At 42.0% G+C, this 72,089-nt stretch overlaps 2 protein-coding genes across 3 annotated transcripts; one reads left to right on the top strand and one right to left on the bottom strand.

The window, feature by feature from the left end:
• Positions 1-18,759: 18,759 nt before the first annotated feature.
• On the top strand, positions 18,760-49,388 carry LOC146639842 (LIM domain only protein 7-like). 2 transcript variants are annotated; one of them, XM_085355813.1, is made up of 29 exons: positions 18,760-18,828; positions 22,612-22,682; positions 23,127-23,196; positions 25,846-25,952; positions 26,515-26,545; positions 28,721-28,834; positions 28,916-29,069; positions 29,769-29,916; positions 34,400-34,459; positions 35,200-35,368; positions 36,089-36,225; positions 37,230-37,410; positions 37,611-38,207; positions 38,878-39,192; positions 40,670-40,784; positions 41,440-41,601; positions 41,692-41,870; positions 41,982-42,045; positions 45,107-45,132; positions 45,260-45,367; positions 45,461-45,544; positions 45,809-46,002; positions 46,183-46,227; positions 46,509-46,561; positions 46,645-46,816; positions 46,927-47,109; positions 47,232-47,340; positions 48,961-49,063; positions 49,320-49,357. In XM_085355813.1, the coding sequence occupies exons 1-29, from the start codon at positions 18,760-18,762 to the stop codon at positions 49,355-49,357; spliced, it is 3,858 nt and encodes a 1,285-aa protein (XP_085211939.1). The 2 variants fall into 2 exon arrangements, with proteins under 2 accessions (XP_085211939.1, XP_085211947.1); XM_085355821.1 differs by lacking the exon at positions 47,232-47,340 and having other exon boundaries at positions 49,344-49,388.
• Positions 49,389-66,437: 17,049 nt separating this feature from the next.
• LOC146639841 (BTB/POZ domain-containing protein KCTD12-like) lies at positions 66,438-67,900 on the bottom strand. Its single transcript, XM_085355802.1, has one exon. It carries the CDS (start codon positions 67,836-67,838, stop codon positions 67,041-67,043), a length of 798 nt encoding a protein of 265 aa, XP_085211928.1. The 5' UTR covers positions 67,839-67,900; the 3' UTR covers positions 66,438-67,040.
• Positions 67,901-72,089: the final 4,189 nt, after the last annotated feature.

The following is a 72,089-nucleotide window of genomic DNA, read 5'->3' as shown; positions in this document are numbered from 1 at the left end:
GGCCGCGCTATGAATTCTGGGATATGTTGGACCACGAAGTACACACCCGACCCATCTTTCAAATCTGGGGAAATGAAGGGCACATTTTGATAGTCGACGTAATCGTGACTAGTCGACTAATTGTGGCAGCCCTACTAAATAATAAATGGACTAGTTTTTGTATGTGTTACGGCCGAGACCGTTTTGGACGAGTGACAGGACTCAAACGCAGGACGCCGAACAGCTCGTAAGTAGATTTTAAAAATAATGTTTAATGTTTCCAAAAATATTCATAAACAAAAAGGTGAGAGTGGACAAGTACGACGTTCCACCACTGAAACTAAGTAATGATCTGGTCCGGGTCAGAGAGGACAGCTATTCCGGGGATTGGACTGGAAAGCAAGTCACATTCGATCCAGGAAAAGGTCGGGGTCACTGTAACAGAGTGCAGATGTTCAGATACGGATAAGGAGACATATGAATATGTTGCTGGTTCAGAATCCTTCTTCGTACTGCGTACTTGCCAAAGGAGGTCGAAGATGACGTAGAGGGGTGAGTAGTCCGGGTGTGAAATCCAAAAAACTCCTGGCGTGGAGGCAGAGAGGCAGGTAGGTAATTCGGGTATAGCCTGTGGGACTGCCAGATGGTCCAGCATCCAAATAGGTGCTCTTCGACAGGGGTTGACAGTTGGGTGTAACTGAGAGAGAGGCGCACAAAAAACAAACATACAGTGAGGCAAGGTGATTCACAAAATAAATAGGGTATGATGGTGGTGGCCTGCACTGACTGATGTTAGCAGAGAATCTGGCGAAGAGAGATTGAGTACGCTGGCCTTAAGAGTCCCCGGCTAAATTACCCACAGGTGTAAGCGATCAGCAAAAACACTGAGGCCCCTCCCCGGGGTGGAGACGCCGGCTCGGAGGGAGACACACTGGCACACACCCGGACCATGACAGTACCCCACCCTCAAGGGACGCCACCTGGCGGCCGACCAGCACCCGCCCCACGACGTGACCTAAGAAAATCAGAAACCATCACAGAGTCAAGCATCAAAGAACGAGGAACCCAAGAACGCTCCTCCGGCCCATAACCCTCCCAGTCCACCAAAAACTGCAGCCCCCTACCCCGCCGCCGCACACCCAGAATGCGCCGGACAGAGAACGCAGGGTGCCCGTCAATGAGCCGGGCGGGAGGTGGGGGCACCGGAGGCGGGCACAGACGACTAGACACCACCGGCTTCACCTGAGAAACGTGAAAGACCGGGTGAATCCGCAAGGCAGCAGGCAAACGGAGCTTGACAGCCGTGGGGCTGAGGACCCTGTCCACAGAATAGGGGCCGATGTAACGAGGAGACAACTTGCGGGAGGATGCCCTGAGAGGGATGCCCTGAGAGGGATGTCCTTCGCGGCGAGCCACACCTTCTGTCCCGGTGAATAAACGGGCGCAGGAGACCGGCGACGGTCGGCACAGCAACGTTGGCGAGCCACAGCACGCAACAGCGCCTCCCGCGTACGAGACCAGACTCGACGGCAGCGCTGCAGATGATGCTGGACCGAGGGGACAGCAAGATCAGCCTCCTCCTCCGGAAACAGGGGCGGCTGATAACCCAAAGAGGCCTCGAACGGTGACAACCCAGTAGCAGACGAAACCAAGGAGTTGTGGGCATATTCCACCCACGGCAGATATGAGGCCCAAGTCGCAGGGTTATGACAGGTCACACAGCGGAGCGCGGCCTCAAGCTCCTGATTTAAACGTTCCGTCTGGCCGTTCGTCTGAGGATGGTAACCAACCCCAAACTTGAGACGAGAACTGCGGACCCCTGTCCGAAACTATCTCCACAGGAATGCCATGAAGCCGAAAAACATGGTCCAACAACAACGTAGACGTCTCAGCCGCAGTGGGCAACTTCTCCAATGCCACGAAATGGGCAGCCTTAGAAAACCGATCCACGACCGAGAGGATAGTGGTCTTCCCAGCCGAAACCGGAAGTCCCGTAACAAAATCCAGGGCGATGTGGGACCAAGGGCGATGAGGCGTAGACAACGGCTGCAACAGCCCAGCAGGACGGTGAGTACGCGACTTACACCTGGCACACACCGGGCACGCAGCCACATATTCACAAACATCTTTGTCCAGAGTGGCCCACCAAAAATGTCTCTTAACTAAAGAAGCCGTCCTGCCCCTGCCCGGGTGACACGCAAACCTCGAAGCATGCACCCATTCCAGTACCTTGGAGCGAGCAGCCGCGGGGACAAAACGCCGGTTGGTCGGTCCCGTGCCCGGATCCGGTTCCGTCCGGAGGCCCCGGTTGATGGCGTCCTCCACCTCCCAGGTAACAGCTCCCACCGTACAGCCGGCCGGAAGAATGGTGGAAAACTCCGCCGGATCCGTGTCAGAGCCAAACTGCCGAGAGAGGGCATCCGGTTTGGTGTTGCTGGAACCCGGGCGATAGGAAATGGAAAAGTTAAAACGTGCGAAAAACAGCGACCAACGAGCTTGACGTGCATTCAACCTCTTCGCACCGCGTAGGTACGTCAAGTTCTTATGATCCGTCCACACTAGGAACGGTAGCGCCGCGCCTTCCAGATGATGACGCCACTCCTCTAATGCCAACTTAACGGCAAGCAGTTCCCGGTCCCCTACATCATAGTTCCATTCCGCTGGTGAAAGCCGCCGAGAAAAAAAGGCGCACGGCCGTAGCTTAGAAGAGGGGCCGGTACGTTGTGAAAGCACAGCCCCCACCCCCACATCAGAAGCATCCACCTCCACAACAAAAGCCTTAGATGGGTCGGGTTGAGCGAGGATGGGCGCAGTAGAAAACAGATGTTTCAGTTTCGTGAACACGCCGTCTGCTTCGGCAGACCAGCCGAACGGAAGCTTCGTAGAGGTAAGGCGTGTAAGCGGGGCCGCCACCAAACTGTAGTTCCTGATGAACCGACGATAGAAATTGGCAAATCCCAAAAACCCCTGGAGTTGCTTGCGAGTAGAAGGCACAGGCCAGTCCGTGACCGCCTTCACCTTAGCCGGATCCGTCTTCACCTGCCCCCCTGCCAAAATGTATCCCAGGAAAGAGACCGATGTCAAATGAAACTCACATTTCTCAGCCTTGGCATACAGTCTGTTTTCCAAGAGGCGTTGAAGGACAGCTCGGACATGTGAACGATGCTCAGCCAGAGTCTTAGAAAAAATAAGAATGTCATCTAAATAGACGAACACAAAACGGTCAAGGAAATCCCGTAGGACATCATTAATCAGGGCCTGAAACACCGCTGGAGCGTTCGTTAAACCGAAAGGCATGACGAGATACTCAAAATGGCCCAGGGGGGTGTTAAATGCGGTCTTCCACTCGTCTCCCTGACGGATTCGCACCAAATAATAAGCATTGCGAAGATCCAACTTAGTAAACACCGTGGCACCCTGTAGTGAGTCAACAGCGGAGCTAATGAGTGGTAAGGGATACTTATTTTTAATAGTGACGTCATTCAAGCCCCTGAAATCAATACATGGCCGAAGGGACCCATCCTTTTTGTCTACAAAAAAAACCCCAGCTGCCACGGGGGATGAAGACGGACGGATTAACCCAGCCGCTAGTGAATCCCTAATATACTCCTCCATCGCAGCACGTTCTGGCTTAGAGATACTATATAATCGGCTCTTGGGCAGGGACGCCCCGGGGAGCAAATCAATCGCGCAGTCATAAGGACGATGGGGCGGAAGGGATTGCGCTTTGATCTTACTGAATACTTCCCGCAAATCATGATACTCAGGCGGCACCCCCGAGAGATCGGGGACATACTCGTCAGTCCCTGTAGCCACCCCCGGGCCGGGAAAACGTGCGGAAGTCAGACAATTGGAGTGGCAAAAGGGGCTCCAGCTGATAACCCTTTGCCCCTCCCAATCCAAGTGCGGATTGTGCAAGCACAGCCAGGGATAACCCAAAGTGAGCGGAGTATCAGGCGAATCGAGGACAAAAAAGGTGAGTTTCTCCCTATGATTTCCCGAAGTGCACAGTGACACTGGACCAGTGTGAAAAGAAATCTTAGTAAAAACCTGGTTATCAATCGCTCTAACTGGAATGGGCGGCTCAAGGCGCACGAGCGGAATGCCTAATCGTTCAGCGAGATCGAGACTGATTAAGTTCTGTTCAGAACCAGAATCTAATAAGGCTGTGCACGAATGAGTAATCTGTAGCATCTCCAAGGTGACAGGGAGTTGAAAACGGGGTTTCTGACCAGAATTCGAACCGCCCACCCGTATCCCCGATTCTACCGGCGGGCGACACCTTTTCCCTCCTTCGGGCATGCAGCAATCAAGTGTTCCACCGAGCCACAGTAAAAACAGGCATGAGCCCAACGCCGCCGCTCCCTCTCCTCCGGTGTCAATCGTGACCGGCCAATCTGCATCGGCTCCGGCTCGGGATTAGTGACGTAAGCCGAGGCGACGAACTCATGCGAGTCCACAGTCGGAGGTGGCGACGGTGACGTACCCGGAAACGAGCGCTGGGATTTGTAGTTCCTGTCCCTCTCCCTGTCACGCAACCTGTTGTCAATGCGAAGGGAGAGGGACGCCAGCTCCTCAAAAGATTTTGGCTCATCACGGGAGGCAAGCTGGTCTTTCATACCCTCGTTCAATGCCCGGAAAAATACCCCACGCAGAGCGTCGTCAGGCCAACCGGTTTCGGCGGCGGCAGTACGAAAATCAATCAAAAAATCGGCAACCCTCTGACGGCCCTGGCGAAGATCCAGCAGCCTCTGCGCAGAACTACCCTCAGAAATGGGATGCGCAAACGTTTTCTGGAATTCCCCCAAAAACACCTCATAAGAACAAGTAACCAAAGGATTCTTCGATAGATACGCCTCCGCCCACTTAAGCGCACGATTACGCAGTTTACCCACCAAATAAGATATCTTATTAGAATCTGCAACAAATGTGCGTGGAGAACGACCGAAAACTAGGTCGACCTGAAGCAAAAAACCGCTACAACTCCCTGGATCCCCTGAAAATGGTTCGGGCTCCGGGGACGTAGCATCACGAAAAGCTGATGTAGGTGGAGATGCAACGGCAACAGATTGTGGCAGAGGAGCTGACGTACCGGAGTCTTGGCCCGCGGAGCCCGAAGCGGAACCAGCAGCAGTTGAAATACCCGCTTGTAGAGTCTGGAGAGACTCCAGTATTTTACTTTGGCCATCTCTAAGAGTCTGCTGCTGGGCTAACAGGAACTGAATAGATTGTTCATGACTTCCTAATATCGCCCCCTGCCTCTGAATGGCTGACCGTTCCGCGTCCGCTGAGTCCATAACTGCTGGCCAGATTCTACTGTTACGGCCGAGACCGTTTTGGACGAGTGACAGGACTCAAACGCAGGACGCCGAACAGCTCGTAAGTAGATTTTAAAAATAATGTTTAATGTTTCCAAAAATATTCATAAACAAAAAGGTGAGAGTGGACAAGTACGACGTTCCACCACTGAAACTAAGTAATGATCTGGTCCGGGTCAGAGAGGACAGCTATTCCGGGGATTGGACTGGAAAGCAAGTCACATTCGATCCAGGAAAAGGTCGGGGTCACTGTAACAGAGTGCAGATGTTCAGATACGGATAAGGAGACATATGAATATGTTGCTGGTTCAGAATCCTTCTTCGTACTGCGTACTTGCCAAAGGAGGTCGAAGATGACGTAGAGGGGTGAGTAGTCTGGGTGTGAAATCCAAAAAACTCCTGGCGTGGAGGCAGAGAGGCAGGTAGGTAATTCGGGTATAGCCTGTGGGACTGCCAGATGGTCCAGCATCCAAATAGGTGCTCTTCGACAGGGGTTGACAGTTGGGTGTAACTGAGAGAGAGGCGCACAAAAAACAAACATACAGTGAGGCAAGGTGATTCACAAAATAAATAGGGTATGATGGTGGTGGCCTGCACTGACTGATGTTAGCAGAGAATCTGGCGAAGAGAGATTGAGTACGCTGGCCTTAAGAGTCCCCGGCTAAATTACCCACAGGTGTAAGCGATCAGCAAAAACACTGAGGCCCCTCCCCGGGGTGGAGACGCCGGCTCGGAGGGAGACACACTGGCACACACCCGGACCATGACAGTATGGTGCTTTTCTATTCTATCTAAGCACTCAAAGCAACTCTACATGTATTAGGTATATGTGCTGTCCAGTAGTTTTATGCTGTTTGCTGTTGCCCTTCAGAGGATAGGTGTAAATATCACCTTTGCATTTGGATTGTACCAACTGGGCTAGGTTTGGCTGTTTTGTTTTGGGGGTTGTTTTTTGTGGGTTTTTGTGGGTTTTTGTCAGGCAGCTCTGCTTTTTTCTGCGAGAGCTCTCTGTCTCACCACCTTCAATGCGCCAATAGATGTGTCACAATGAAATGAAGGCAGGTGCTGCATTTTTGCCTTTCTTCTCACTTAGCGATGCTGTCTGTGTGGCCAGAGGTATCATTCAGTTTGCACTTGGGAAAAAGAAAGGTATTTTTATTGGTTGGCTTTTTAAATGCATACATTAAACAGAACAAAATGTTATATATGTGACACATAACATTTTACATGTTAAATACACAGCTTGTAAAAATGCCTAAGAGCTGCAAATAATGCTGTAGTCCCACATAGGAGCAAGTGGCCAATTTCAATGTGTCTGTGTTACATTACTATATTTCACAAAGCACAAACCTCTGTGCAGAACAATACTAATTACCAACACTCATGGTCAGTCAGGTCTACAAAGCCTGTGATCATGCGGCTGGGACACCTACAATTAACTGGAAATTGGTGTGCAGAATATAATGGACAAAGAAGGAAAAATGTACTACAGTATAAACCACAAAGACTCTTTCGAGTGTTGGTTTAGTGGTACAGATGAACCAAAGTATTGAAATAGTATGTGTGTTGTGCAAACGATTCATCTTTTATTAAGTGCTGTGCTGTCCACTGTGTTTTAGTCTGTTAGACAGCTACGAATGTGCGTGACTTTTTATGAACAATATTTTGTGCACTGTATTACTGACTGAGCATCTCGCATGAATCATTAGCCTCTGAATCTAAAAGATGAACTCTTGTAGCTGAAACAGTAAAATAACTATTGACTTATATTTAACTAAACCCAGACCAAAGGTGCTGACGCATCTTCGTGCCTCCTCTGCTCTTCTTCCCAGGTCCTCTATTATCATATTGAATTTGCATCAATTCCTTGCTGTCCCAGAGCAGGAGCAGCACCTTTATCACCATTCCAAACATGTTCTCTCTCAAGCAAATCCTTGCATTAATCTCTGCCCACTAACTCAGAGATGTCACCACTCTCTGTCTTTGTATATGGACTTCAGTACAACCACATGAATATTTACTGTACATGCCAACTAGTAAGCATGAATGATACGACTTCTAAACAGTAATGATAAAACAAAAGCAGTAGTGCAGGTCCTCTTCATCGTGTATTTATTTTGTTTTCAGGCTGATAAATTGCTGCATTGGAATCGGCTTGTTTTGTTGGGTACGTTGTTTAATGTCGTTTTTGACCATTAATTATATCATAATATATTGTCGTGGCGTATAATAATTATTTGCACTGCTTAACTGCACATATATTTGCTCCAATGTTTTTAAAAAATGAAAGCTTGTCAAAAATGTCAAATGTTTATCTTGATAATGTGCACGAAAGTGCAGCCTAAATATTTCACATGAAACATGCTGAAAAAAAACCCACATCAACATTACTACTACGACTAAGCAGTATTTGGGCCTGAGTGGAGTAACTCAGATTTACAGGGTTACAACAGTGTGCATTATATTGCTGTGGTAACTCATGCTTCACACCTATTCTTCCACAGAGCAGGTTATCTTTGAGATAACACATACATACAAAACCACCACATACTGTGACCAATTCTCTGGAAAATACTGGCATTATTCCTGGAAGATCCATCAGACCTCACTGCACAGATAGCAAGAGGGTATCTGTGTTTTTAAAGATTCTCTGAACCCTTTCATGCCAGCTGCAAGCAAATTTAAAGCCTACTGTATGGCAGTATAATTCTGAGAACAGCAAATCCTGCACTTCACTGGACTTGACATGAAATCTATCAGCATATTTAACCATTTCAATTCTGATTTTTAAGTATTCTTACTCAGTCTCAGAGAGCAACTCCAGGGTTATAATTGGACAAAACGTGTGCCACAAACTAATGGAATAGATCTCAGCAACACGTTAATTTGTCTGTAATTATAGTCAGATGGTGTCATTTAACTTCCACAGTCCACATTATCCTTTTCCCACCTGTCCTTGGTGGCTTTAAACAGCTACACAAAAAGTACTTTGAAGAATAACCTCACTTATTAATACAGCACATTTTGTAATAAGACTACATACACTACTGTGTGTTTGATAAAAACTCATACACTTCTGCTTTGGCTGAAATTACTGTAGTGAAAAAAATTTCAAAATAATGTTCTTTCAGTTCAATTAAATTTTATTTATATAGCACTGAGTCACAACAGTTGTCTCAATGTGCTTTATATTGTGAGATAGAACAAAGTAAAACTGAGAAAACCCCAAGAATCAGTTATTCACTGTAAAATTATGAAAACATTGAAGATCTAAATAATCAAAAGAGAATCAGAGAATCTTGAGAAATCTCTGTGTTCAAGGGACAAAGCCAAAAGTCAATATTGGATATCTCAAGTTCTTCCGGTACTGAGGTAGCACTGCATTAAAAACAGGCACGATTGTCTCTTGGAAACCACTGCACAGACTCAGGGACACTTCCAGAAGCTCCGTCATCAAAGAAAGAAGCCAAATGTGAGCACGATCTAGAAATACCGCTGTCTTTTCTATTCGAAAGCTCATTTAAAATGGACTGAAGCAAAGTGGAACACTGTTCTGTAGACAGACAAACTGAAATTTGAAATTCCTTTTGGAAAACATGGACAGTGCATCCACTGTACTGAAGTGCTAAAGTTCAAAAGCCTACGTCTTACATATTTCAGAAAGACAATGCTAAACCACATACAGCATCTGTTACAATAGCATTGCTTCATAGTAGAAGAGTCTGGTGCTCCTCAATTCCTAAACTTTTCTTGTTCAAAGAAAAGGGGATGCTGCACACTGGTAAACACGGCTCTGTCACACTTTCTTTTTGAGATGTCTTGCTGCCATTAAATTTAAAAATACGTGTTCACTGACAAATCATTGCCTTCAGCTTTTAAAAACAGTTTGATTAAGGTGTGCATCAATTGTTTGTGTGTCTTTTAAAATAGGTTTCACAAGTACTGTTGATGCACGCCAAGGTAACTAGCATTTTACCATTTTCCTATGTTGATGGGTGAACTTGACATTTAATTAACTAAATTTCACTGTTACGAAGTTTCAATCCTGTGTTAAGTGTTACACTATGGGCTACTGCAGCAGGTGTCTTTTAGTACTAATAATAACTTCAAAATTAGAACCTTAGTTATACAAAATGAATTGATATTATGTTGTGTTGTTATTCAGTTAAGTTGAAGATAAACACTTATATCGCTGATGTTTTATGATCACAATCACTGATTAAATTAAAAGGTTATGACTGTTTTAAAAAAGGTGGAATATACTAGAACGTCTGCACCAATAATAGTGCTTTAGTAAATAACTCAATGTATTTATTTACTAATGTGTTAAAGTAGTATTTTTATTTTGAGAGTTTTTATTTTAAATAAATTATGACCACTGAGGATTAGTATTTCTTGATTTATTACAATAACAATCCCTGCTTTATACAGTTTGGGGTTTTTAGATTCCCGGAAATCCATGAATTGGTGCATACCATAATTTAATCACCATATGAACAAATGTGCTTCTAAATAAGTATTTACGCAGACTTTTTAAATGATACCATGACCCACGAATAGCTCCTAAATAACTCATTTGCACCTTGTTTAATATTTTATTTAGAAACAGTTATGCCATCATTTAGAAAGAAGAAAAATATTGTTAATAAACATGTTATATATGAAATTATAAATGAAGAATAAACTATTCTGTGCTTATAAATTAGATATTAACATGTACTAATACTGTGTGTGCCGTTATTTTTTATGTTTCTTGGCTGTGACGGTGAAAGTGTGCAGGGAGAGGGTGTAGTGTCTGAACTGGAATTCAGCCAGTGAGTTATTATTAACCAGCTTGTAATGGGACCACTTAGTGAGAATGCCGATGTTAGGGTAAGAAAACTAAGGAAAAAATAACCTGAACTTACTTTGTAGACAAGGCACTATAGGGCTCTTGTTGCTGATCAGAACTAATTGTATGTATCTTATCACAAATCCACATCGTAGTAACCACATTTGGGAAAAGATTTGGTTGAGTCAAGACCTTTTTCACAAAGGTCTCATTACGGGAAACAAAGATGCACTTAAGGATGACTCATTTCTAACAGTAGTTCCAATAAACAATGGCAAAAGCTAGGCCTCCCGTAAGTGAGCTGCAGTTAATACATCTGTGCTTTTCTTGCTCTAACATGTATTAATGTCTGCTGCAAATCATCTATTGCTTCCCAGTGATGACAGCTTCAAGCAAAAAATATTCTTTAAAAGCATACATGATGTGCCATTCACAATTCCTGTGTCCGCCGACTTATAATTGTAAGTAAAATGTATAACGTGCCATTTCTTAAAGCTGGATTATAAAGGCATTTATTTAAAAAAAAAAAAAAAAACTCTATGTTCTGTCGAGTCATATTTAATTTTTTATATCAATATTTTAAAAAAATATAAATTTGATCCTTGTTTGTTTTTTGTTTATTATCTTTACAACTTTTAATTTTGCTTATTAGTTATGTAAGATAGAGTGGTAATTAAATGTGGGTGTATCGTATCTTTATTACAGGCATGAGGGTATTGTACTTGAAAAATGCAGATAAAGATTCAGAGGAAAAACATGAGTCATAACATGACAAATCCATACAAGGCCATTATCAAATGATGGTTGAACTGCATAGCAAATTGATGAAATGTTATAATTACAGGTGGCTGATGAATTTCAATACAGCACACTGCTGGACACATTCATCAAATAAAGTATGCTTATTCCACATCAGACATGCACATATATTATCAGTTACCAACAATGCAAACAAACTCAGACTAATTAATAGCAGCCATCACTAAAGTCAGCTGAAACTTTTTCGTGTGACCATGATGAATATAAACAGTAACAACTACCAGGCTGGTCAGCAATCACCCCAAACAAAACAATTTCAATACACATATAGAGTGACAATCAATAAATCACCACAGCATATTTACAGCAACAATACAGTCAACATTGTAATAATCAATAAAAGCTTACTTTGTGCTGTTGCCCCTTCACTGCCACATCACAGGGATCCAGGGTAGTCCTGCAACTTTTCGATTGCATCTTACTTCCTCTTTTGCTTCTTCTTCTAATGCTTTTCTAAAGCTCATTCCTCTGTCTGACTGGAAAGGTGCACCACCCAACTGAAATTGATAACCAAGAGAAGTTAGTATATCCATTTTTTCCTCCTCTCCAAGTATATTTAGCTAGTTGGTGCTAAAGGCTATATTTTAGCTATTGGCAAATTGCTAAAGCATAGTTGTTTCTGACTGGCAGTGGCGAAGGGGTTAAATTGTAGTTTTTGGTCGTCTTGTGTCTTTTGTGTTATGTGTTCCCATCATCATGTTTAGTATTAGTCTTATTCCTCTGTTAATTTTTAAAGGTTACTTCCTGTTTTATTTTGAAAGTTCGTTTTCTCATATGTCTTTTGTCCCCCCCCCCAGTCGTTAGTTTGACTTGCTTTTCATTGTTTCCACCTGTGTGTCAACCCCAGTCACTCTAGAGCACACAGAACATACAGATACCTTAGTCCTTCCCTTTGACCTGTTTGGATTGTCTCCCTTCCCGTGTTGCCAGTACTTCCAACTTACTATGCTCTTCCTATTTGTATTACTTTTTTTTTTTTTATTCTTGTTCATTACTTGTTTTTGTGGTTTGCGTGTTGCTCCATTTCTGTCTATCTTCCTAACATGACATGACACAGGAGCTTAGACTGGTGATCCTATGCAATATTGGTATTTCCACTATTTGCACTAATTTTATTTCCACTAATTTTATTTGAAATTTTAATTAAACTGAGTTGAAAATCAGTTTAATTAACATTTTTGTAGAATAACTAGATACTCACCCACCCTTTAATAATTTTGACTCTTGAAGAGGGACCTACAGCAATTTCCCTTTAAAAAAATGTTTATGTTGATGACACTCGGCTGCAGAATGTAACATCTTGATGCACAAGCTACTTATTTTCCTTACATTAAAGGACACTATACTTCAAAACCACTTTAGAGGCAAGCAGTAAGACAAAATAAGATCAATCCTGCCTTTTCCCTCAAATGCCCATGATACAGCCACTCTTTGGTTCTTTTGAGCTGCAGCACAGCCGGAGACTCAGAAGTTACATTAAAATGCAATGATAATTGGAAAATCTCCCAGGTGACTGGCACTGCAGAGGAAGCACTCTCAGTGTTATCCCAGCCCACATCCTGTTGTGATAGTGTTTCAGACCTTGGCAGAGACAACATAGACCAGACAGTAGGGAAGAGAGGGCAGAGGAGGTGAAGAAGCCAGACTGTATTATGGCTAAACCTTGATGTTAAGGAATCATTAAAGCTTGTAATCGTGGATATATTTAAATATTTTATGATTTAATCCACTAAATAAGAGCAAGTGGAAGCCCTCAGTCACCAAAACTTCCAGATCACTGTTTTAAACCTGCTTTACTCATCTGGAAATCATTAATATGTTATTTGTAAAATGAGAAGGTAAGTAGTTGTTAACAGCCATTCTTGTGTCTATAAATTGTCACCTTTTTAAGTATTTCTTGTAATCTTTATGGTCATAGTACTAAACTACCAAAAGAAAAGGTTATAACATTTTAACTTTAATGCTTGCAGTCTTATACAATAGAATGTTTTATGTTTTTAAGCAGGAAAAGAAGGTAAAAGGTTGGTAAGGTGGCTAGGTGTGATAACACCTGAATATACTGAACCAGTCTTCTTCCATTTGCTGAAAAAGAAATGTATAGAAATTAATTTGTGGAGGCAATATCAAATGAAAAAAAAACGTTAAATTAATTAATGCATTTTTTAAAATTCCAGTATGCATAAATATCTGGATAAAATATGTAAACAATCACCACACTTGTAAGGGGAAACTTCTTCCTCTCTCTGCCTTTTTATGCAGTTCACAGAAGAGCACTCTTGGCAAACCCTCCAGCTAATGATCTCAGATTTAAGTGCAGGACCCTAATGATTCACTAATGCAGTCTATACTCCAAGTATAACATTACTACTGTAAAGCTCTCACTCTTTGTGTAAAAAAGCCAATATATAGTACATTAGTTATGAAGACAGACATATCAGGTTGATGCCACCAGTTTCCACCATGAGCAGTGTGTGAGAGTAACAGTTTGATTGTCGGAGACGGAGGAGGAGGTATGATGAATTTAGATGAAGTTCCTGATAAAAAGTGTCTGAGCAACAAAGAGAGGGAGCTACACATAGAGAGAAGCATTTTCCATTGGTGTGATATATTTTTTACCAATATTAAACTTTAAAAAAATATATAATTAAGATGACACACCTTAATAAATTCATTACATTTCATTAATGATCAGATAATTATGTTTAAAAAAACCCCACTATGTATAAACATATTGCGTAAAACAGTTATCCATTAGAAATTCAGCTGAGATGCTTTAAAAAAACAGCATGAGGTAATATAAATAATAAATAAAGTAATAAATAGAAAGAAGGAGAATATTTTATTGGTACAAAATTTCCTTGGTTTTCTCTTCAGTTCCTGTAAAATAAAAAAATAATGGAGGACATATTAGCTGTTGACTTCGCAGCTTCTGACAACCGTAATGATGGCGGGTATAATTGAAAATTGAGTATTCTGAGCAGCATCACATTACTCTTAACCTCACTCTGGACTGGACCCAGGGGAACACATAAATGGAAAATATGGGAAATAACTGCATCATGTGGAGGCAAATCAGACTGTCGTCATTGTCCATTTCACTCTCCCTTTCCCCGTCCCCTTCATCCACCCTAAACCACCCCCTCCAGTTGAGCCATGCAGATGCAGAGTTACAGCAACACCCAGTGGCAGCCCAGTGCAACAGATTAGTTCATCGGCTATGATAAGTTGATGCATTCATATGGACCCATAACATAAGTAAAATGTAATGCATTACTTTTGCAGTACTTTTTCTTTCTTTTTTATATTTAGCTGTTCATGCATCAATAAATTCAGGACACATTTGTAAAAAGGACTCAAAGACAGAGAGCAGAAGCATTAAAGGTATTGTACTTATAAAATCTGAAACCAAACAATTGAACGGTAAATCATTTTTTACTCCCCAAAAAACAATTATGCTAATTATGTGTACATTATTTATTTAGCTTAATGTCTTGACTCCTTATTACATCATAAGCTCCTGGATCGTTTTACAGTGATTTCAGTATAGTGATTACTCAAACTACTAATTGTAGTTTACTAGGCATTACATCTTTACATTCAGTTCAGTTTATTTAGGCCAAAACACATCAACGGTCTTCTCAAAGTGCTTTATACTGGAAGGTAAAGATCTACTACCTTTGAGAGAAAACCCCAACAAGTAGATGATTTCCTATGAGCAGGTACTTGGCAACAGTGGGAGGGAAAAACTCCCGTGTAACAGGAAGATAGCTCTCCCAGAGGCAGGCTCAGAGAGGGTCAGCCATCAAACACAACAAGTTAGGAGGTGAGGGGAAAGTAAAAGAAAAAAAGGCACAAAACACACACTATTGCAGAGAGAAGACACAATTTCATGACATTAAGTAGTGGTCTCTAAACACCTGGGGAGTGAAAAGGGTGAGTGGAAAAGAAATGCTCAGTGCATCATGGGAAATCCTCCAGGAGCCTGAGACTATAGCAGAACAACAGCAGCGAGGGTTCAGGGTCTGATGAAGAAGTAACTTTAAGCTTTATCTAAGATGGAAGGTTTTTCTTTCTGGTTCCAAAGGAGAGGGGGCTCAATTTGAGTCTTACCTGTGGTAAATTCAGTTGTTGGACATGATTTGGAAATGCACACATCTATCTATACAGGTCTAATAGTTTCTAGTACATGTTAGAGCACAAACCAAACCATGATGTCCAATAAATTGTCTGTAGGCATCCAAGACAGGATTGTGTTGAGGCACAGATCTGGGGAAGGACACACAGAAATGTTTGCAGCATTAAAGGTCCCAGTGAGCACAGCGACCTCCATAAAATGAAGAAGTTTGTAGCCACCAGCTCTGCTAAAGACAGAAGTGAACCTTTCAGAAGGACAACCATTTCTGCAGCACTTTACCAATCAGGCCGGTATGGTAGAGTGGCCAGGCAGAAGTCTGTAAAGCCCACCTGGAGTTTGCAAAAGAGACACATGAAGGACTTTCAGACCATGAGAAACAAAACTCTCTTGTCTGATGAAACAGTGATTGGTCTCTTTGGCCTGAATGCCAAGCATCATGTCTTGAGGAAACCAGGGACCACTCATCGCCTGGCCAATATCATCCCTACAGTGAAGCATGTTTGCAGCAGCATCATGCTGTGGGGATGTTTTTTGGCAGTAGAAACTGGAAGACTAGTCAGGATCGGGGTAAAGATGTGCGGCAATGTACAGAGACACTCTTGATGATAACCTGCTCCAGAGACCCTGGACTGGGCTAAGTACACCACAAAGATAACAAAGGAGTGCCTTTGAGACTACTGTGAATCTCCTTGAGCCACCCAGCCAGAGCTCAGACTTGAACCTTGTTGAACATCTCTGAAGAGATCTGAAAATGCTCATGCGCGATGCTTCCCATCCCGAGCTTGTACCATCATATCCAAAAAGGCTTGAGGCTGTAATTGTTGTAAAAAGTAAAGTACTGAACAAAGACTGTGAATATTTATGTACAGGTTACTTTTTTTTTTTCAATATATTTGCAAGAATCTCAAGCAGAAATTTTTCACTTTGTAATTACGGGGTATTGTGTGTAGAAATTCGAGGTGAAAAATTAATATATTCAATTTTGGAACAAATCAAGGGTGTAGCATGCCATAATGTGGACCACGTGAAGCACTGTGAGTACTTTCTGGATGCTCTGTAAACATTCACTGAACATTCATCCAGCATATATTAGAACTAAAGAGATTAGCCTTTTGGGCTTTATTCTAATCTATTTATCGACCAGGTGTTCTTGAACAATCACAATAAACACACATCTTATCATTTTATATACACAATGTAAATGGATCATCAGAGGACCAGTGATGTTATTTACATCCTTGTAGTTGATGAGTATTTCGTACTTGGGCTTATAATCCTATTCCTTATCTAATCAGTGGATCAGTATGTGCAACAAACCCTCATGCCTGTAATAAAGATGAAGAGTCATTCTGCTTTTTCAAGTGTGCAGCACTTGTGAAAGGGGTTGTGTAGTACCATTGTTGTTTTTCATCTTGGATAGAGTACTTTATTCATGAAGAACATAAATCAGTGGCCAGCATCTGACATAAAGCCTCATCAGGGCAGGAATTTAACAACCTAGAGTAATTCAAGCTTCCATCAAGAACCACACAAAAGGTAAAAAAAAAACCTTTGGTACATAAATACCACTCTGAATGTGCAGAAACAGAGGCAGCCTTTTCAGTCACCGCTGCTTCTAAGTTTCCTGTTGTTTTCAAAAATGAGTGGAAAATTGATGTCTGTGGCTGTATCCTTGAGTGAATTTCTAAAGATGGTCAGTGCACAGAATTTTTTAAGTGTGAAAATTCTTCTGTAAAATATCAGAACACTGAGAACAGCCTTACTTAATTCTCACAAAAGAGCGACAGAGGATTTATGTTTGAAGCCCAAAAACAAAGGTGGGGAAAAAAGATCATCCCTATTGTTCTGTGTGCATATCAGGTGGTTCAGGAAATTATCTTTTAATTTCCCAGTTTAGGTAATAAATGGAAGGTGTGTGAAGATTATTGATTCACATAATGTTCTTTCTTCTTAATAGGCATCTCATTAAGTTTTCTACAGTGTCCTACACCTCTGCACCTCATTTTACTTTACAATTATGTGATTCCATCACAGTTTCCTATACAGTCCACCTCCTTAGGCATTTGGCAGAAAATTAGATTGGAGTAAGCACGTACTGTAATACAAGATGAAGCCAGTCCACCCTGTTCTCATTATGCTTTCAGATGTGCAAATAAAAAGGAAAAAAAAGAAAGAAAAACAATTTTCTATTCATAGACATAGCTGGTGAAGAGACCTGCCCTTGATGATACTGTCATGTTTTGCGTACGGCAGAGGGCTGGTGCTACAGAGACTGACAGAAAATAACTTTGACAAATGGAATTAAAGAAGAGAAGGAGATTATTTTTTATCTGTACCTAATGCAAATATATAATTTTGCACATTTGCTATTTAAATATAGCCATCCTCTGAAGTTAATAGATTACATGGCTTGCATTCTGCATACCGTGTGATCGAACGTGATGTCTGGATCAACTAGAAGTGAGAAAGCAAGCTCAATAAGTGCCACTGAATGTACTGCAGATGACAGTTTGTATTTGGTATGTAGCCATGTAGATGGCACAGTAATGCAGTAGTTGCAAGAAGAGTCTGGTTTTTAAATATACTGTCTTCTCGGGGTCTTCCTGCATGAAGCTTGCATGTTCTCCCTCTGCCTGTGTGGATAACCTGTGGGTGCTCTGTTTCTTCTGCAGTCCAAAGACATGCACGCCCGGCTAATTTGTGATTCTAAATAGGTCGCTGATGTAAGTGTGAGCGGTTGTCTGCCTTTCCTTGTCATGAACTGTCCAACCTGTCCAGAGGCGTACTTCTCCTCACGCCCTATGAGAGACAGAATAAGCTCCAGCTCGAGCTGCCGGGTTGGTAAGGATATGGATGGGTGGATGTAGACATGGATGTAGTTACATCTGAGGGGTTAAATTATAGACTCTCAGTGGTGTCACTGACATGCAACTAAAATAAGGACCAATACAAAGTGAGAATTCAATGGGGTGCTTTTATACTTTAAACACAGTTCATTTCATTTTGATATCTTAGGCCAAGAGAGAGATATATTCTCCATCAGAACTGCATTACTATGATCACACTGGGAAATGAATTCCACCTAGAAAGCTTGATATGTAAAAAAAATAAGACATTATACTCTGCTGTATACGCTAAAAACGACCTTATTTAATGTATTTATCTATCTTTATCTACTTTTTGTTATTAATTAGGCTCTTCAGTATTTGAAATGTTAAAACCTCATCTCTTGGTGGTGCAGTGCAGCCGCTGGCCAGCAGGGGGATGAAGAGTCTACGCTCCCCTCCTCGGCTCATCTTTGGTTTCGCTTCAAACTTTGCCTGAAAGTTTTTTAGTGGGCGGAGACCTTCCGCTACACTTCATCCAATAAGCGGAACCTGTCAGTGATGGGCTCCGGGGTGGCAGGAGTACGGACGGTCCGGTGTTAAACTGGGTGTCAATTAGCGGAAGACTTTCACCGGTGAGCAGCCAAGCCACAGCGTAAGGTGACCAAACAGGCAGAAATTATTACTGTGCCTTTTCTTAAAGTATCACTTGGATGTGGGTGTGTGCTGATACTAATTGACCTTATTTGATAGGCTTGCAGCAGGTTCGTGGCTTCCGTGCTCCGTAATTAATGAATGTAACGAATTCTCGCCTCTTTTTGCCCTCTCGTTAGAGTTGTTCAGAAGACTAAGATGGAGTGGCGTCAGCAGACCAGTGTGAGCAGTGCAGACGCATTCAACGAGGCCAAACGCTGGATTGAGGTAGCTGCAGGTTCAGTTCTTCACTCTTTCCTCTCCCTTTATTTACTTCTAAGACGTGCTTCTCTTCACTTATTGCAGACAATTAATTACAAGCAATTAAGAAGGTTTGATGTCGCTTTATTTTAACCCGCTGTGAAGACAGGAAATCTAACGTTAACCAGAAGCAGCCATGCAAAAGCACCTGTGCATAATTTGTATCGTTGAAACTCACTATAAACTCATACACTTTTAAACTGACTGAGGCTCTGTGCTCTCAAACATCAAGTGTGGCATCTTTTGCATACTTAATCTTTCGTTTCAAAGGCAAAGTATGCTTTGATAAGACTCAGGGCTTTTTTATGACCCTTACCTATCTGAGAAGTCTGTTTGCTCAGAAAGTATTTGACTGCAGGTCTCTGGGCTTCAGAGGTAAATTCAAATACAGAAAAGGCATATAAATCGTTAATATTTAAAAGAAGCTGGAAAATAATAATGTGCACACTTTACTTGAGGTTTGTTTAGTATCAGTGTGCTGATATTATATAAGGCATGGGTTAAATTTGCTAAATGTAACACTTTGCATGCTACCCTGGCATGTGGTGTAGGCAGGCAGGCTTTGCCTTGCATGCATTGTGGAGGATGTGGTTTGAGTGTGGTGCATTTTCTAGGTTATTTCAGGCTGCTCCTGTCCAAACTAGAAACTGTGATCCTTAAATCATAACCGATGGCTACAACTTGTAGACGGTGAGCACTGGATGTCGACCAACTCTAAATGGGACCATTAATGTCACTTGTGTCCGAGCAGATCATTGTGAGAATTTTGTGCAGGGGTCTCTTGGCAGAAAGCCCGTGCCAGTTTTGCACGTCTATTTTCCTGCACTGACGGATGAAAGAACGGGTGAACCGTGATGAGGCATGTATGTGTTAGACGGGAGTATAGCGAGGCCTGCTGCTCTCAAACAAGTAAATGCACCGTTCCTTGAGCCAGATCACAATGGGAACGTGTTGGCACTAATATCTCCAGCTACAGGTTGGGGGATAATAAGCTTCCGTATATTCAAGCATCCAAACTGTTTTATCATTGGCACAGAACTGGCAGCAACATCATGTAAGTGTTTGCTGTACTCCAGGAGAAATTATAATGAATTGGGCTATTTGATATGACGTCATAGTTTCTTGGAGAAGCAGAAGATTCCCCCTCCTGCTGTCCAGCATGTATTCTCCTCATTTAGAGTAACACCATCATCCCTTCATTAATATGAAACATATTGACTGTAATTCAGGTTTTTTTTTTTTTTTTTTTTTTTTTAACAAATCTTGTGTTTGACCAGTGAATATTTGGCATTTTTGAAAAATTCCTGCTTTATTTCCTGATAGCAACTTGCTGTGGATTAATTGGCGGATCATTGCAGCTCTTAATAATACATTATTTTAAAGACTACATGTAATGATGCTTGTTTTTCTCCCACCCGGGGTCATTTGATCCTTTTTTGGCTGGGAGACACTCTATTTAGACAAATGAAGCAATCTGGCGAGGTTTGCGAGTTGCACACGGATAAAATTCATTTAATTTGTGGTTTCTCGGGGACTATTGTTCATTAAAATGACCACGTTACGTGTTTGATGCTGTAGAACAGACAGCATGCCACGGCACAGCCGCATTGTGTGTTATTGTGTTAACCTTGCGCTGCATTGTTTGTCTGATTCCACTGAGACGCATTCGCTCTGTACCCAGCGCCCGATTCTACTAAAAATGAATTGTAATTGTGGATTCCTGGGGGGACTAATTAGTGAGAAGCATAGCCTTTTGGGGCCCCGTGTTAGTTATGGAGCCGAACCTTAATAGTCCCATTTTTATGTCCTCATTACAAAACCCCGCTTGCCTTGTTCTTGCTCCTGCCATGTCAAATCATTTCCATAGGTTATGCTATATTTGTTGTTCAGAGCAAAAACAACTTTTGAGTGGTTGTGTGAATGCTTGTTTACATACATTTTATGGCTGCTTTTCTCTGTAGATGTATTGTAATTATTTGTTTTTATGTGGCAGCTGGAGAATATTTCAGCTGCTCTTACCCAAGTCACTTAATTTACTCTTATAGTTGACAGCAACAACTACAAGAGGTAGTGTGTATATTTTTGCCTTTTTAATTAACTTCAACTGAAACTATGGCTTCCTAATGTTTTTCGCATAGTTGTTTTTGACACCAAGTGGTGTGTATACACTCACTGGCCACTTTATTAACTACAACTTGCTATCCTGGTATAACTTGCTTGCAAAATACTTAATTCTTCTTGGCATGGATTAAATAAGGAGCTGGAAACATCTCCCAGAGATTTTGCTCCGATCACACGGTTTCTTGATTGGACTCTGCTGTTCCTGCACATCCCAAACGTGCTCTAATGGTCTGAGATCTGGTAACTGCAAAGGTCATTTGAGTAAAGTGAGCTTATGATCATGTTAAATAAACCAGCTTGAGATGATTTGAGTTTTTGACATCGTGTTTTATCCTGCTGGAAGCAGCCATCAGATAATGGGCACATGATGGACACAAAGGGATGGACAATGGTCAGCAAGAATACTCAGGTAGGCTGTGGTGTTTGAATGATGTTCAACTGGTATCAAGCAGCCCAAAGTGTGCCAAGAAAATATCCCCCAAACCTTTAAACCATTACCACCAGCCTAAACTGTTAATACAAAGCATACCTTCTGCTTACCTTGATGGCGGTAGCCAGCAGTCATTTGAGAGACTGTTTCCATCCTATCGGCTTGAAGCAGTCGGGCCATCTCCAGCTGACCTGTGATATCAACAGGGTGTTTTTACCCAGAGATCTGCTGCTCAATGGAGATTTTGTTTTTCAGACCATTCTCTGTAAAGCATAGAGGTGCTTGTTCATTATTCATTATTTAGGCACCCATTAGTCGTTACCACAGCAACTGCTAATTCTTCCTGAGGTCCACCAGAAGATCTGGTGGGATTTTCCGCAGTTCTTGAAACACTCAGAGCTCCGTCTGGCTGCGTCAACCATGTCAGCTTTCTTACACATTCTGATGATTGGTTTGAACTTAAGTCTTCTTGACCTTGTCTGAATGCCTAAATGCACAGAGTTGCTGCCATGTGATTGGGTGATTAGAATATTTGTGATAGCTAAAATAATGGGTGACTGTATAAAGGGCAAATATCATCTTTAATAGTTGAACTCTGCAAGCACTTTAACATACTTTAATCATTAATGTGCTGGTTTACACCAGTTTATACAGACAGTGGTGGATATATGGTGTTGGTGTCAGTACTGTAGAAGTATGTGGTACTATTTTAAGCATGTTGGAACCTTTTTAAAATGTAGCATGAATTATATACAGTCATACGTATTCATACAGTCATGCTTATTTCTGTTACTTACTGGATTTGAACACTTGTTCCAAACCTGAATGTCACTGCCTAATAGGCTGTGGGTCCATTGTGGGGTGCCAAAAAAGCTCTGATTGAGATTGACGTGAGCTGGAAAAGACCTCTGAAAGTGTGTCATCTAGCAGTAATCCATTAGCAGCGCATGTGAAGCTGAGCTGCCGTGAATCAAGCTTTTTCCAGTATATTTGGACTGGTGTGGTGCTTCTGGTCAAAACAACATACCAGTCGGTCCTGTGTGCCTTTTTTTTTTTTTTTTTTTTTTTTTTCCCCAGTGTTTTCGGTCCATTTTATTGTTCATTCTTTCTAGTAAAGGGGCACTGCCAAAACAACAAAGCAACATTAAGCAAAGAAACGCAAATAATTGACTTTTTTTTTTCTCTCCTCCCCTCTTTAGGAAGTGACTGGAAAGTCGTTTGGATGCAGTGACTTCCGTGCCGCATTAGAGAACGGAGTCCTGCTTTGCAAGTAAGTAATGATGCTCAAACTTTAAGTGTTTTGCAGTTTTACTTTGGTCAAACTTTTATCTGTAAGAATTAATTTGAAAGATAATTATCATGCAGACCTATCATTAGTGAGTGTATGCAGGCTAATTTGCCAGCTTGCCTTCAGCAGCCTTGAAACAATTTTTTAAAAACAGTAGCATCCAAAACTGCAGTCTGGAGGTTGCTGAGTATCTTTAAAAGTAAGCAAAGATAAACACTCATAAATTAACAAGTGCAGACGCACAAATCTGATGTTTGCTGGTTAACCCAGAAGTTGATTTTAGGATGATGGCTTAAAAAAGAAAAAGTTGTGGTTCTTTATCTAAAATGCCGTCTGCCAATGGAAGTCAAAATTAGGACTGTTTACCAGTTATCTTTTGTGGCTGGAATATTTTGTAATCTGTTTGCTAATTGTCTTCACTCGCAGCCTAATTAATCAGTTGAAACCCGGAATAATCAAGAGGGTGAACAGGCTGTCTACTCCGATCGCTGGTCTGGTGAGTTTACACTTCAGCTGTATGACGTCTGCATAATCAGAGTATGCAAGAAAACAAAAAAGACACCTGTTGGCCAGGAAGTGTTGAAACATTGTGTGGTTTCCTGTTGCAGGCACAAGGAGACAGTGTTGTTGTAGTCTGACTAAATATGAACGTGCATTTCAACCAACTGCAAAGTTTCAGCTTGTTTTTATTGGGCACTGATGCAAATGAAGATTTTTATTTTGGCTTCAGGCTGTTTCTCAATAGCTTCATACAAGTATAATTGCCAAAACAGCCCAAAGCAAGACCAGGAAAAGATCGATTTCAGGCTCCCAACAGGGCCCAATAGATGGAGCCCAGCGGTGGATGCACTGGTGGTGATGGCGGGGTGGGAGAGGGAGATGCAGCCGAGGTTCAGCTCTTACTTTCACAACCTAAAGAGCAATACTGGAGCTTTTGTTTGTTTTTAATCTGATAACTTCAAATTAAACAATTAAAAATCAACATCGACACTTATCGAGAAACTCTTTGAATAACACAATAAATATCCTCTGTCCGGCCTTTGAAGCTTTGGCATTATTTATAGTGAATTTTCAGTCTTTATTATATTTTGTTACATGGGAGTTGGAATTGTTACATGCTAAAATGCACAAATGGGGACAAAAACATTGATCATTATTTTAAATAAATTATGCAGTTTGTTTATTTACCAATAGAGGCTGCTAAATTATCCACCTCTGACTGTTTTAATATCATCAACATAATAATCATGTTTTCATATTTAGTTTGAGAAATGGTTGTAGTGATCTGTTGAAACGTGTGTAATCATACACAGAAACACGGTGTATATTAGGCAAAAACAGAGTCTGCACAATTCTAACATGCTTGAAAGATAATATTTGGTATGAGCACCTTTATTCTTGAGCATAGCCTGAGTGCTTTTAGGCAAACTTTTATTTGACTGGTCTTCAGGACTAGCTGTCCAGTCTTCTTGAAGTCTACCAAAATTCTTTGGATGTTGGCTGCCTTTTTGTTCTGTTGTGTCAAGATGCTCTCAAACTGCTTCAGTAATGATTTCTGTTTCCAGAAAGAGAGCTAACTTTACCTGAGTCGATTACTGTATATAAAGTCTGTGAACTTAACTTGGCAGCGAGCAGGTTTTCTTCAACAAACTGAGTTTCTCTCTGACTCCTAACCTCCTGCTGCACATGAACCTGCTGTGTGACACCCCAGTTCATTTCCTCATTTATGAAGTCACAAAGCTCAAAGTGCAGTAAGCCAATCTGCTGAAGTTTACGTTTTTACAAACACTGAGGCTCAGTTCGATGTTAGTGTCCTATTTTTGTGTTTAACATGAGCGCTTTTCATGTGTTAATGTGTAAGGGTGGAGAATGTGATTACCTTGCATATTTATCAGCTCAGAATAAAATCTATATAATCCGCCTTTGTAGCTCCAACTCTGTGCCATCAGGCTGTCAGCCAGTCACAACACAATGCAAACACTTACTATACGTTACACACTGATCAATGGTAAATCATTTCTCGTATTCTAAGTGGTCACACTCAAGCAGTCAGATGTCTCACATTTGGATCTTGGAGATGATTCGAGTATGAAATTCAGGTTGAAATTACTTTAAAATCTGAAAACGGCTCTAAATGTATTTGTAGATGGTTTGTTCTGAACATTTCATCTTAACATGTCAAACACTTGAAAAAGGAACAAATTTAGAGTACTGGTCTCGATGTATGTTTCTCCCCTGAAATATCTTTAAATCAGTTGGTGGGTCAACCCAGAACCAAAGGGTTTATAGGGTCTTGCCTGCCAGGACAGATCCAAAAAATGATAAAGATCACAGATTCAGACTGGACCAGGCCTGAACTGAGATATTTATGTGTTTGCCTTTTGTGATCCTTTATATTTAAGACTTGGAAAACTGCAGTTTTGTGCCTCCTACATTTTGTCGCTGTGAGATTATTACTGAATGATTAGAATTTAAAAATTAGGTGTAAAATTACAGTCCAATGAATGTGCATTTCTCAGACCCTGCTGTAGACAAACATTTTCAAATTGCCTTGTGGTGCAAGAAAGGTACAAGACCTGAACTGAAAATGAGTGGAAAGAAAACCTTTGAAAGACAGGAAAACAAGAACTTTACAAGTGACAAAGTCCTGGAAGTAAAATGTAAAGAAATGAGTGGTTTCTCAATACTTTGAACCGTACTGAACTACTTCAAAAATGATAATGGTGACCTTTAGGAGTAGCTGTACTAACACTGACAGACGACTAGATAGGATATGTTAAGCTAATCTAAATAGATCTGTTTGCAGCTCTAGAGTTGTGCTTTGCTGTAATCCTGCCTGCTGTAGTGGTTGAACAGAGCAAGTATGATTTCTAAACAAATGGGTTACTTATTAGATAATATCTACTGAGTGTTTCTTGACAGATGAATAGATGATTAATGATGAATCAGAATTGATTGTAGGTTGTACTCCAAGCTGTTCTCACTTGGAGAATCGTTTGGATGAGGTGGATTTTAACTGTTTGAGGCTGGAGTTGGTCATTACTAGTTTATCAGAACAAACATCAACTGTTTCTCTAGTTTTTCATGTTTTTTTTTGTTTTTTTTTTTGTTTTTTTTTTTCTCCTCATCTGTTCTGATATTTCAGGATAATGTGAATGTTTTCCTGAAAGCCTGCGAGAAACTGGGACTAAATGAATCCCAGCTGTTTCATCCAGGTGACCTGCAGGACATCTCCACTCGTGTGACACTCAGGTGAAGTTGCATGAACACATACCGCTGCACCTGGACCTTTAACTCTAACTTTATTGCAATTGCACAGTGATACTTTGTACAATAGTACAGTGAAATAGTTGTACGGTCCCACATCGGTGCTATAAAAGCAAGAAAATCAAAAGAAATGGCATATACAGAATAAAATAAAAAATACAGTATGAGCAGAACCACTGTGTACTGGCAAAATACACGAGGGCCTAATGTTTTCTGCGTAGGTTATAGTTACCACTGACTGAGTTTTCAGTGTGTGTATTTAAAAAGATAAAAGTGAACGTGCTGCTTTGCATTAATAAATGTCTGCACTTTCACTAACAAGCTGCTCCTTTATATGAGCTGATGGCCTGTTCTCCATAAAACCTGATAAGTTGCTGATTAGTGAGGATTGCAAATGAGAAGGCTTAAGATGTCACTAACTTTTTTTCCTTCACAGTTATCTCATTCACTGGGACTTTTCAGTGACGCAATCGAAATGTAAATTGTAGCAGCAGATGTTTGGCTCTTTTGTTTAAGTACTTATTTCTGTCTTGAAATTTTATTTTAGGCGTGACGAAGGCAACAGACGACTCAAAAATGTAAGTCGTTATTCTCTTGTTGGGGTGTCTTTTCCTTTCTGGGTAAATGAGTTGGATATAAAGCCATAAAGGGAGCAGTATCCATCAATATATTAGCTTGAACTACTGATGCTGAAGACTTGTCCAGAAGTATGACAAATAAGGTGGCCTTGAGGAGGGGCTGCTGAGCTTGCTGAGGTTGAGGCAAATCCCAGGAGCCTGGTGTTAAAGCCCTCATAGAGTTTAGAGTGATGGAAATATAAGAATACATAAGTGGCAGAGGCCGTCTGGAAACTCCCATCTTAACTGCCTCAAGTCTGTGTGTGGAACTGAGTGATGCACATGGACGTGTGAAGCCTCATTTAAATCGCACAGTAGCTGTGAACTTTAACCCCGGACGGAGGGTGTTTTGTTTTTTCCTCCAGACTACAGTCACTGATGTAGCCTTCTTTTTATTTCTATGTTTTTAGTTAATTATTCTTTCAAATGAACCACTTGGGGTGAATTTGGGCCAATTGGAACGGTTTACCAAAACAATGCAGCACACCAGCATGAACTGTTGCACTCCATTTAAGATAAAAATGTTAATAAAATACAATACAAAATACACTTGGTCTTTTATATAATCCATCAGATCTTTTCTTTAAAGTTCTCATTTTGTTTTTGTGAGTACATTCAAAAAAATTGTATGACTTAAGAAAAATATTTAAATAATATTTATTTAGATGAGATTCAGATTTGTGATAAATTAGCCCGATTCAAGGATTTCTCTTGCAGAATAATGTTAACATCAGGGTTTATGTACATTAGGGTAGTTTTTTTTATTTTTTTATTAATCCAACCTTCTGTTAATTTTCATCTATGTTCCCCTTTTTATAAGGACTTTTTGAAAAGCCAAGAGTAATTATGGGTTTCTTGCTTTATTAAATAAAATGGAATCATGCATGGCTAATATAGGATTAACCTGTGATCTGTTGCAAGCAGTGAAGTAATTTCCTTGGCATGAGAGAGAACTGGAGAGAAAGAAACACATTTTATCCTAATTAAGTTTGACATAAGCCCCGAATGCTTGTTTACGCTCTGCTTGTACAAATTAGGGGAAAATAAAACTAATTGCAGCTATAATGGCGCCAACAGTCTAATATGACAAACAGAAATGCTTACTTTTGAAAAAGGGATTATTATAGTGAGTCGTGGAACATCGTTTTACTTGGAAAATCGAAGTAGCTTGGTTGGTGCACCTTGATGCTGACACTGATGGCTGAAATTCAGAAGTGAAACTAGTGATTTCTTCAAAGGAAAAATTGATTCTTACACATGGCAAAAAAAACTGAATGCAGTTCAGAGGTGCATATTTCAATTCTTCATTTTCCTCCTCTTCATTATCATCATCTTTTTCTTCCTCTCACTGCACTGCTTTAAAGAAATAAAGGCACATTCGATCATCAGAGTTTTGAGCAAAGTCAAATTTCAGCTAGGAAGCATAAACTATCATCAAACAGGTTCAGGCAACAACAAGAGAACCAATTAACCGGGAGTGGTGTTACAGGTGGGGGCTATAGACCACTGCTCGCTGCGTTTATCCCTCCTGACTGAGTTTCCTGTAGTTTAGCTCTCTGCTAGTGTCCTTGACATTACTGGTAGCCCACGATGGACCTGCAGCTCATTCAGGCTGTGCTGTCACAAGAAGGTTTGCTGTTTTTTAACAGTGTGGAGGAGATCACAGGAGACGGGTGGTTTTTCACCAGGAGAGCTAGACGGGGCCATAGAAGGGCATCAATCCAAGTTGCTTTATGTGAGGAGGAAGAAATTGCAGAAAATGACAGCTAGCGGGCAGCTCATGAGCACGTTTCTGACCAAACTGTCAGAATTGGACTCCATCAGAATGGCATGAGGGCCTGATGGTAGGACCTGAACTGGCAGTTCTTTCAGTGGCATCCCCTTTTACATTTGCTACAGCATCACCGGACTCTTCCACGTGGTTCAGAAGAGAGGGGTCTTAACAACACTGGGAAAGTTGTCTTGTTGGTGTTGTTGTATCTGTAGTACGCCTGTTGTTCTCTTAATTTGTTTTGAGCAGTGTGGTGTCTTTTCTTTCTTTCTTTCTTTTTTTTTTTTTTTTTTTTTCTCTCCTTTAAGTAAGGAAGTAGGTTGGTGTGTTTGGTCATATTTGTAATTCTGTCTATTCTTTCTCAGGTTCTGATAACAATTTACTGGTTGGGTCGCAAGGCTCACCTGGACACATTGTACAATGGCCCTCAGCTTAATTTGAAGGCTTTTGAGGGCCTGTTGGGGCTGGCCTTGTCCAAGGTAATTTTTTATTTTTCTCTTTAAGTATTTAAAGATTGTATTACTTTATTTTTATACTTCTGTTAACCCTTCCTACTCCAGGCTCTAGATGAGGGTGGTGTACCTGTGAAAGACAGCAGCGATAGTTTGTGCCAAAATCCAGAAGAGGAATGTCAGTACAAAAATTACAGGCGAGGCAACTCTGCAGACAGCACCGACTCCTTTAACTCCCAGGCCCTGCACCCGAATGTTGAAGGTACATTTGTGATACAATGACTGGGGTGTGAAGGAATCTGTTTCGTTTCTGCTAAATATTTTGACACAGCACTGCAATTTGTGGAAAGATTATGGAGATTATAGCTGATGACGGCATTTTTTTTTTTCCCCCTTTATTGCTGTCTTTTGTTTTTGAAATGTAACTCTGCTCATTAATTTTACACTAACTGCTTTTGAAACTTTTGCAAAAGTGAAACTTTTTTTTTTTTTTTTATCCTTGTAAGATCAGCCTGAAACTGCTAAAGTGACAGAAATGTACCCCAAAAATGTGTTTTCACAAACTTATAATAACACATTTTTGGGGGATTCCATGTTAATACTGTTAATCGATGTCATTTTGGTGGATCAGCAAAGTTCTGACCTGCTGCTCTTTTATTCAAGTTTTGTTTTTTTTTTGGTCTGCAAGTGTTATGTCAGGCGCAGTGCATGTCAGTGATGGATTCTGCACTCTGGTGTGATAACTGTGTGTGTGATGGGAGAGCTTAAATACTTGCCCTGATACTCCCTAAAGGCTTGACTGTGTGACGGCTCAGTCATCCAGGAAAGGTTTTTTTCTGATGTATAACCTTCCTTGTATTTTGATGAGGTTTAGTTCAGCTTTTGTCTTTCATACATGTTTTATTTTCCCCCATTTAAATGTATATTTTTGGGGTAATTTTTGTGTCTCTGTGATATCTAGGTTTTGGAGGCGACGCAGAAGCTGAGCAGGTATTCAAGATGGAAAACAAGCAGGTGACAGCTCATCAAAACAAAGGCTATGTCCCACTACTCAGACGAAAACAAGGACCAGAGGAGAATGGAAGTGGCTTCGCGAGTCAGTTTACCAGGTGCTCCAGACGTTTCTGTGACCAAATAAAAATTCCTCACAAACTGCTGCCTAACTTACCCGTAGGCGACCTTTCAAAAAATAGCTTTTATATTTCTAACTTCTTGCTTATTTTATGTGTGATATGAAGACGAGTGCATAATGTAAATGATTAAAAGAATAACATACTGCTGTCTTTATATGAAGCTGGAGTTCGGATTCCTTAAATATGAGCCCGAGTTCAGTCAGTGGAATACAGTTGGGTTGTTTTTCTCTCAGGCTCGGTTTGGATTGAATTTCACACTTGTCAGAACTGTTAAAGGCTGCTTGGTTTCCGACAGTTTGGAGTTTCTAATTTGCAGCTGAGTGCTTTTTCCTTCTCACTAAACCCTAATCCAAATCAATTAACAATATGAACAATGTCTGCATCCATTCATGGGCACAGCCATCACAAGTAGTCACTTTGGTATGACACAAACAAGGTGGTTATTGTTTTCAAGGTATTTAAGCTGTTCTTTGCCTGCTAGACTTGTTTAAAACGTCACTGTCAAGACTAATTGCCTATTTTATTTTTTTTAAGTGTCTGTTACAACTTAAATTATTCTTCTAAGGATTATTTTTGAGCTTGGATATTGTCACTTTTTAAAATTCCTTGTCAGTAAAGATCAGCTGGGTTCTCGAGTTTCACACTTGCTAGTGATTTTACTCACTTATCTTTTTAATGAACAAAGTGTAGCAGTGGCTGAGTGCTCGTGTGAGATGAGCACCAGACTTGGTAACACGTCACCACAAAGGGTCAGTTGGCAAGTGAACCTCTGCGTTCTCATGATAGCAGTTCCCAAACTATCAACACGGGTCATTTGCTATAAATTCTGATCCGATTTTTCTATGAGTAAATTACATTTTGTAGTCTTTGACAAGAGTGTTGGTTTAAATCATTGATGTGCAGTGACTTTTACAGAAGGGCAAGCAGAGATGATGTCATACATGTTAATCTGAAGAAGAAGAAAGTGTACTTTATTGGTCCCCGTGGGGAAAATCCCTCTCTGCATTTAACCCATTCACTCAGTGAAGCAGTGCTGGTGGAGCCAGCACCTGTTCAGTTTGCCTGTTTTATTAAATCAGACATGGCAGGAGCCATGTTCCCCCTCCATTAGCATTGCATTGCTTGCTAAAGAAGTGATTAAAATGATCTTTTATTGGATGCTGGTCAAGGGTATCAGTAAGAGAGAATTTATCATAAGTGCTTGTTTACTTGCTAATGCTAGCTGTTTCCACACAACAGGCAAATGGTAGCTGATCTCAAAAGCAACGAAAGCAGAGCCGCAGGCAGCTTGTCCTCAATTTGCAAAAAACAAGAAAAAGCTGCTTGTTTCCCTGCTCAGTCCACTGTTAACAGGACACAGACACACCCATAGACTAAAGACATGTTATAGATTTCATGGAAATTGAAGGCAAGTGGAGTTGTTCCCCCTCCAGATACTTTAGCCAACTGTGGCGACAAGATGGCAGTAATGTAAAGATGGAAGCAACTGGATGAAAGGTTTTGACAGAGTGCTGCTTGAGGTAAAAGGAGATTGCTTTCACTTGGTTTTAACTGATGCGTGGTGTTTTTGTTAGAACTCACAGGGAAAGCACAGTTTGCTTTGCTTGCCCTGATGGAACCTCTGTGCTTGAAACTATGTTCTTGTGCTAATTCATAGACTTGCCCTCTGTATTCTGCATTTGAAAGGCTCAGTTGTAGCACTTGGGTTATCACCATGTTGGCTATTAAAAGCCATGGTTGTCTATAAAGCGTATAGTTTATGGATGTTTTATACATGCATCACACAGCCTCAGCTAATAGGTACGAAGTAACTGACAAAAGTTTGCTTTATAGCATCCACTCTTTGAGAAGTTTTGAAACTAAGTTTTGAGGAGTGAAATTCTCCAAACTGGTTGACTTGTTTTTAATAAGACCTCCACAGTACAGTTGTCACAAAGGGAGACATCCTCTACAAAGGCCTACTCTGTTTATTAAGGCTGTCTTTAAAAAATAAAATAAAAATGCTTTGTATCTTATTTTATTTAACATAAGCAATACCCTAAAATAAGCTAATAGGCCTCTCTGGCTTTTTATTAGCACTGTTTTTGTGGCATATTTAAGCTTAGGGTTTAAAATCTCACAATCTAACTACAGCACATGTGCTCACAGTTTGCCAGACACCAAAAGTTTGAATGCTTCAAAAAAGAATCACTAAAGCTGATGAAGATTTGAATGGGTACATGAAGCTGAAGATCAGGAATTTTTCATAGCGAGCGAATGGTTTAGTTTAGGTTTGTCTCCATTTATGTCCATAGTGATAGCAGAGCCATATGTTTTAGTTTTCCAGAAATCTCACAGTGAGAACGCAGGATATCATCTTTACATGGAAACTAGGAAGCTAACTTCAAACTCCATTAAATGTCATGAATCCACTCTGATACTTACTTTGAAACTGAGCGAATTTAAGACATCTTTAAGTCTCAGTGGTGCTGCAGTGTTTGAGCTTAGGAACCAAGAAGAGTTTTGTCACTGAAAAGAGCGAAATCGCTAATGACGTCAGACTTGAGAGGTCGATGGGCACGGACCCATCTTTGGAGTCAGGCTCACTCCAGGAACTGTAGTGTTAAACATTATTTTTGACTCCACGGGTTGTTGCTTGTGCCAGTCTTTTTTTTTTTTTTTTTTTTTTTTTTTTTTTTCCCCTGAAACTAAATATGGATGCAAATGCTCTGCTTTACTATTTACTTGGCCACAATAAAAAGCATGTTCACTGCATGAACAATGAAAGTAATTTTGTAAATCTAACAATATCCTCAAGAACTAAAGAGTGATTTGCTTTTAGGCATTAATCAAATGTCTGCTTGGTAAAATTTGGAGCCGCTTCCATTCAAGCTCATTCCAGCTGATTTATCTATGATCACTATTGGCTGTGGCTAAACGTAGATTTGGATATATCACTGTTTACTGCAGCACTGCAGATGCCCCTCCGTCTCCTCAATGCCACTTCACTATCTGTTCTCCTGAGTGTGCCACTGAAGAGCTTTTCCTGCAAGCTCTGTGTGAGGAAGACTCGGAGGATGATTATACTGAGGCAGACCCAGTGCTAGACGACTTGCATTTTAGACGAATGCAGCAGACACTTCATCAGACATCTGCCAATCTGCATTATGACCGCTTCTTACCCCAATATTGGACACCTGAAGAGGAGGTTCGTGTACGCAGGATCTACCTTGGCTCCCAAAGACGTCCCTGGTATCATAAAATGCAGCGCCTGAGGTCTGTCTCTTTTTATCATTCAAAGCAGTGTTAACAAAGAAATATGCTTAAAACTAATACAAAACAATGGTAGAATTGCAGTATTGTACTACTTAAAGCTGGAAATAATTCATGGATTGCTTTGCAAAGCAGAAATAAAATAATGGCTGCCTTTACTGGCTTGAGCTTAGTTTTTACTTACATTAAACTCTAACATGAAGATGTGATGCTAAAATAACCAAAAGTGTGACGCAGTGGTGGATTTATATGGCAGCTGTAGCAAACTAAATATTAGTTTGCTAAGCACAAGGAATTAGCTAGCAGTAGTTTGCAAGAATAATAATGTAATTTAAAGCTGATCTATGATTTTGCAGTGTATATTTTTTTTAATCCCGTTTTTAATCCTTCATTGTAAGACCTGTGTCTATAAGGTCTGCTGCTAATTGTGTTGCACACATTTCATATATTTGCTGTTCTTTTCTTTGACTGTAGCCGTAAAGCCTTGGCTTTTGCAGAAGAGTTTGACGTTGACTTCGTATCTGGAGAGCCCCAGAAGCCTGAACACAAGCCTGAACTTTTGCAGCTGTCTTGAAGAGCCGTACATAACAAGCACACGATCATAACAATCCTAACCACAAACTGGATTGAAGCCTTTCCACACACTTACAAATATCCAGCTAATGAGAAGATGTTAAAACATGCACAGTTTTTCTCATTTATTGTATGAAATTATCAAGATCATTGTTTTGGTTTTTTTAAAACCACCCAAATGTTGTATCTGCCACATTGCTGAGTGATGCATTTGTTAGTTTGTTCACATTCTTTATAACATGAGCTGTGCCTTCAATTTATTTTTTTTCAGTTTACTGTGTGAATGTCATCGCTTTTGAAAAATAAAGTATGATGCCACAGGTCAAGAAACTGCGTGGAGTATTTTATATGCAGTACAAAAACATTTTGTCTGGTGTGTGTTAGTGTGTGTGAGATGGGTTTGAGTGGCTGTGGTCTTGAAGTCGTGTGTATTACAAAAACATGGTCTCATTCATACAGCACCTCTTTGTGTTTTGTGGTCTAACCTCTTATCCTGACCACTTTTTTTTTTTTTTTTTTTTTTTTTTTAATTTATGTTATGCAGCATGTTGCTGGATGCTTTATCAAACCAGGTCCACTACATGTAGGCACACAATGTTCTTCAGTCTTCATATCTGTTTCTCTGGTTCTTTAGAGCCAGTCAAACCCAGGTCAAGCCTGAGAGACCAGTTCAGGTCAATCCTGGCTGGATTTGGTAAGTTCCAAAGTTTTAAACATAAAATCGTAGCAAAAATGTTTGAGGCCGCTTTGACGTGACTGCTTTATTGCTGCTTCATCCAGGTATGCTTTTGTTTGCATTCAGGTTGTAAAGAACCAAAATAATGTGCCACCAGAATAGTTTCCCTTTTCATGAAGGTGGAGCGTGTGGTGCACATCACCTCTATTAATTTTCTGGGCACAGGCTTGACAGTGGAATTTATGACAGGACTGTTTGTAATCAGTCTTGGTTCCTCCCATCAGATTATGTCATTGTTTTGATAGACCACCTTCTAAATGCTGCTGTAAGTTATTTGAATGTCATGTATGACATCCTCTGTTGCCCAGAGCAGTGTTATTACCTGTTATGAGTCATGACTGTTGTTATCCAGACAGCAACATCTGTTACATTTTTTTTTTTTTTTTTTTTTCAATACTTTTGCATTGCTTGACTGGCATGCTACATTCGTGCTCGCACTTCGCTGAGGATTCTGTCATTTCATTGCAGAATGTGCTGCTACAGCTGGCAGAACTGCACCCTGTTGTGTATACATGTGTAAGCGTGTGCTGTGTGTGCGTGTGTGTGCGTGCGTGTGCATGCAAGCAATGTGGCTGTTATCATGCATACCCTGCTACGTGGTGCTCAGAAGTGTCACTTTCATGCAATATGAAGCTGCAGTGTAATCATATGTCATCCATCATTGTTTAAGTGCCTTGCCTCCCGTGTGTCTGAACCAGGAGCAAATCTCTCAGTGACATCCCCATGGTGTACCCTGTGCGAAAGGCTCCTGATGCAAACACTAGTCATGATGAAAGTCAGGACACCGGATTGACAAGACTGTGGAATCAAGACAACAGAAGGAAGTGTAGCGTTGCTGCCAAGGATGCCGAAGCTCAGTGGCAGGATGTAAGTTGATGCATAAATGCTGACACAGCAATATTTTTCACGGTCCGTTTGGTGTTTTGAAGCTTTTGAGCATTTTTGTCATCAGATGGTAATTGTAGATCTTCACATTTTGCTTTTTCTGCACATTTAAATGACTCCTCTTTCGTATTCTTATAAGTTGAAATTTAAAGCTTATTTTTGACATTTCATATTACAAATTCAAGATTCGCTAAATTAGACACTTGTTGTAAGAGAATGGCAAATGGAGTAAGAATATTGACAGCAGCTCCTGAGTTGGGAAGGTCCTCGGGTACTAAGGAGAAACCTGAGAGGTAAGAAGGTGGGGCATGACATTAATAGAATAAATAAATAAAAAAACAGCCTGTAGAGCAGTAATAGAATAAAAATCAACTTTATTTTCATTGGACACGTTACAAGTGCAAGGCAACGAAATGCAGTTTGCATCCATCTAGAAAGTGGTTTTAGCAATAATATGGTCGTCTTGCTCCTGAAATTTGGATAAATCATCTCTTAAAAAGTGGAAAATAGTTGAATGTTTAGAGATCAAAAAACTCAGTGTGTTAAGAGCATATCTGAATATACTCATGCTGGTTAATAGTTACTGTATTTGTAAACCAAGAATGCAGATGTGGTCTAAATTGAAGTGGCTTTTTGGGGGGGTACTTTTTGATAAGTACACAGGCAGTGGTGTAGTTGGTTGATGTTGTGCATTTCTTTCAGGACTTGAAAAAGTGGAAAACCCGTCGTAGGAGCACAAAGTCTGAACTTCGAACTAAATCACAAGACAGAGAGCATGTAATGGATAAGATGATCAACGGGTCTGTGACAACTATTGAGAAGAATGAAGCAAAACTAAAGTATGTTTGTGCTACAATTGTTTTTAAAAAGAATAAATTCTTAAATATTTTTAAACAATGCCTAATGTACAGCTATTTGCAGTGGCATGAAAGAATTTTTTTACTCTTTATTCATTTATCTTTGGCTTATTTGTTTCAGATCATCGATCAGATAATAATAATATTAGACAAAGATGACCTGAATAAACACAAAAGGTTTTTTTTTAATAATTTAATTTATTAAGGGCAGAAAGCTATCATAGCAAAGCTGGCCCTGTGTGGAAAAAGTAAATCATGAATTGTGATTAATCGCATTTATTTCAGAAAGCAGATTTCAGTTTCACTGAACTGGGCTGTTGCTGCTTCAGGACATGGATGACTTGCTGTAATTGATAGAACCATGAATTCTGCTCTCTACCAGAAGATCCTGAAGCAGGATGTCCGACCATCAGAACTCAAAACCACTTGGGTTATGCAGCAGGACAGTGATCCAGACATACCAGCAAGTCCACCTCTGAATGGCTCAAAAAACCAAAACAAACCATGAAGCTTTAGGAGTGGCCTAGTCAAAGTTCATTCTTAAATAATATTAAACAGGACAAAAATCCTCCAGTGTGACTGAATGAAACTTATTTTGCAAAGATGAGTGGGCAGCAATGTGAAGGACCCTTTGCCAGTTATCACAAATACTTTATTGCAGCTCTTGCTGTCAAGGGCGGAACAACCAGTTAATAGATTTAGGGGGCAACTACTTTTTCCACACAGATCCAAGTAGGCTTGGATAACTTTTCATTTAACCTTAATTCATTTTATTCATACTCTGCTTATATTTGTCTTATATTAATATTTGTTTGATATGAAACATTTCACATATGCAAGAAATCAAGAGGTCAAATACAGTTTCACAGCACTGTACCTTTTTATAACTGTATATATACTCGTGAGTTGTGATGCCTGTCCTTCCTTCATGTTTTCTGCTACCTGTAATCCTTCGGTTACTCTTCCCCTGCATATTAATACCCCAGATACCAGCAGTCACCTTGGACCAGGAACACAGCGCCTCGTCCTTACTCAACAACTTCTCCATCAAAATCAAGCTCTGATCTCCGGCCACATACTCGAGCTCTGCTGGCCCGCAGCTATGCCACCGAGGCACCTTTCAGCCCCACGGTTCCTCTTAGCTCCCAGAGCTCAACCCATGCTCAAGTAGGTTTACACTATTGAGTTTTACCTCCCTGATGTTAATGAGCACCACACACTGTTTTAATAATGGGATTAAAAATGCTTATGATTTTAAAAAATTTCTTGAGTACAGCTGAGTTGTGAAAAGTGTTATAACCTATTAGGTGTTTTTATTATATTGCCAGATGGCATAACTGTTCTCATTGTTGGCCCTTTCCTCTCAGGGTGGAGCAGTGGTTGTCCCTGATGGAAAAGTCTTGGGAGAGGAGATCCACTTTGCCTCCACGGCTTTAGATGAAGCAAGAGTTGGCATGCCTTCTCTAGGCTTTCCTGTGATCTCTCAAACCCAAGTGAAATCCCAGAGCAGCACAGCTCCTTTCCAGTCCACCTGTGAACTTTCCCAGCCACAAAATGGCCTTACAAACCAAATCTCCACTCATTTTACAGCTTTACAGCTGAACGAGACCACAAATTCTAAAAGCAACAAAAGTCCCACTTTATCCATGTCTAGTGAACGAAAAGCATTTTTTTATGTTCATCCGGAGCTTAAAACTGCTGGTGAGGATTTATCGCATCAGAACGACAACTCTCAGGAAGACGGACAGAAGTCCTCTTGGCAAGCAGCAGCAGAGCAAAGCACGGCCCCGCAGACTCCAGGCGTCTACAAGTTCTTGCCCAGAACTGTTTCCTGGTCTGGCTCAGCCAGCCTTCCCCGTGGTTACCGTCGGTCTGAGGGCTCATCCCGTCTCTCTTCTGCTATCACAGCCAGACCCTTTGGGACCAAGCAGTCCAGAGTGTCATCACTGCCCAGGATGTACAATGTGAGTTCACTGGTTGCTGCGTCTGTGGCCCTGTTGCTCTTTAAAAAGATTGGTTTTATCACACCGTATCCATTTAACTGCATTAATCCAGCCTAACACCCATCTTCCTCCTCAGCTGACTCAGTTTAAATATTAACAATGTCACTGTCAAACCTGCAATTCATTCAGGTTTTTGATCAAGCTTAAAAACCATGTTTGGGCAATTATAAGAGCTGAAAATGCTTATGGTGATGAACATGGATGCCAGGAAACCTTGGGTCTAAATCCAAACTTTAAAAAAAAAAGTGTTATTTAATTTTTTGCTTAACAGAAAAACATGTCGTTCTGACATTATTTTACAGTCAGCCTGTTATTTTTCTGGCTAAATTGCATTTTAGTGTCTGACGTGGTGTACAGGGATTTGTTAAGACAGCCTAATAAGCTTAAGTAAGTTGGTGTAATGAGAGCATTGTGTATGTATGTGTCTGTCTGTGCACACTGTTTGAGCTAACTTGTTACCTTTTGTTTTGATTGCCTTCCTCATTAATAAAAGAAGTGCTGCTGCACTGCGGAGTTCATTCCCAGATTACACATTTCTCACGAATCTGCTGGTTTTACACATTTTTAAGGCCCTACTTTAACATTTCAGCGCTGCAGATTCTGAGCACATCTTGTTTTTCTTCATCTCCAGGTAGATGACAATCAGGGTGTGCTGCTGAACAGTGAGAGAGAGGATTCTCCATCTTCACCATCTCTGAAAAGACAGACTGCGACCGCCCAGCTGAGCGGTCCGTATCAGACCAACCAGGGGAAGCAGACTGGTGCAGGACAGGAAGAGCAAGTGACTAGCTCCAATCTTTCCAGCCAGACCACCTTTCAGAGCAGTGGCTATTACTATCGACCCTCCATTCAAAGCCAGATACTGCCTCAACCTTATTCAAATCTGCAGTCTCGTCAAAATAGAGGCTTGACCTTCTCAGCTGATGGAAGCACAGATCTTCCAAAGGTATGCTGGAGTATTTTTGAACTTGTAAGATCATATCAAATCAATGGCATTTATGTGATTACCCACTGCTCTGTAGAAAAAATGAATGAAACAAACTCCTATAAAAGTTTGCTGCCCTATGGCCAAGTCTCACTTGGAAATGAGATTTAAATCTCAATTAAACTTTTCACCTGGATAAATAAAGGATGAGGAGGATGATAATATAAAATCAGATTTAAACTGGCTGGATCTGGACCAGTTCTAGAGCTGCTGCCATTTTCAAATCACTCCCTCAACGTCACTTTCTGACCCCCTGCAGTTATTGTGTAGTTACACTATGGACCCCAGACTTGTGCAGAGAGCAAACATCAGCTTCTGTATCGAATGTACTTGACTTTCATGAACCTGGGCTACAGTGAAAGCTAACAGCAGTTTTCAGTGGAAAAATCCAGTTTCCACTCTCAAAGTGCATTAGTTCAGGGGCCTGACCAGCTGCATGTGTGCGGCTCTTTTGTTTCTTTGGTTTTCTTTTTGTTGTTGTTTTTGTTTTGTTTTTTCACTGTCCCAGAGCTAGAGCATTGACAGTCTGCTCCTGGGGGTTTCCTCAATCTTTGTCCAAGTTGGAAGGTCACAATTTTACACTAGACAATGAAGCCAATGCAGAAACATCTTAAACCTGCATTACATGTGAAAGCCACCAGGTGGCAAAAGCTGTGGTTGCAGAAAGACTTTTGGTCCTATAGATGTCTGGGAAAGCAGCTTTCTGTCTTTACCTCTGTAAACAGTTTCCTGCGGAGTTTTTGACCCAAAATTAGTTTGACTTATTTTGGGTCGTCTTGGGAGGAAAAAAATGTTTAAAAAATTGAGAATTATCTGTGGTATGATTATTGGCTAATGACTTGTTTGACAGGTTGCACACTTGTGCACTTTCCTCTTTGCATCTATCCAAAAAACAACGGTGAGACTGCTCATCCCAAGGCTTTAAAATGGGGCTTGATGGGATGTAGAGAACAGCCATGATGGCTACATCCGTCTTTTATATCATGAAATTAGACACTTGGAGAGGGATCGTAAGGTGTAAGGAATGATTGTTCTCATTAAATAAGCTCAGTGACGACCAGAAAATTAACATTTTGGAATATTGGGAAATGTTTATGTTCAGACATTTTGACTTGTAGACTGGTGTCATTTATATCATTAGACAAGGTTAAATGGTGTTGTCATGACAACTTCTGAGGTCACCCCCCTTACTTTTTTATTTTTTTTATTTTTTTTTAATTACCATTCACTACAGTGTTTCAAACTTAAAGCAGCATTAATATGGCATTTCTGACCGTAACTGGTCATTCAGTTTATCCCTTCCTTACTATATTTGTGTAGCGGGCCACTCAAGTCTCTAATTTCCACTAGGAAGCATTCGACATTAGATCACACGGTGTCACCTTTACGTGTGTGTGTGTGTGTGTGTGTGTGTGTGGTTTTTTTTTTCCGTTTCCAGGTGGATCACAGTGACATGAGAGTGAGCCTTACTCTTAAACCCAACAGTCTAGCTGACTTTGGTTTCCATACTCACTGGGACTCGACGGGGGTGAGAGTTAAGCTCATTCAGCCCGGTAAGACTCTTGTTAAATGTAACTCTGGAGTGCTGAAGTTTTGTCACAAGAACAGAACGTTACATTTAGCATCTTTGTGTGAGACAGGAACAAGTCAGTGACAGATGTTTTCTTTTTTGCTTTTTATAGAGGAAATTTGCTCTCACAGGTTAGCGCTTAGAGAATAAAACGGTAACAGATGACACTGACAGTTCAGGTCACAGACTAAAAAGGCATCAAATTTGTTAGTGGGTCGATTTTTGTTATGAGGGAAATTGTATGCAGCAGAAGGGGAAGAGTGCAGAATTTCAAAGCTATTTTTTATTCTGGTGGAGGGGGAGAGATGTCAAAACGGCTACATTTTGATTATGTTTTCTGAACATGGTAATTATGTATACGGTTACTTGTAGGGAAGAGAAAATTTAACCTAGGAGTTTTACAGTATTTGAGGGCTTCTGAGCATCAAACTACCAAAGTGATTTAAAACGCAACCATGAATAATGAATTGGACATGAGAGAGGTGTCACTTACTCGCTGCTTAGTGGCCCACTTTCAGATAGGAACAGTTCCTACTGTGTTTCTCACTTCATGCTAAGCAAATAATTTCTGAATTGGCACTTTCGTTTTTTCATGTTATGCCATACTCGTTTTCATCTTTCTTCATTTCTTCCCTCAGGCAGTCCAGCCGAGCTCTGCCAGCTGCGTGTCGACGACGAGATCGTGGCCGTCGATGGAGCTGCGGTGGCACACATGAACTCAGACCAGTGGAGGGATAAAATGTCATCTGCCCTGCAAACCGGCAGTTTGACCATGGACATTCGGCGCTATGGCAACAAGGGTAGGATATTGAGTAAAAGCGGCTCTGTTTTACCACTTCCTGAAATTATTAGCGTGGTCTTAGAGTTGATAGCTAGTTGTTTTTAATTAGATTGGAGCACCGACGAGGGGACTCATCACAGCCAGCCAGGCCAGAGCAGGGTGACCCTCAATCTGACTGCTGCTTCTTCGCCTGTCCTGATAGGGTGCCCTGATCACCATGCCAACAGTGCTGCCTTTCCAGACACACAAGTCACACAAGGGTTCAAAAGCAATGGGCACACAGACAACGTGAGCACTATTTTAGCAGCTATCACAGCAATTTAAAAAAATGATCAAAGCTCTTCTTATAGTTTGTGGTGTCTTTTTTTTTTTTTTTTTTTTTTTTTTTCACCTGCATAGGTGATGCAGGGTAAAGTCATGGGTGGAGAACTTTGTGAGACACATGGGACAACCAGAAATAAAGGTAACACCAAGCATAAAGTGTGTAATCGCAGTGATATTTTAAAAAAACACTTCCTCTAAAAATAACTCGGGTGTAATATGTGTAATTTCTCACTTTGTCCACCCTTCCTCTTCATGTAGATTGTAGTACTATTATTAGAAAAAATCAGAAAAGGAGGGCAGAATTTTTCAGGCAGCAAGGTAAAATGGCAGTTTGAACTTCATGTGAAGCGGCTTCGGTGGCTGGTGCTTGGCTTGGTTTGAATTGTCATTAGAATTAAATACGCATTTTTAGTATGCTTGTTTTTTTTTGTTTTGTTTTTTAAAGAATATTTAGGAGATGCTAATTATAAGGAATCAAAAGATGCATGGTGATTAGCTGATTGCCTTTTACTAGATAACCACTGTGATAACATCAGTCTATTATACTTTATAGCAGTGCTTTAATCAGAGCAGCGTAACCACAAATTACACCAAAGTAAATCAGCTATTAAAGGATTTCTATAAATTGCTGTTCGTTGTACAGTTTGTTCATGAAAAATCGCAGAAGAACTGAGGGCAGGGGCGCAGACTGTACTGCTTTTCACAGTGATTGGCCAATTTTAACCAAACAGCCACAGAGATACGGCACTGATCATGTCCAAAATATAGAGACCACAATAAATATAAGCCTATATTAAGATGATCTCCTCTCATTTCTCAGTTTTTGCATTGATTTCCTCTTAGTTCCTATCAGGTGCAGGAAGGGGTCAGGAATTTGAGGCATTTAACAAAATGACAATGATGCAGCTTTGCAGCCATCATCTTGAAGTCATTGCAGATGAATAGTTATGTAACAGGTTTTCCAGGACCGCATAAAGTCCTGTGGAAAGCCCCATGATTCAGTAGCTTAGAATCATCTTAAGCAGCAAAAACTTGAATTCATCGTTTTGGGGATGATATTGGTCTCTCAAATCATTGTGGATGAACATTGGTTCAGTTCACTTAAGTATGAAGGCGTTTGTTTATGCAGAGGTCCCTCAAGGTCTGACCACAGCCTCTCAATCAAGTTAAGATCTGGACTTTGACCAGGCCTTTGCAACACTTCTTTGGCCGTGGTCTCATATTTGACTCTAGAAGAGTTGAGTGAACTCGTTGACTGCGAGGTGCTCAGCTCCCGTGGTTGAAAAACAAGACCAGCACGCCATCCTTCTGTGCTGATGTGCTTGTGTGTTTTCATGCGTTTGGTTTTCACCAAATGTTACACTGTGCATTGTTGCCAGACATCTCCACTTTGGTCTTGTCTGTCCAAAAGACATTGTTCCACAAATCGTGCGCTTTGTTCAGATGCAGCTTTGCAAACCTTTGGAAGCTTTGCTCTTAGAGAGGAGAGCATTTCTCCTGGCAGCTCCTGTAGAGTCTGAAGATGCATCTCTTGGGCTTTTTGCATTTTCTCGGAGCATTGCACGGTCTGACCTTGGGGTGAATTCACTGGGATGTTCACTTCTGGGGAAATGATGGCATTGTGTTAGCACACTTCAGTGCTCCAGACCTGCAAACTGCCAAAACTTCTGCTTCTGTAAAGGTGCTCACACGTGCTGGTTATCCGTCAAACAAGTGCAGTTGATCACCAACATCTGCTGCTGCTGACCTTTTCCTAGTTTTTTATAGGTCTGTATGTAGTCCTATGAAAGTTTTTAAACTTTTTTTTTAACCCCCCCCCCCCCCCTTCATATAACTATGTGATGTCTGTTTTGTTTAAGCTTACCATTATATTTTATGGCAGCTTCTATACTTTAATCATATACCAAAGGTAAATGGTAAATGGCCTGCATTTGTATAGCGCTTTACTCAGTCCTTAAGGACCCCAAAGCGCTTTGCACTACATTCAGTCATTCACCCATTCACACACACATTCACACACTGGTGACGGCAAGCTACATTGTAGCCACAGCTGCCCTGGGGTGCACTGACAGAGGCGAGGCTGCCGGACACTGGCGCCACCAGGCCCTCTGACCACGACCAGTAGGCAAACACGGGGTTAGTATCTTGCCCAAAGATATTTGTCATGCAGCCAGGAGGCAGCCTGGGATCAAACCACCGACCTTCTGGTCAGTGGCTGACCTGCTCTGCCACCTGAGCTACAGCCACCCATGGTACATCATGATGGTTCTTTTAAATATATCGAGAGTACTTCCTCACTCATATGTCCCTTCAGCAACCTGCAACCTCTCTCCTGGCTCCTCTCTCCTTGAGATGCATTTTGGAAATTAAGGCATCCCTAAATAATGACACACTGGAATTGATTTCAGACAGGAGGCGGAGGAGATGAGGAGGCACAAAACAGAGAAATGAGAAGAGCCCACTGTGTGCAACGGTTCTTTATGTTGTTTTCATTGTTTGATCAGTAACTTTCTGGCACGAAGACTGATATCCTCTGCTGTCCTTTGTGGTTGTTGATGATTCTGTGTGTCCTACGATGGCTTTTCTCTTCAGGCTGTGCAGGATTCAGCTCGTGGGTGTACTTATGTGGTAAATATTTGCACTGTGTGTAGCTGCTGTTGCGATGCTAAAGACCCACTGTGTGTCATGCTGCATCATCAAGCAAACACATCAAATTTGTGCTTGCTTTACCGCACACTGTGATACCTTTCTTGCATTTACAAGTTCTTGAGGCTTTGTTCTGCAGCAGCTTTTTCAGAATTTGCAGTGCGGCATCTTTAGCTGGGGATACATTAGCAGAATAGTGTGCTGAATTTTGATAAACTGTCGGCATGTTGGCCCTGATCATTGGAGAGTGATGATCCTGAATGAGTGGTGAGAAGTGTTTAATTCAGTCCTACTGGTAAGTCTTCAGTGACCGGTTTGGGTCTTTTTTTTTTTTTAATATAGCTTGTCTGGGATTGGCCAGATGAAGGCCTCTAGCAGAGCTTTCCTGACTGAAGCAGGAACAAAATCAAATATCCACTACATTTTTCTCCAGTCTTCCTTAATCTTCTAATGTGTCCCCAGTAATTGCGTCTGTTTAGACCTGCATGATGCTACTCTACTCTAGGAAAAAACAAAACACTAAACAGGTCCTAAACTATTATTCTCTCTCACAGGAGGGTCAGAATCTGCGATATCTGATGTAAGTTTCTGTACTATTTGATTAAAGGATGTGCACAGTCAGAAATATGTCACCTGCGTGTGTTTAAAGAGTTGATGTACTGCAGTGTGATCACGTTTGAACTTACAGTCTGTCTGTGCATCACCAGCTCCAGGTGCCATCGCTCAGCCCCCCCTCATCCAGCTGGTCTTGGGACCTTGAGGAGGATCGCAGGAGACAGGAGAAGTGGCAGGAAGAACAGGAGCGCCTCCTACAGGTGAAGCCTCTTTCAAACAGAACTAAGGAGCATATGCTTGAAGTTCAGTTCAATTTTATTAAAGTGCTCTGGTGTTTTTGGATTTGTTTTTAGGAGAAATATCAGCGGGACCAGGAGAGGCTGGAGGCAGAGTGGCGAAGAGACCAACGAGATGTAATAGACCCCAAGAATTCAGGGGTAATGTCGCTTTCATTTTACAGCAGTTTTTATAATAGTTTTTTCCTTAATAAGGCACCAAAGAAGGGAAGTTTTTTTTTTTTAAAGATCCTAATGTATGACATTTTACTACATTTTGAGATTACACTGGTTACACTATAATGTTGCATTTTCAGTCAGCAGCTCTGACACTGACACCGCACTGAATTATTTTGCTCACTTTTATCAGTGTTATATTGTTTTTCTTTCTCTAAATACTCTACACGTACAATATTCATGTTTCAGAGCCAGAAAACCTTTGAGGTGACCTCTGGTGATGTGGGCCTCGCCAGGACCCAGCAGCAAGAGAATGCAATGCCGAAGAAAACCAGAGAAGAAGAGCAGAGCACTGATGGAGAAAAGCTGAAAGAGTTGTTGGGGCCAAAACGGCAAAGTAATGCACACGAAGTGCAGAATGAGATGGTTGCCCAACAAGACTGGTAAATAAAGCTTTGCTTCTTTCTTAATGCTGCTCTTATCCATGTGGTACAAAGAGCATGTTTATTACAAAGAGTCTCATCTGCAAAACGTTCTAAAGCATTTTTTAATCATCACTGCTGTTTCTGCTGTGCCTCCTGTTGCTTTTGCTGGGCCTTATTTCTGCTAATGCTGTACCTAAGGGCTGATGGCTCATGTGGCTTTGCTCAGCTGTCCCCTGCACACAGGTCAGATCAAGCCTGGTCCAATTTCCACTGTATTTGTAGTTTTAGTCACGCAGGTCCAGGTTTTGCACACCACTTCAGTGATTTTTGTAAATTAAGCTATTATAAAGGTAGATAATTGTTTGTTTTTTCTTTTAGAGAAAAACACTTTTAACAAATGCTTGATTTATGACTCAAAGCACAATTTCTTAAAAGAAATAAAAGAAAATCACATCAAAATATTGTGGACTTGAATTAAAAATTGCTCTCAGGGTTGAATAATGCAGACTTTCTTGTTCCCATAGGACAAAGTCCTTGTCTTCCCCAGTATTAGCTGGGCCTCACAAGTATTCTAGAGGTGAGTTTAGCTCTTCCTCTTATATTATCCATTTCTGTGTTGGAGATGTACTTCTCTAACCCGTTCAACGTGCTTTTGTTCAGGGGATCAGAGTAAAAGAAAAGGACTGTCTGTGGCCAAGGCTGAGAAAGAAAGGCAGCAGATTTTAGAGGAGATGAAGAAAAGGACTCAGCTTCTGACTGACAACAGCTGGATACGTCAGCGCAGCAGCAGCTTTTACAAGGATCCCATGATTGTTGGGCTTCCTCTGAAAAGGTGAGACCTCAGCCAAGCTGCATTTAAGATTGGACTCATTGCCCAATGGCCTGTTTTTCAGTCCGTGTGTTTCCAATTGTTCTTCTACTACTGTGATTTCTTACCTGCAGATATGACTCTCTGGATAATCTTGATAATTTGCGTCAGCCCCAATCCTCAATCTATAGTTACCCTCGACCACACTCGGCTGCTGCAGGTTACGTTACACCGAGTAGGAATGCCTCTTCGCGATACAGCACTGGATCAGTATTATCCCTGAGAAATCCTTACATACAGTCCTGTCATCAGGCCAGGTACACATCTATGTAAACTACAAGCTTTCATCTCTTGTACATGTACTTAAAAAAAAAAAAAAAAAAAAAAAGGTCTTTACAGACATTTTTGGCCTTACTTGGTTACCATTTGCCTGCCCCAGGATGGTCAATGGCAGGAGGAATTGCTCTGTCTGTGGGCGTATCCTTGGTAGTAGACCAGCTATGGTCATAGAGGCCCTTAGTCTCTACTTCCACCTTGGCTGTTTTCAGGTGAGAGGGTTTACCTGGGTTAAGGTGCAGTCACAATAGCTCCAATACCTGCAAATAGCTGCAACTGCTCCTCATCTCTAAGGAAACTATTCCATTTTTGACATGAGGTCCTTCAGTTTTTTATAGTTAAAATGTGATCAGAGTTCATGGTTGGCCAATAGAAACACGGAACTTATTTTCTTATAGTTCAGTCACTTAAACTCTGAACGCAACAACAATGGAACAACAACAAATGGAAACGGCAAATGATGCACAAAACACATGATGACTTATTAGCAATAATTTCTGTGAATCTGCATACAATGCTGCAGAATCTGTAGGCAAGAGACAAGAAAGCTGCCCCTGCAAGACAAGAGACTTGGTCCTGATTTCTTATGTGTTGACCAAAGTTCTCATAATTTTGGAACTTTAAAGTTCAATACTGCCGGAGTGTAGGATTTCCACCACAGTAGTGGATCTATTTTAATTTTTTTCTTATTTTCTGCCCTATGGTAGATGCACATATTTTATTTTATATTTTTCTAAAGAGGTAAAGTTTCGGACTTAGATATGCATACATGTGCAAGTTATCCCTGTGAGCTAAATGCTCAGACTCCTCTAAACTTTAGATTTATGACCCCTTTTTTTCTAATCTATGATCTCATCTGGGTATCTATCATCTATATGATAGATATATGATAGATTTATGATAGATATTATGATATGATAAAAGGTATATCTTAATATGGTGATATCAAGCACACAGCTCTGGCTTAACAGAAGCCATACCCATCTGCTGTTTGAATCTGTTTGCGAGGGACAGCCTATCAGAAGAAAGTTGATTTAAAGGGAGAGGCGCTAAAATGACGTGTTTTATGCAGAGGCCTAATATGTACATGACTTATACAAATTTTCAGTTCTACTCCAATTTTCAGTTTTTATTCTTGCGCCCTACTTAACATAACAGGTCCCAGTTAAAATGAACATTTAAGAGAAGAAAAACATACACCCAGTATAACTGAACCCTGTATGTGTTTTGGGGGTTAATTCTGAACAAAATTTTAGGGTTGAGACTAATGTGACTGCAACTTGCTTTGTGAGGTTGGCAGGAGTCTCATGTCTGTGGTCTGTTTTCCAATCATAGTTATCAGTTTGCATCTGCTAGGAGGAGTGTTTCTATCACTTTCATGAATCTATTTTCATTAGCCAGTCTGTCTCTTTGTCTGTGAAGCTTCTGGGGGTGGTGGTCAAGCCCACTGTTATGTTTGTCATTATTTTCTCAGTTACTTATTATGCGCATAGTGGAAGAAGCCAACCTGCTGTCCTGCTTTGCTTTTAGATCCTTGCTGTGAAAGTCTCACTGGCAGGGGACCCCTAGATTTAGCTGGCCTTGGTTCATTAGCATGTAGATGTAAAAGCAATTTCACTTCTGCCTCCCTGTAAGTCACAGATGCACATCACACTTGTTGTGATATTTATATGCTGTGGGGTTTTTACGCAAAACAAAGCTTGGTTATCCTGTGCTCGGGTGGCGGACCGTCTGGTGAAATAATTTAGACGCTAAAGACCCACGTCACAGCTCGGCTGGATTTGTCTTAGATGGTCCCTGAATCCTTTCTCACTTCCCCGTCCTCCCCTCAGTGCGTGGGCTGCCATCAACATCTCGGAGGAAGAGAGAATGGAGCCCAGGTTCAAATCCGAAACAGGAAGCCCTTCTGTGAACGCTGCTATTTCCAACTCAGGTGTAAGTATTGGTCATTGTGAGACATGAACATCACACTTTAGTTTCTGTCCCTCTATTAACCTTCCAGATTGCTTTTTCATTTTTTTTAACATTGCATTATGTATGACTTAGTCTATAAAATCATTTTTTGTTTGATTGTTCTGTAGAAAAACTGGAATTATTACCCATCACTCACTGAAAGCTAACTTTTCTTATAATACTTTAAAATGTGTTTAAGATGTCACATATTTACACCTTTAAAAACTTGTTTTTCAAGGTACCATGTTTACTTGCATTTTAGTCACCCCCATGTGAGCAGCTTGCTGTACTCCAGATTGAAGAGTAAATACAGTGGCATGGGGGTCTCTGAGCAAAGCTATGCTGTACAGAGGAAATCGCAGCCAATTCACAGCTTCTACTTCCTGAGCATCGGTAAAACTTTATATAGAGTTTTGGCAAAGTAGAACCTATACTTCTGTTTTTTTGTTTTTTTTTTTGTAAATGACATAAGTGGTGCCTCGTTTGACCACCTTTCTCCTGCTAATTTATTTCCAAGTTAGATTTAATATATGAAATAAAGATATGATGGGAACTGTTTGATTTACGCCTTCATCTTAATGCTAGTGTCTTCAGATCCGTGTGCCGTGTTAAAATTATCAGCTATTTCTTGAGGCTATTCGTGTAACTCTGGTATGGAAATGAATTTTAACGTGTACTGAAGCACTTTCTGTTCTGTTGTAATGTCACTGAATACACACTGGGGTAAATCACTGGTGTGTGTGTGTGTGTGTGTGTGTGTGTGTGTGTGTGTGTGTATATATATATAATGTATGACTGTCTCACATACAAATCAGCCTCTTAATTGAAATGTCTTTGTAAATAAAGTGGACTGAACATATACAAGTGTTATTTGTTGTTCATTTGTATACCACATGGTGGCAGCATTGATCTCACTTTGATCTAATTGTCACTGTAGGCAGAAATGACTTCACAGTTGACTGTCTTTACTTGTTGGTGAACATACTGACTGTTCACGTAATGCAATGACCAGTGCACCTTTATTACTGGACGTACTAATGTCCTAACTGGAGTAAAGTGTCATCAATAAACGAAAGAAGCAGAACATTTACACAACGTGTTTCACATTGGTAAAAGAAATTTGGAAGAAGGAACAAATTGAAAGCCTTCGCCCAGCCGGATACTGGATGGTGTTGCACCTTTAGTCGATGATGATGATGAGGTAATAGAAAGCAGTCCAGTCATTTCTGTTTTTAAAAACAAAACAAAAAAACCCCAAAACATCAAAAAAGCCAAGTACATCGTCACTGCTTTCTTAGTAATTCAGAGGGTAAGTAGCAGCCAGGTGCTGCTAATAAAAAAACCAAAAAAAACCCCACTTGATTTAATTGATCATTGGGAAGTGTGAGTGCTTCTGTAAAAGCATAAGCTTTGCTGGTTTGGACTATTTAGATTTGTTAACACAATGCAGCAAAATTCCCAGGAGTGAGCACCCTGCAAACCAAAGGAAAAACAAAGCTACATCTCAGACTACACGCGCAGTCAGCACACTGATTATTGAACTTCCTGACAATACAATTAGAAAAAGACTAAAATATGGCTTGTCTGGAAGAGTTGCCAGGATGAAGCCTCTTCTAAAAACATGGCAGCGCAGCTTAGGTTTGCAAAGTTGCATCTGAACAAAACCACAAGACTTCTGAAACTATGTCCTTTGGACAGACAAGACCAAAGTGGAGCTGTTTGGCAGTTGTGCACAACTGGTGAGCACAAATGCCTCATACCAACTGTAAAGCACAGCGAGGGGAGGGGTGATGATCTGGGCTTGTTTTTCAGCCACCATGGACACCTTGGGGGCAGTTCAACCATGAACAATTACATACCAAAGTATTCTAGGACTCAAAGATGAGGCCTTCTGTCCGACAGCTAAAGCTTCAACCAAACTGAGTCATGTAGCAGGGTAATGATCCCAAACACCAGAGTAAATATACACAGTGGCTAAAAAAGAAAAGAATCAGGATGTTACAATGGCCCAAAGTCCAGACCTCGACCTGAAATGCCAGCAAATCTTAATGAACTGCAGCAACTTTGTAAAGAAGAGTGAGCCAAATTCCTCCACAGCGACACGAGCGACTGATAGTCACATACAAAATAACTTCAAGTTATTGCTGCTGAAGGTGGTTTTACAGGCTATTGAATCTTAGCCTCTGCTACACTTGCATGCAGTAGCAATGACAAAATGATAGCACTGGTTAAGCATAAAGGACTTGTATGGCAGTCATTTTTGGCAAAGTTGCTGCAGTGCAGTGTAAGGTGCAATATTTTTTTTTTTTGCCTTCCAAGTGTGAAGGGAGTACTTTTTGCTTTTTAAGGAGTTTTGAAGAATGTCAAAACATTAGTGGACACTTTGTCCATTTATGGACCAAATACCAATCCCCTCAAAGCTTGTAAAAAGGAAATGTCCTCTGTTGAAATGAGCAGTGACAGACAAAACTTCTCTCGCCTCCAAAATGCTGGCGTAAGAGAGAAAATGTCCGTGTGTCATTTGAGTGAACTGTTTTACAGGAAGCTGATGAAGCAAGCTTAAAGCAGCAACAAGGAAGAGAAAGTTTACTGTCCTCTAACCTTTCAATGGGGAAGTGCTGTCCAGTGGTAGATTGTCTGTCATCGAGCTTTAAGAGGCTGTAATGTTACCTCCAGCTTAATATGGGCATTAAAGGTCGGTTCGGGGTTACTGGTGACCGTTTCTTTGAAACATGAGGAAAGCTACTTGCATGAATATGGCCATTATGCAAATACTGGGGCAAAACAAAGGCAGCATTTCATTCGTAGGAGGAAGTTGTGCGCCAATGCAACTGTGTTGTTATTCACAACACAAAGACAACGTTGCCTGATATGTTTTGTTTTGCACTGGATGAATAAAATGAGAATACGGCAACAGCGTTGTCAGAGGTAGCTGGATCACTGAGCTCTCTAGGAATACACACTCGCTCTGACATGTTGAACACTGGTCATTCGGAGCTCTGGGCTTAAGAGAAGGGATTTTTTTAAAAATGTTTTACTGTGATCTGGTCTTTCGGAAGAGCGAGGTCAGCTCCCCAAAGACATTTTTTCAGTTTGACATGCTCCATCTGTTGAGCATGACAGTTGTGGCTCCGCTGTGACCTATTTAAATACCAGAAGTACAGTAAGATGAGGACAGCGGAGAACCAAACACAATGTGCAGCCTTAACATATTTACCACGAGCTAAAAGACTAAACAGAAGTAGGACAATGTTTACAGAGACGTTATGCCAAAACACATCTCTCACCATAATGACTGAACTGTCGCTGAGACTTGAATTCTTTACGTGTCAAGATGTTAACGCTTTCCCAGTCACCAATAAAACTGGGAATGCAGCAGGAGTCTGCTGTATGTCTCTCTTTTTTTCCCCTTTTTGCCATGATGTTTGGAGCGTCAAATAAGCAAAACCTGTGAGGCTTTAACAAAAGGCCGCATTCAGTCACCAGTGTAGCATGTACCAGGAAGAATTCTGGACCACAAGTAGACAGCTGAATGATGTGGAATTATTTTTAAACTAAAAAGCTTTTATGTTTTTAAATCTGACAAATCTTTAAGTGGCCATAATTAACCTAAGGATGCATGATGGGAAAAATCTGCTGAACATCACTATAGTGTATGACAAGGGCTACAGCTGCAGTTTTTCTTTCTTAAAAACAGGATTTCAGAGTGGCCAAGTGGAAAATCGTGACCCTGGTCTTTGTCAAGAAATCTTAAGAATTCTTAAGGCTTATTGCTTCCTTTGGGTAAAGGGAAAGTACCTCGAGATGTCCTAAGGCTGTTATTTATGGTACTAATTTAAAATTGCTTCTGCCGGTGGTTTCGGAGGACAGGGTTTTTCATGCAAAACTCTTCCCACAAAATTTCAGAGTGCTTATTTGTTCAGCTGGACACATTTAATCATAGCGTGCAGACTACTACTACTCTCTTTGTTAGATTGGCATCTTCTTCCCACACAGTTTTGTACTCAAATTCCCCGTCTGACAAATATACAAAACTATCCCAAGGCATAGGACCAGAAGAAATGGGGTCATTTGTTTTCATCTCTGCAAATGGTAAAGTTAAAAGACCATCGCTTAATCTCTGAGCTCTGTGATGTTTTACAACACAAAAACTGGTATTTCTGAGATATAGCACCTGTCTCATAACTGCTGATGTTTTTATAATAACACAGCAAACAGCTTGACAGTTAAACATTGCCAGCCTGCTGCACTGAACAGCCAGTGTTTGTGCAATCTCACAGGAAAGATGCTGACATGAGGAAATTTAAGCTACAAATATGCCACAAAACCTCCTCCTTGTCTACATGCAGATCATCTGTTACGCTATGACCCCATATTTGGCTGCCTATCTGGGCAACACAGGAAGCACCCAGGAGGAAGAAGTGGGCGGGCCGACGCCTTGCAGATATTGAAGCATCCTATGAGTGAAGCGTGCTGTAACATTATCCAGAGCCCCAACAGACAGGCACAGAAATCAAGCTAAACAGATGGCCTCCAGGCTGATTTGGAATCTGTTTTGACAATCCTCATTTCATCTCTGATCATGACTGTTTTTCAGCTGTGATTCTAGTACATTTATTCAGATGATGAACATTTATGAAGGTTACATTTCCTCGCATGTAATTAAGGACCGTCATAAAATTTTTGGTTTCATACTTTTTTTAAACTGCACTTAAGATTTAAGAACAGTTGTTCTTAAAGCTAAATGCTACTATACTTATGGCAATCCTCTGCTGATGCTGAGCATGTATTGCTTGCGCTGTATTTACAATACAAACCTGGCAACCTACCAAAGGCTGCGTTATTCAATTAATTTAATCAAAGTACGTCAAAGTAGTGGAAAAATTCTTGTATGTTGATTAAAAAAAAAAAAAAGGTCTGGGAATCATCCCCTGGTTACCATAAACATGTAATTTTCATGGCAGGCTTTTTATTATTAATGACCAAGTTCACTTTGGACTGAAGTGTTGGTCGAATCGGCAGGCACACACTTCACAAAGAGGATGAATGAGCTAATACTTTCTGAAAATATATATCGGTGCATTTAAATAAAGCAGAATATCATGAAAAGGCAGAAATATTTCAAGCCTTTTATTTTAATTTTGACAATTGTGGCTTATACAATGGGGAGAGACCACAGTCACCAAGAACACCATTGGTAACACACTATCAGTAATGGACTGAAATCTTGCAGCACCCACAAGGTCCCCAGACTTCAGTCCTATAGGAAATCTGTGGAGGGAGCTGACACTTTGAGTAGGGAAGTGTTTTCTCTGGTTCAATAGTGGCTCCGTATGTGACAATATGGAGCCAGGAATGTGACAGTTGCAGCTCCTTTCCTGTCCGTGCCTGCTCTTGCTGCACTAGCAGTCCTTGTGAAGATCTTCCAAGTTTTTCAGTCAACTCTTCTTAACAATCCTCCCAAGGTTGCAGTCATTCCTCTCATTTTCCCTTCCAGTCAACTTTAGTAATATAGCACTCTGACAGCCAGCCAGCTTTGCTTGCATGTACTGAACTAGACTGAAATATGTACAATAGTACAAAACCAGCCTGTAAATAGAAAGATTGATATGAGCCAAGTGAAACACCCAGGAATCCCCTCAGAATCAGTTACTGACAGGAAAAAAATTTTTTGTTGAAACACATTACACCAAGTAAAAAAATAAATAAAAAAGCACTATCTTGCAACTGAAATGGCGGCATAAAGGTTTAAATTAAAGTGACCTTTGTAAAAGTCTTAGACACACTGAGAATAAGACAGTTCAGTGATGGACTTTGAATCAGCTCCTTTCACGTCTTGCCCTTTCCAATAGCCCCTGAGAGAGAGGGAGGGAGAGGGGAGCTGCACTTCTTGTGAAAGGAAACACACTGCAGCAACAGCAGGGGAGGAGGATGCCCCCTCTCTTCCTCTCTATACCCTGCAGCTGATTGATGCTGGCAGCCTTTTACCTTTTAGTTTACCGGCACAGTGCAAGGCTCAGCTTTGTCACTGGGAGCTGCACCAATCTCCGGTCTGCTGCTGGGTGCTGAGAGCAGCTCAGTGGAGACTGGCGACATTTACTCCCCCCGCCACACTCCCAAAAAAAGAACTCAGAGCAGATGAGGAGAAAAAGCTTTGTAGTCAGAGATAGGGGGGTAATGTCCTTGAAGACACATAACATGGCCACTGGAGGATCACAGATTTTAATCTCTCTGTCTGTAGCTATACCTGGCTTTTATCCTCCTCCAGACTCTCGATTTGATGAAGGCCAGCTTCCATGTTACCTAGCTGCAGTTTTGAGCTGTGTTTGTCACCCGAGTGCACCTAGAGAAGCGTCTGTAATTGCTTATAACCAAGAGACATTAAAGCCATTCTTAGCTTTTTGCATATTTGTCACAATAAAATGTTTCAGATCATCAAACACATTTTAATATTGGGGAAAGATAACACGAGTAAAGGAAAAAGTTATTCAAACCTACCACAGTCTCAAAAATTACTTTGTCACATATTAAACCCTGTTGTTTTTGTCTAATATTAAAACTTGTTTGATGATGTGAAACATGTAGGTGTGACAAATGTGAGAAATCAACACTAAACAAAACTACAAAACTAGGAAGGGGAGCAGCGCACTTCTGTTGCTCTACTCGTTCAAGTTGACAAATGAAATAGTTTTAAATGGCCTCTTGCACATCATAGCTGGCTGTAAAACAATTCAAGCAGTTTAGGAAAGAAGAGAAAACGGGCTTTATGGGGATGTTTATCACATTAGAACAAAGCATTCAGATTATCATATGATAGCATAACTTTGGACTACAGCAGGGGTGTAATTTCCAGCGGGTTTAGGGGGGTTATGACTTTACTCCTTTCAGGTATTACCAGCAAAATAGTTGCATGTTTAATCATCTGGGAATTTACCCAGATTTATTTCTTTATTTAGACAGAGATCTTGACTCCCACAATGTTCAGCACAAAGTTACGCTGATGGACTATCGGAGAATTCCGATTGTTCCTGACAGATGAGAATTATTTTGTAATTTTACAGCCAAATACAACAAGTCCAGCAAAAAAGTTCGTTGGAGTTTTTGTGTAATTGTTTGTTTGTTTTTTTAAACATTATTATTATTGTGTTACCGTGCTCATATTTGCATCTAATGGCATAGAAGAACAAAAGCTTGTCTCCAGGTTCCATAAGTACATCTTACTGCTGGGAGTTCGTAAGCTGAAATAGGCTTATGTCAGGCTTGTAGAGTCAGAGCCGAGTTCTGACTGGAATGTATTATTCCTTTCATTTCCTGCATCTTACCTTTCTTGTGGTGTATCTGAAATTTATAGTGTACTTGAGCACAAACATGTACTGCCCAGCTAATCTATCACAACTGAAGAGAAAATCGGTTAAAAAAAAAACAAAAAAACCCAAGCTGCAATCCAAATGTCGCATTGTAAAACTGCACGACAGTACAAAATGAAAGATATCAGTATTAAATTGTTGTGGATTAGAGTTGCGCAATTCGAGAGCGTAGTACAGCTTTCAGATGATGGATTGTGGCAGTGTTTTATTGCTTCTGCCACACTACTGCTCCGGGGAGGGATTTGTGAAAAGGAGTGTTTGTTTTCCTATGAAAGCACCAGCGTACTAACAGAAAAGTTCACTTATACATATACGTATAATGAAACACAACTGCACGTAGAGAGAGCCAAATTCTAAATGTTGGGGATTTAAGGAATGCGAGGACCTTAAATGGATTCGTTCCTTAGTAACACAAACACTTAATGGTGTTAATTATGCTGTTAGGGGGTTAGCAAACACTAAATGTCTGTAGTGAAGCAAGACTCTGCTGATCTGTTACATTAGCCATCAGTGATGGAAAGCCTCCTTAGGCTTATTCAAACAGTCAAGTATTTATTCTACTACCAAGATTAGTGAAGAGATTAAATGGCTAAGATAAAGTTGCAGAAAAAGTGGAGCTTAAGTTGTTTGCTCAACTGCTGTTTCTAAAGTCAAGAATGGAATTAAAACTTTTAAATAAATTACAACTTTTAAATAAACATGGTTAAGGAGTCTTGGATTTCATGCAGACTCATGTAGCAGGTTTGGATTAAGACTACTGTCAGACTAAAGGAAAAATCCAATGGAGAACACCACTGAAAAACAGTGTCATACTAGACTTGTCCCCCTGTGGCTATGACAAAAAAAAACTTACATACAAACTTTTTGAGTATGGAAATAAACTAGTTTGTTATTGTTTATAGGTCCAAGGTGGTATGTATCTTAAGAAAAAAGAAGAGGATTGCCTCATGCTGAACTGGCTACTTTTAATCTGAGTTAAAAATGGCCTACACCGCTTTATGTAGTTATATAGCTATGCTGTGACCTTGAACTGCATGGGTGGATGGAGGTTTTGACCTTTATACCATTACAAATGCTGAATTTATTTTGTGACTCACTGTGGACTTTTGGGTCAACAGTGCCTTGCTCAAAATAAGCACTTTTAAAGGGCACTGACCCATCCTAAGGACTATGGAATTAAGCAGTGTTTTTCTGGGTAATTGCCCTTGACTATGTGTTTTGCAGCTGAGAAGGAACTATGTCATAAATTGCCCAAGTTTATAATTGAACTGTTTATAAATGAACTTGCAGGGTCTCTATGTTGCTGTTTAATATATTTGCTTTTTTTTTTTTAGGGTAAATTAATAAGAAAAGTTCTATTCAATATCAGTCAGTTCACCTGCAGGAGACCATAAAAGGAGTTCTTCGTACTGACAAACACACTTACCTGTAGATGTGTTGAGGGAGGATGACAGTATCAAATTGACTTTTGTTAAGCTACAGCCACAGCTGAACAAGATATTTAACTAATTAACCAGTTATTTATTTGTGAAACCTGCAGCTACAGAAACTTAAGTAAAACAGTCGATATTGTAACGATGGTTAAGTGTTACTGGACAGTGACATGTTGGTTTTCTCTGCACACTGTTGTTGTTCCTTTAAGATTCATGTTTGGTTGGGCTGCAGGAAGTAGTGAGGGTGGTGTACAGGAAGGGGTGGGGGGACCTGGTTGTTCTGTGTGTGTGCCAGGCTGAAGAGAGGTGTAGTTCGAGAGCGCTTCCCCCTGAGTTAACAACCCGCTGGCTTATGTGCCGAATAAACGGACAAACTGAGACCCCAACCGTCTGGTTCTTGTGAACGTTACATTGGTGTCAGAAGTGAAGAAAGAAAAAAGAACCCCAGAACGCCCGAGACCCTGTTGCCGGCGACGCTTGCCGTTACGAGACGAGGATGTTGCCGGGCAGGATTAAGAAGGAGACGGAGGAGAGGGAGGTTCGTCCGCGCTCGCCCGCCCATGGAGTGAGGGAAACGGCGCTGCGGCTGTCTGCCGAGGCTGGATTTTCTCCAGGTTTGACTAGGCTCGGGAACTGTTCGCACAGCGGCCGCGATTCCGGCGGGAAGGAGTCGACCTCGCTTGGCGCGCCGTCACGTGATGTAAACAAACATGGCGGCGCCCAGCAAGCTGCAGCGAATATAAAAATGCCTAAGTTCAGCGGCAAGACGCCATGGGGAGTGTTTATCGCACAGTTCGAGCTGTTAGCTGTTGCAGCTGGCTGGTCTGAGGAACATAAAGCTCTCCAATTGGCTTTGTGCCTGTGTGAGGATGCAGCTGCATGCCTGCTGCTGCTGACCGAGGAGCAGAGGGGAGATTATAATGCTCTGGTCGGAGCACTTCAGAGGCGCTTCGGGCAGTATAACCAACCAGTGCTGCTGAGGTCGGAGTTCCACAACAGACGCAGATTGCCAGGTGAGCCCCTCCGCATTTTGGCCCATGAAGTCGAGTGCCTTTGCCGGAGGGCGTATGACAGCATGCCACCATCAGTGCAGGCGGAGTTAGCTCGGGACCAGTTCCTGCAGGCCCTGAGCCCTAAAGAGCTCCGCATGCAAACTCAGCTTGCTCGGCCGGCCACACTCAGTGCAGCCCTGGAGCTAGCGTTGGAGAGGGAGATGCTTGCAGGATCCTCTGGGGGCGCTGACGACGCACACGTGGTGAGGGCTGTGTCAGCACCTGTGGAACAGATGGAGACGCCAGCGGGCCTGTGCAGTTTGGTGCAGACAGCTTCGCTGCAGTCGCCTTCCCCTCGGGCTGGCCCACACCGCCGACCTCAGAGCTGCTGGGGATGTGGACAAGTCGGACACCTCATCAGGCAGTGCCCCAAGCTTGCAGCGGTTCAGGGAAACGCCCACGGGTCCGTGTAGGCGGGAGTACACGGGCCTGGGAGAACGACATCCCCACACCACCGCCACCTCCACCCGGTGCGGCCATCACTGTGGGCTGGACCCAGGTTGGCGGCTTTTGCCATGTTCCAGTGACGATTGCGGGGGTGTCCTGTACGGCCCTGCTGGACACGGGATCCAATGCAACGCTGGTCCGACCCGATATTGTCCCAACCGGAGCTGCTGTACAACCGACTAACGTGCAACTTAAGACTGTGACCGGTGATTTGGCCCCAATGAGAGGGAAGGGAGTGTTCCAGTTCAAGGTGGGGGACCTCGGTGTGTCTTATGCTGCCTGGGTGGCTGACGTGCAGGACGCCTGCATCCTTGGGCTGGATTTTTTACGAGCCATTGGTGGTGTACTGGACTTAGGCAAAGGCCTCCTCGTACTCCCTGATGGGAAGAAGGTGCCGCTTATTCCTCCCCTGGTCTGCACAGCATCTGCCGCGGCGTCCACCTCCACCGCAGAGACCCCTGCAGACCCGCCAGCAGAACAGCGAGCGGAGGAGGAGGAGGAGGAGAGGCTCTCAGCAGTGAGGAGTATCTGGTCAAAGAACTGTGAGGGGCTGACTCCACAGCAGCAAGAGAGTCTATGGCAGGTACTAAAAGAGTTTAGTGACATTTTTGCCCTGAAAGAAAGTGATGTTGGCTTGACACACTTGGTAGAGCACGTCATTGAGACCGGGGATGCCCAGCCTATTAAAGTGCGCCCCCGCCGCCTGCCCCTGGCTCATCAGGAGGCTGCAGACAGGGAGCTGTGTGAAATGATGAAGGCGGGCATCATAGAGCCATCTGATAGCCCGTGGGCCTCCGCGGTGGTGATGGTGCCTAAGAAAAAAAGTCCTAGGATGCGTTTCTGTGTGGACTACAGACCACTCAACAAAGTGACGAAGAAAGACTCTTACCCCCTTCCCAGGATTGATGAGTCCCTCGACTTAGTAGCCGGGTCCTCCTGGTTTTCCACCCTGGACCTGCGGAGTGGCTACTGGCAGGTGCCACTGTCCCCGGAATCCAGACCGAAGACAGCCTTCTGCACTAACAGGGGACTATGGCAGTTCAAAGTCCTGAGTTTTGGCCTTTGCAACGCTCCTGCGACCTTCGAGAGGCTCATGGACAGTGTGCTGGCTGGCGTCCCACGGCAACGGTGTCTGGTTTACCTGGATGATCTTCTAGTGCACGGGAGCTCCTTTGATGCTGCCCTGGATGCCCTGAGACAAGTGTTGGAGAGGGTGGCGGCTGCAGGCCTGAAGCTGCATCCCGACAAGTGCCACTTCATGAGGAGGGAGGTGGAGTTTCTGGGCCACAAGCTGGGTCGTGAGGGCATCAGCACTTTGGAGGAAAAAATTCACACCATTACCGAGTGGCCCACACCAGCAGACCAGAAACAGCTCAAAAGCTTCCTAGGACTGGCGTCTTATTACAGGAGGTTTGTGAAGGGCTTTTCCTCCATAGCCGCACCACTCTTCCACCTGCTGCAGAAGGACCGTGACTTCATCTGGACCCAGGACTGTCAGCAGGCGTTCGACACCCTCCGCAGATCGCTGACAGAGTCCCCAGTCCTTGCCCCCCCTGACCCCGCCCTGCCTTTTGTCCTGGACACTGACGCAAGTAATGTGGGGCTGGGAGCGGTGTTGTCGCAGGTTGGACCGGAAGGGGAGAAGGTGGTGGCGTACTTCAGCCGGGTCCTGAACAGGAGCGAGCGGCGCTACTGTGTCACACGACGAGAGCTGTTGGCTGTGGTGGCGGGGGTGAGACACTTTAAATACTACCTGTGCGGCACAGCATTTGTTGTCAGAACTGATCATGCTGCCCTTCAGTGGCTGATGTCTTTCAGGGAGCCAGAGGGACAGGTGGCTCGCTGGCTGGAGGAGCTCCAAGCCTTCAATTTCACCGTGGAGCACAGAGCAGGGACGCACCATTCTAACGCAGACGCCCTCTCTCGCCGCCCATGTGCTGCAGCTGGCTGCCGTTACTGTGAGAAGCGAGAGGAAATAGAGCGGGAACTCACGACAATAGACGGAGCAGCACAGCTCGCCTGCAGGGTTCTTCTGGTGGTGGATGCAGCGGAGTGGAGGGCACGGCAGGAACAAGACACAGACCTGCTGCCGGTCCTGCAGTGGCTGGAGAAGGGGGAGCAACCCCTTTGGGATGAGGTCACTGGGTTTTCCATCTGTACCAGGGGGCTGTGGGCCAAGTTTGCAGCTCTCAGGCTGAAGGAGGGGGTGTTGGAGCGTGCCTGGAAGGATCCTGCCACGGGGGAGGAGAGGTGGCAGGTTGTGGTGCCAAGGTCGCTGAGGTCAGCTGTGCTGGGAGCCTGCCATGGGAGCACTGGCTCTGGCCACTTTGGGGTCTCCAAGACTCTTCGCCACCTCCGCCAGGGCTATTACTGGGGTCAACAGCGGAGGGATGTGGAGGACTTTTGCCGCAGCTGTGATGCATGTTCCTCACACAAAGGGCCACAAGACCAGTCCCGGGCTCAGCTTCAGCAGCAACCAGCAGGAGCCCCAATGGAGCGAGTAGCTGTGGACGTCATGGGCCCATTTCCTCGCACAGACAGAGGAAACCGCTATGTTCTTGTGGCCATGGACTATTTTACCAAGTGGCCGGAAGCATACGCCATCCCAGATCAGGAGGCTGAGACGGTCGCTGATGTATTAGTGGAGGGGATGTTCAGCCGCTTTGGAACAGCAGAGACCCTCCACAGTGACCAGGGGCGTAACTTTGAGTCCAAGGTATTTGCTGCCATGTGTGAACGCCTTGGGACTAAGAAAACCCGCACCACCCCACTTCACCCCCAAAGCGATGGGCTGGTGGAAAGGTTTAACAGGACGCTGGCCCAGCAGCTAGCCATCCTTACCTCAGAACACCAACGGGACTGGGATTACCATCTTCCCCTTACCCTCATGGCCTACAGGTCGGCAGTGCAGGACTCCACCCAATGTACGCCTGCCCTGCTCATGTTAGGGAGAGAGCTGAGAACTCCTGCAGAGTTGGCTTTTGGGAAACCCCCGGACGCGCCAGAGGCACCACCGGGCCGGGACTACGCAAGGAAGCTGCAGGACCGGCTGGATTCTGCACATTCCTACGCCCGAGAGCAGCTGGCGAAGGCAGGCCTGCGCCAAAAGAGGAATTACGACATCACCACTAAAGGGAGGCACTTCCGTGCTGGGGAGCTGGTGTGGGTCTACAGCCCAAAGAGGAAGAAGGGACGGTGTCCTAAACTGGATAGCAGCTGGGTGGGGCCTTGCAGCGTCCTAGAGCGAGTGGGGGAGGTTGTTTACAGGGTGCAGTTGCCTCCTAGGGGGAGGATAGTAGCGCTGCACAGAGACCGGATGGCCCCCTACAGAGGACAGTCCCTCCCCTCCTTTCCAGAGGGACGTGTACAGAGCGTCCATGACCCTGCTCAGAGGGGCCCCCGACCGGGGCTGCGTTCCCCCCCCTCGGACTCTTCACCCCAAAGCCCCGAAGCTCCGCGTCCTCCTCAGGGGCTCAGGAGGTCAAGGAGGGAACGTAGGCTACCGCCCCGCCTCAGAGACTGTGTCGTTCCCTCGGGGACGAGGAACTTATTGCTGGGGGGGCAGTGTAACGATGGTTAAGTGTTACTGGACAGTGACATGTTGGTTTTCTCTGCACACTGTTGTTGTTCCTTTAAGATTCATGTTTGGTTGGGCTGCAGGAAGTAGTGAGGGTGGTGTACAGGAAGGGGTGGGGGGACCTGGTTGTTCTGTGTGTGTGCCAGGCTGAAGAGAGGTGTAGTTCGAGAGCGCTTCCCCCTGAGTTAACAACCCGCTGCCTTATGTGCCGAATAAACGGACAAACTGAGACCCCAACCGTCTGGTTCTTGTGAACGTTACAATATGTTTGTTTTAATTAAGTTATTGTGAGCAAAGCTAACAGTTCTCCTTTCTTTCCATTTCTACTCTGTGCTAAGCTAACCTGTTGCAGGCGTTAGCTTCACGTTTAAAACCGGCCACTTTATTAGGCACTAGCACCAAGTTGGACTCCATGTTTCCTCCAGAACTGTCTTATTTCTTCATGGCATAGATTTAACAAGGTGTTGGAACCATTCCTTAGCACCTTCCTCATTTTGGTCCATGTTAACATGATAGCATCACACAGTTGCTACAGATTTAGCAGCTGTGATATTTCATTCCAGCACATCCTCAAAATCCTCTATTGGACTGAGATTTGGTGACTATGGAGGCCATCTGAGTACAGCAAACTCACTGTTATGTTCAAGAAAGCAGTTTGAGACTATTTAAGCTTTGTGACACGGTACAGCCATCATGCTACATCCCTTTATCACTGCAGTGTATGGTGATAAACAGATGACCATGGTCAGCAGGAATAGGTTATCTTTTTAGACCATTTTCTGAAAACCCCTGATGTTCAGTTTGAACTTCACCAGGTCGTCCTGACCGTGTCTGCATACCCAAATGCACTGAGTTGCTACCATGTGATTGGCTGATTAGATATTTGTGTTAACAAGCAGTTGAATGGGTGTACCTTTCAAAGTAATATTAAAAAGTCTAAGACAGAAAAATACAGTTAGACGATAGAAAACTAATTGATGTCAAACACCTGGTATAGTAATATAGATCTTGTAATACATCAGTATATGAACAGAATATGTCCATTCTGCAAACAGTTTTGTTTGTTTGTTTCAGAGATGTGGTCACATATTTATGCAGATCTGTTGCTTTTCTTTTTATTGCTATTGTCAAAATGTCTTAAGGATTGTGGAGCATTTTGCAGTGTGCTGGTTTTTAGTAGTGGCCATGCTACTTGTTTCAACCTTCAGAAAATAAATGCAGAAAAATTATATGATTACTTCTTCCTGTTGTTTAATGGGGTTTTCTGTTGTTATTGTTAAATGAAAAATCATTTAGGTTTAATGTTACATTTCTCATTTAGGTATTACTTTAGCATGAGCTTAAGCGCCTATAGTATATGTCACAGTATTGATATATATAAAAGCAACAGAGCAGCCGTTAATGTGAAAACTAGCAGCGAAGGAGCTCTAAAATAAACGTTTCAGATAACACAGAGAATGAAAGGAAAATAGTCTTACACGCACCTGAGGGCGATCATTTTTTATACAAGTTCTCACACCAGATCTAAACAAAGACAAACACAGCTTGAATTAATAATTTATGTGTTGTTCTCTCTGTGCGAGCAGTGTGATGTGTCTATATCAGAGGAGCTGAAAGCAGTATTAAAGACGAGCAGGTCACAGCGAGCTAGAAGTAGACACTGTGATAAAGTGTGAAAGATTTAGCACATAGAGGCTGATATGAAAAAAAGCCAGCATGCCTGTTGTATCTCCAGCTCCTCAAATTGGCTAATTTGGCTGGCTTCTCCCTCCTGCGCCGTGTGTATTCATAAGTGTGCGTGCACATTTTTAGCGTGTGGTGACCAAGTTTTCTTACTGAGACAAATTAGTGTGCGTCGAGGGAAATGTGTTTTGGAGGTGTTTTATCACCAAGGACACAGACCACACACACACACACACACACACACACACACACAGAACGAGAGTTCAGTAACAGAAATAATTGTTAGGCAAAGAAACTCGCCATTGTCTCAGAACATAAAAAGATGGCTTAAATTCAAGTCTTTTAAACGTGTGTGTGTGTGTGTGTGTGTGTGTGTGCGTACGTGCTTTCACTCTTTCATATGATTTCAGTCCAAAGCAGAGGATGTAATTTGCCTCTCAGAGCATTTTTCAAGCATATTGTTTCTGCATAATAACAAATTTAAGGGCAGACATGTGGGTCTGATTATCCTAAGCTGTGTGTTTGTTTCATTTTGCTTGAGGACAGTGAGTCCTACGTCCTGTTTCTGGGGATAGCACCAGAGGAAGAGTCGTGGTCTATCCTTCCCTTTTCCTGTCCAGATGGCAGCATCAGCTGACGACAGATACGAGCTTTCTTGTCAATCCTTAGAGCTCTTATGAAGCTTCTTGGTTGCAGAATAGTGCGTGGGAGGTTGGAGAAGCGAGAGTGTGTGTTTATGAAAGAGAGAGAGAATTTGTGCCTATTTGTGTTAATGTATATTTGCTTAGGGAGATTTAAGGAACAAACCCATTATAAGGTACAGTAAACCGTTTCTGATGTTTGTGGGCATCTGACAGATGATTCGCTTTGCTGTTTTTTCCTTTTTTAGTACATTTGTATTCAAGTACACTCTCATACAGCCCACACAATGATTTTTTTGTATTAGACTGGATCCTGGGATAGCTTGGATTTGTGCCTCAGGATCCCACAAGGGAACAGACATTTGATTACTGTACTTGTCAGCCAAACAGAACCCCCCCCCACCTACCTCCCCCATCCTGCCTAGGGGAGATAACAGACCTCATCTGTGTTGGAAAGGACGCTGTGGTCTGCCTGATCAGCGAACAAGCTCTCGTTCTGGTTCATTCACATTTAGCAAAACTAAACACTAAAGGAGAAGCCAGGGAGCTGAAATCTTAAACATAGAGTAAATTATTTTTAGAGGTGTGCTTGACGGACCTCTTTAAAAATGAGAATGTGGCATCATTCGATTGGGCTGAAATTGCGTTTTGTTTGCATAAATCAGATAACTCATAATGGGGTTTGAAATCAAGACACCATCTTTGTATTTTAGCACATCTCGCGTGTTCGGTGATGTCAGCCTTTTCCAGGAAACACGACTCGGAGGGAGATTGCGTCTGATATTCTGCAGTGTGCAACAGCTCATCGCTCTCTTCTCCATTTAGTGACCTTTGAAAGTGTGCTTTGTTCACGTCACATTTAATGATAATAACAATACTGCTGCAACCTTATTCGGGTCCGGTTTTCATCAAACCTCTTGTATCAGGCTACCGAGGTCAGCACCCGCTCAGCAGGGGAGGTGTGTTTGGTCTTTGATGTGCCCACACTTGTAAAAGTATTCGCAAGTAATGTTATAGATGATTAGGATGCTGGATAAAATTATCAATTTATTTTGATACTGTGGATCCGATGAGAAAGAAACCTTGGTTGGAAGACGTAATACACTTAAGTTAACAGGATGAGGAGTTCAATCTTGTTACACTGTCAGACTTTATTGGATGCACCAGAGAAAACATCTACAGCAATGTATGCACAGTCAGTCTGAAGGAATTCAGCATAACCAGTAAAAACAAAAACCCCATGAAAGGAATTCACTGTCAATGCACGAAATAGACATGAGTTACAGGAAGAACACAAGAAGAGGTGCATTAGAGTATTTACAGCGCATGTGCATGGTTAAGGTGTTCAGCAGTATAGCCTAGTAGCGAGAATATATCAGCCCAGATCACTAAAGATGAGAAAAAACAGGAGATCCTAACATGTCTGCAGTCCCATGGAGCAATTTATGACATTTACTTAAGAACAACGCAGGCTTTGTGAAAATCAGGAAGGCCAAACTGGAGCATAAAAATACCCTAACCAAGACCCAGGGCCATCAGAAAGGTCGCTGTCTTTGTTTGTTAAGCAGCCAGCAAAGAAAATAGCAGAAAGTTCATTCTAGCTGCACCCTGACCCAACTGCACAGAGCAGAGAGCCACAGAAACAGAGAACACAGAAACCGAAGTTGACAAATCGACAGTTTTTGGATGGAAATGAAACTACTGTAACCTTGTAACCTATTCATTTCTCCCCGGGTCAACCGTACGCACTCCTGCCAGTTCACCGGGAGAAGATATACTCGGTGTAGCTGGTCCACAGCTTGTCCTCTCCGGGGTCATTACTGCCGTATGAGCAGGTCCCGGTGGAGTTACAGGCCACCATGTGGAAACCAGCCTCGGCCAGCCGGTCAAACGCCTGCTCCAGAAAGTTGTACTTGAGGTAATACCTGGAGGTGTACTTGTCAGGTGGTCTGTCCGGGTCGCGGCTTTCGTTCAGGGTTTCCCCAAACACCTCCTTAGCCAGCGAAATTTTGCTGCACACGGTTATTCTGGCCACCCTGCGGAACTTGGCGTCCGCCTGGATGTCTCTCCCGATGGTGTAGCTGCCTCTGTAGCCGATGGTTATGTAGCCGGAAGTGGCTCCGGGGGACCGCAGGGTTCGGTCCGAGGAAGAAGAGGTGACCGGGCTGCAGAGCTCAGCCTCCTCCGGCTCCCCGCTGTCCTCCGTGTACGAGCTGTCTTTGCTCACCGTCGCCAGGCGCCTCGACAGCTCGGGCAGCTGGAAAAAGTCCGCTTCTTTCTGCAGCCTCCGCCTCTCTTTGAAAAACTCCGGCAGGGAAAGCTCGGAGTCCCGTAGATAATCCAAAATGTACCGGAAGAGAAAGCCGTCCCGGTCGAAGAAGAAGCGGCCCTTGCTGTCTTTCGGCAGGGCGGCCGGGGAGCTCTGAGTGAACTTGGTCCACAAGAGAGAGTTGGGCACCGCAGTGAGAGTTTCAAGACGGGTCACATACACCTGGCCGCCCACGTTTAGCTCCACTATCTCAGGAAAAGTTGAACTTTGGCTGTCGGTTAGTGCCATCTCTCTCACTCTCTCCCCCTTCTGTCTCTCTCAGTCTGTCTGTGTCGCTTTTAGGCGACCTAACAAGGAAGGATAGTTGGGGAGTATCCTCACTGTACAGAAATGTTTATATTGGTTTGGCTGTGTGGGAGGAGAAGGAAAAGGATGGCCAACAGAGACATTAACTGTTCGGCGGAAAGCTCTGAAAAAACAGAATGCTGCTTTTAAGGTCTGCATGTAAGCCTCGACTTCCTAGATTCATATCTATCTGTGATATTCTAGCAGGGGTGCAAAGTGACACAGTTTATTTGTTTAACACCGATCTTAATCTCTGAAGCAACAAGTTTTTTTTCTTCTATTTTCTACTTGTTCTTTGTTTAACTGGGAGCGAATGACTTGAGATAAACCCTTTTTGCAAGTGTTTTCCACCCAAGATAAGCAACAAGAAGTCAAGAAGCAGAGTAAAATACAGAAATCTCCTAGAGTGTATAAAGATCAGTATAGTCATCTTTTAAACCCCTACTGGCCTGTAGGCTTGCATTCTGAAGCCTCGATTTTAGCACCGAGGCAGATTCGATTTGTTGAAGCCAAGCCTGGCTGTATTTGAAAGAAAGCGTAAAGCATACTAACAGTTAACATTGGAAGGCTTGATTTGCTGCAAGTGTGCATGGTACAGGCTCAGACTTGCCAGCTGTTGCAAAGTAACACCAAAGCTGCAGTACAGACTTCTTAGACTGTCTGTTAGCACAAATTAGTATATTTGACATATTTAGTTACAATACATAAAAAATAAATAATAATAACAAGCCCAAAGGCAGCAAAATGAAAAACACAGTGAAGCAGTCCAGTTGAGTCCAGCACTTGTCAGTGGCAAGGGCTCCAATAATGCAAATTTTAAGCCTTAATGCAACTCAGACCTTGATACTGTTATCTGGGGTAGAGAATTTGGCACAGAGACTTAAAAGTGCAATTTGTACCAGGCTGTAAACATGTGTATTTGGCTCTAAAGTTTGCTGTTTTAACATAAAAGTCTGCAGGGACTGCCTTTTTTGAGTTTTTTTAAAGTAAGTAAGTAAGTTTTATTTATATAGCAACTTTCAAGACAAAGATCACAAAGTGCTTTATTAAAAAAAAAACTGAGTTTTTGGCGCTTTCACACGGTTATTTTTTTAACCCTTGAAGGGGTAGTGATAATCAGGAAAAACTCTACACCCTTCCACCCCCACCCCGTCAGTGTGATTGGACTATAACACTGTTAATCTTACGATGCCCAACACCATTGGATGAGAGCATGGGTAGGGCCAGTATGAATGGAAATGAGTACATCAACTCAGCAGTACTTTGTGCATAGTTTAATTATTTCTGTTTTGCTACTTTCTGCTTTTACACCCTTATGCCCCCCTTATTTATTTTAAAGCTTTAGTCGCTTATTCTTTTTGCACATTAATTGCATGATTACAGATCAATCAATCGCATATAGCACCATTTAAGATAAAAAGTGTCATTCTGTATAATGAGTGTGTTTACGTTAAGTACTTTAAATCTATTTTGAATGTACAACTTGTGCATTATTAAGCTACTTAAGTAGAATTGTACATTTTATGTTTCAAGTATAAGTCTAAATACTATTTCCACTTTGCAGAATAATAATCCATCTTATTTCTTATGAAATATTCTGATTTGCTACTCCCTCACCCCCATTTCTGTTGCTTCTTCCATGCCGCCCAATTTAAAAAAGTCTGGAAGCACCCCTGCCTTCAGCTTGTATCGCTGATTTTACAACTGATCCCAAGCAGAGAAAGCAGCATATTTAGATGCTTGTTTAACTTCCAGTAGACCTGTAAAACGGTGTACGCTAATCATCTTTCAAACATAAAAGGGAAGCAATATTTTTTTTAAAAACCCTTTTATTTTATTAACGCTACGCAAACAAAATATTATGTCTTACAAGATTTGCCTTAGGCATCGTGCAGGTGAATGAATGGTGAATGTTGTGATCACCTGCTCTAATGCCTTTGCAGCTCACACACTGCTTTAAGTATTGTAAGTTAAAAATGTTTTGATATCTCTGACAACATTCAGAAAGGCCAGGATAAAACTTATTTTTATATGTGCAAGCAGTATGCTTAGCTGGGACCGCATGCTCCAGTGGTTTTCATACCCCATCATTGAGAACCAGCAGCAGACAAGTTGTTTTTATGAACAAGTTATTATGACATCTACAACAGCCCTCTGACTCCATTATGTTTACATGGAGCTCAACAGTATTAATAACACTTTATTTAATCTGTCACATAAAGTAAGTGGCATGATTACAAAAAGCTACGATAACTGTAAACAGTTTGACCCGAGGCTTCTGCCCAAGCACTTGTTTTTCCTGTTTTTTGCTTATTAATGGCCTCTTGTTGATGTTGGCTCAAAAGCTGCACTCACAAAATAAGTTCAACAGCTTTTGTAGTTTCATAAGAGCTGGATTCATCTGCAGGAAGCCTATGTAATGTAACTTTAATATATTTAAATATGTCTTGTAATTATTATATGTAAATTTGATGTTTAAAAAATATGATTTCATTAAAAGCATTGTTCAAATGAGTGGTGCTTGTGGCTGTAGTTTGTAGATTTCTTGTCATAGAAGAACTTTCTCCTCTGGACTCTGCAGAATTTAAAGTTATCTACAGACCTCCCCAGTTAAGAAATTGAAGCAAAACAGGAAAGGTCTACATTGATGAACGATCCTTGAATTGGTTCCAAAATGAGACAGTTTATTTGTGCCTGGGGTCTTGGTGTGTTCACTACCAGACTAAAAGTAGAATTAAGCAGGAATTCAATATAAATGATGTACCAACATAAGCCCAAACGCTGCACTGATTTCAGCTTAGGACCAAAGACCTCTTTGATGTAGTCTCGAAGCATGCCGAAGGCTGTATCCATATTTCAGTCCACCCTCCATTATTACTTCAGAGGACGACCACTGACACTATTGCACATAGTCTTAGAAGAAGATGTAATTGGTCTGTTATCTCAGATAATGAATTTTGTTTGACACACAAACTGTTCATAGGAGAGACTGCTGATTCAGATCAACCTGTGCTGCTGAAAAGAACCGTTGTCATAAAGTTTCTTGGGAATAAGCAACATCTGAGAGAGAGCACAAAGATTCAGAAATATGATGCACATAATGTACAGTATCAAGACCAGTTGAGATAATGTTGCACTAAATTTTGTTTTACATAAATGTTATGTAGCATGAAACATAGATTTCAGGTTTTCATACATGAAAACATGAAATTCTACCATCAGCTTTCTAAACAAACTACTACTTTTGAATACAGCTCTCTAAGTGTCCGGCTCTTGCTGCTGAGAGCACATGAGCTTTCCTGGCTCTTAAAGTTCTTGATTTTACAGGAAAAGCTTCATTTTGTCACCCTACTTTCTCTAAAGCCAGTTTCAAACTCTGGACTAGAGTGACATCTAGTGGACAGTTAGAGAAGAAGCGGTTCATCTTGATTTTCTTGCTCATTGTAGCTGTGGGGTTAAGCAAAATGGGTTCAAGGTGTTTAGATGCAGTTACATCAGCAGTTATTACGTCTTTCTACCATCTTTGTCCTGTTAGACCCACATGTCCAAAATCAGATTTTTATTCTAACACCATAAAGAAGGATTGAGGAATGTGCCTAATTAGATGACGCGATTAATTCTTCCATTTTCTTCTGCTATTGCAATTCAGGGCCAACACAGAACCATTCACAAATTAACATTAATTCCAGTAACCGCATGTCTTTGGACTGTGGACCCTGGAGTACAAAGAATATGCTTACCACACGGAAATGCTCTGGCTAGATGGTGGATTTGACCCAGGACGTTCTTGCTGTGAGGTAATAATGCTAAACACCATGCTTTAGTGGTGACTGGGTGGTAGGGTAATCATCTTTAATATAAGTACCCTAAATATTTGAACAAATATAACCACATTTTATGAAAAGAACAATATTTATTAATATTTGAAACACACTTAACTTGGGACACAGGAATGATTGTAGAAAAGTTTTCTTCAACAACTGCAATACACATGTATATTTTCAAAAGGTGACATCTCTGGCCCCTTTCTGGCCCCGACACAGTTGACTACAACACTTTCTTCTGGATTAAGCATCTCATATTCTCTTATTCATCTCTTATTCTGTGTTTCTCTTCATCCACCAGGATTGATTTTCAGTATTGGAGGGCTGAAAATGGACTTTCCCACCCCGTTCATGAGTGAGGTATGAAAAA

The sequence above is a fragment of the Diplotaxodon limnothrissa genome, linkage group LG1 (genome assembly GCF_057381915.1).
Source record: "Diplotaxodon limnothrissa isolate DT_005_m linkage group LG1, D_limnothrissa_male_GT1.1, whole genome shotgun sequence".
In the NCBI taxonomy this organism is placed as follows: domain Eukaryota; kingdom Metazoa; phylum Chordata; class Actinopteri; order Cichliformes; family Cichlidae; genus Diplotaxodon; species Diplotaxodon limnothrissa.
This window is presented reverse-complemented; position numbering and strand designations above follow the sequence as displayed.

Bases quoted from the DNA above. Each gene is read 5' to 3' on its own strand.
- LOC146639842 (XM_085355813.1), top strand. From the start codon at position 18,760: ATGGAGTGGCGTCAGCAGACCAGTGTGAGCAGTGCAGACGCATTCAAC. The intron at 22,683-23,126 runs GTAAGTAATGAT...CTTCACTCGCAG, and splicing joins AACGGAGTCCTGCTTTGCAA to CCTAATTAATCAGTTGAAAC. The intron at 45,368-45,460 runs GTGAAGCCTCTT...ATTTGTTTTTAG, and splicing joins AACAGGAGCGCCTCCTACAG to GAGAAATATCAGCGGGACCA.
- LOC146639841 (XM_085355802.1), bottom strand. From the start codon at position 67,838: ATGGCACTAACCGACAGCCAAAGTTCAACTTTTCCTGAGATAGTGGAG.